General features: G+C 55.5%; 3 protein-coding genes and 1 long non-coding RNA gene across 4 annotated transcripts; 2 read left to right on the top strand and 2 right to left on the bottom strand.

Annotated features, from left to right (window-relative positions):
• The first annotated feature begins 20,394 nt into the window (after window positions 1-20,394).
• SP2 (Sp2 transcription factor) lies at window positions 20,395-41,747 on the top strand. The gene is made up of 7 exons (XM_036443185.2): window positions 20,395-20,502; window positions 34,427-34,503; window positions 35,552-36,526; window positions 36,731-37,040; window positions 38,313-38,487; window positions 38,694-38,887; window positions 40,684-41,747. The coding sequence occupies exons 1-7, from the start codon at window positions 20,496-20,498 to the stop codon at window positions 40,782-40,784; spliced, it is 1,839 nt and encodes a 612-aa protein (XP_036299078.1). The 5' UTR covers window positions 20,395-20,495; the 3' UTR covers window positions 40,785-41,747.
• Window positions 33,473-48,543, bottom strand: LOC118721894. Its single transcript, XR_006742000.1, has 2 exons — window positions 47,625-48,543; window positions 33,473-34,277 (listed from the first exon to the last, which is right to left on the bottom strand). It is a non-coding gene; the product is annotated as an uncharacterized LOC118721894 (long non-coding RNA).
• Window positions 48,544-48,771: 228 nt separating this feature from the next.
• Window positions 48,772-54,117, top strand: LOC118721893 (pyridoxine-5'-phosphate oxidase). The gene is made up of 7 exons (XM_036443186.2): window positions 48,772-49,001; window positions 49,937-50,061; window positions 51,516-51,615; window positions 52,419-52,472; window positions 52,721-52,849; window positions 53,131-53,201; window positions 53,365-54,117. Exons 1-7 carry the CDS (start codon window positions 48,957-48,959, stop codon window positions 53,531-53,533), a joined length of 693 nt encoding a protein of 230 aa, XP_036299079.1. The 5' UTR covers window positions 48,772-48,956; the 3' UTR covers window positions 53,534-54,117.
• A 3,897-nt stretch (window positions 54,118-58,014) lies between these two features.
• On the bottom strand, window positions 58,015-59,053 carry LOC118721895 (proline-rich protein 15-like protein). Its single transcript, XM_036443189.2, has one exon. The coding sequence runs from the start codon at window positions 58,996-58,998 to the stop codon at window positions 58,696-58,698; it is 303 nt and encodes a 100-aa protein (XP_036299082.1). The 5' UTR covers window positions 58,999-59,053; the 3' UTR covers window positions 58,015-58,695.
• Between the last annotated feature and the right edge of the window lie 3,805 nt (window positions 59,054-62,858).

Genomic DNA, 62,858 nt, shown 5'->3' with positions numbered 1-62,858 from the left:
GAAGGGGGGGGGGGGGGCCGGCAGAGGGGCTGTTTGCCAGGAAGGCTGGCTGGGCCGGGGAAGGGGTCCCTGCGCCCGGGCGGGGGAGCGGCCGGCGGGGGAGTAAGGCCGGCGGACAGAGGCTCGGCGGCGGCGGGATGGGGTGGATGGGGAGGATGGGGAGGGTAATTACGCGGGAGGCTCTCGCCACAGCACGTCCCCACAAATGAGAGGCCCCGGGCCCCAGACACCACACAACAAAGCAGGAGGCAATTATTTGGCTCCAGTGGGAGGGGACAGCCCTCCGCCGGCCCACTGCCGCCCGGCCCGGCCCCTGCAGAGGGCCAGGCGGGCAGGGGTGCGGGGACCGCGCTCACCGCCCCCCTCCCCCCGGGCAGGGGAGGGCCAGGGGGACTCCTGCTGGGCTCCCCGCTGGGGGCGGCTGAGCAGCGGGGGGCCTCCGCCAGCCTGGAGCCTGGAGCCCAGAGCCTCCCACAGGCCCCGGGAGCCCCCCCACCCCTGCCCCGGGCACCCCGAGCACCCCGAGCGGCGGGGAGGCGATCAGGGCGGGGGGGGGGGGCAGGAAGGCCCTTGGTTGGCCCTGGGGGAGCCAGTCGCCCACATCTGAACCCCCACCCGCCCCCGCCCCCCTTCCCCAGCGTGGCCACACAACTGGCACCGGGCGGCACTCAGACAGGTGGGGAAACCACAGAGGAGGGAGCGGGAGCCAGGGAGATTCCAGAGCGCGCGGCCAGGCCCGGCGTTCACACCAGGGGTATGCAAATTACATGCAAAGTAGCCCCCCCCCCCGCCCCAATCCTCAGACTGGCCCTTTGGGAAGTTTTGCGCGCACGATCCGCTGGGGGTACCCCAGCCCCTAACCTCCTTCCTCTGCGCCTCAGCCGCCCCTGCTCGCGTTCCTGCGGGACCTTCCTGCAAAGGACTTTCCCTCCTGAGATGAAAGAGCCCAAAGTACAGATGGGGAAAGAGAGGCCGAGAGTCAGGTACTTTCCCCTGTTCCAACAGCCTCCTGGGAGCGCCCCCCCCCCCCCAGCCCTCTGATAACAGCGCCGGATTGTCAGCTCGCCAGGGGGGAGGGCGAGAGGAGCCTGCCCATCTGGTCTCTGGTCCCAGCTCTGCCTGGAAGGCGCGGATCATCCTGGTCCAGTCATTGCTCCTCTCAGCCGCTCCCCTGCCTGTCAGAGGACACCCCTGAACCAGGAGTCTCCCCTCTACCTGGGCGGGCCCTGCTGCTGTCCAGAGGCCGCTGTGCCAACTGTCCCCTCCTCATCGTCACTAGCTCACCCCCTCACTGCCCCAGGCCAGCGGAGGGGGAACCCCTAACCCCTATCTCTCTCCATCTTCAAAACCTCTCTCCAAATCCACTGCAGGAAGCCCCCTGCGGAGCCTGCGGAGCCCCAAAGGCTCAGTGTGTACAGTGACCCGTTGGGCCCCCACTGGAGGCTAGAGGCGGGGAGACTGTCCCGGTCATCAGACTGCAGGCTTCCCAGGCCTGGCCGTGTCCTGGGACAGAGCGCTCCCCCAGGGGCGGCCCTGTGCTCCCCGTCAGGTTAGGACTTCTCTCTGAGGTGGAGGGCGCTGCCTCTGACCGCCCAGGCCTGGGTTCGGCAGGAAACGCTCCCCCTGCCCCAGGGGAGCAGCCCAGCAGCCTGCCCCTCCTGTCTCCGCTGCCCCTTCCACCCCCGGGATGGCCAGGGTGGCAGCTTCTGCCGTCTCCCGCTCCTGCCCCGGGGTGATTGGACCTCTCCCTTCCTGGGAAAACGGAAAACGCTGGCCTGGGATCTGTCTCCTCCCCCTCTTCCTCCTCCTCCTCTCCCAGACCTCCGGCCTCCATCACCTCGGATCGCCATCCCCAGGTCAGTGCACGCATGGATCCGGCTCCCAGGCTCCTGCTGCCCCCGGGGATCCTGGGACCCGGTTTGGCTGCCCTCCATCGGAGCTGTCCCGGCCAGCCCAGCACACCGCGGCCTGCAGTGCTGGGCTTCTACAGTCCCAGGCGGCCTTCTCTACTCGGAGCTGGGAATGCCATCAGACTGTGCCTGTGGGGAGGGGGGGTGATCTCCCTGTGGCTGCAGACGCCTTCCTGAGCTTCTCTCCTCCACATCCTCTCTAGCCTTCACCTCAGGCAGGCTCCTCACCGCGGAGCCCCGCCGCTTTCCGCTCATTTGCACACCGCACTGCGGTCCTGCCCAGGCCATGCCGTGCAAACCAGCGCACAGAGGCAGCCACAGGGATGACCCGGCCCCAGGAGGGGACGCCACGCCTGCAGGAGCTTTCCAGAGGTGCTCGTTCGAATTCAGGAAAACGGAGGCTTAGAGAGGAGAAGGGGCCGCACACGCATTCCTGCCCGGACGGCCTGGTCCTTGGGAAGCCCGGAGCCATGCAGGCGGGCTGGTCTCTGCCTTAGGCCTCACTCAGCGGCGGCTCTTGGGTCACACGATTTTGATCATGTTCCTTCCCTCTGATTTCCTCCTTCCCCGACTCCTGCCACTCCTTGCCCCGGGCCCAGGAGCCCTGCACCCCACCACTGCTCCCTGTGGGCGGGTGACGGAGAGGGTTCCTCCCTCCTGTGGCATCGGGGGAGAGCTGAGAGAGACGCCTACCAACCTGCCCTGGCACCCACAGCCCGCACCTTTAGCGTGTTTCGGTGAGTGTCAGTGCCGTGGGACACGGGGATCACCTGTGAATGTGACACCGGGGGCTCTGGCTGAAGCATTTTGGCATCACCGCTTAGCAGAAAGCGAGAACTTGAGGTTGGGCTGTTGGCGAGGCCAGGGAAGAAGGCCTGGTGCAAAAGAAATGCATTCGGTCGTCCTATGTCTGGAGCCATGTGCCAGGCCTGTGCTGGGCTCCAAGCATGTAAAGGAGAACAAGAGAGCCTGCCCTCCAATAGCACAGCGGGTCAGTGCACCCACTGACTGCACCAGCAGCACCTGATGCTCATTACAATGAAAGAGCCAGCCCGGGGGGGGGAATGGTAAGATATGTACACAGATAATAATTTAATAAAATAAAATAATTTTTTAAAATTAAGAAAGAAAGGGCCAGCGAAACTGGTTTAGTGGATAGAGCATCGGCCTATGGACTCAAGGGTCCCGGGTTCAATTCCGGTCAAGGGCCTGGACCTTGGTGGCGGGCACATCCCCAGTGGGGGATGTGCAGGAGGCAGCTGATCAATGTTTCTTTCTCATCGATGTTCCTAGCTCTCTATCCCTCTCCCTTCCTCTCTGTGAAAAATCAATAAAAAATATTTTTTTAAAAACGAAAGGGCCTGAGCCCCTCTTGACTCCGTAAGCCTGTGGGGCCCAGGATGTGCATTCAGACAAGCACCCCCCCTTCTCCTTCTCAGGGATGTCGGTGCCAGCAGCCTGGGGACCACCCTTTCAAAAGCCCGGGTGGCTTGTCCTGGCTTCTGAGAACAGCCCAGCGTTCCCTGGGGCCAGGAAAGCAGGGACAGGGGAGGAGGGTGCGGAGAGGAAGAGCCAGCAGAGGTAGGCTGGGAGGGCAGGGTCTTCTCCCCGGGGCTGCCACGTCCTGGAGGAATCGGGGTCCAGCACGCTCTGCCTGAGGGCTCCTCTCCTGGTCCCTCAGCATCACGAGGAGCAGCTGCCTCCCTCTCCTGGAGCTGCTCCTCGAAGACCCGCAGGCCTCCCGGCTCTTGTGAGTCCTCCCTTCCCCTCCCTCCGGGCCCCGGGCCCCTTCTCCGGAGTCCACAGAGGATGGGCACCGAGAGGAGCTGGCGGAGCTGTTCGATAGAGACCCCAGACCATGCTCTCCACCCCACCTCCCCGTCCGCCCGTCCCGGCTGGAGAGGGAGGGGTGAGAGGAAGGGATCTGAGGAAGCAGAAACAGGTTGAGAGCGGAGGCCCGGGAGGGGGTGGGGGGGACACGGGGGGGGGCCCCCCCCGCACCTCCTCCCTCCCAGCGCCAGGCGTTTGATGCTGAGGGTGCAGAGACATCTCCTGTCCCGGAAACGGGAGGCCAGACAGATAAACACAGATGGAGGGAGAGACGCAGATGCTTTATTTATGGGCCTGGTGACAGGCCCTCTCCTGTCTCCGAGTCACTAATCTACCAGGCGGAAGACACATTCCCACCCCTCGCCACCGTCTTCCCTCCCTCCCGGGCTGGGGCTCAGCCAGGCTCCGAGCTCCCCCCCCCCCCCCCCACCAGCCAGGCGCAGGCTGTGGTGCCAGCTCCGCTGGGAGCTGGGGAGAGTGTCCAGGAGCTCAAGAGACACCCTCTTCCTTCCTCTCCTCCAGCAAAACAACAGTACGCATCTCATTCTTTGTCTCCCCCCCCCCCCGCCCCCGCATGCCCCATCCTGGCTTGATGGGCTGTCAGGAGCCTTTGGCGCTGCCAAGGAGACCCACCGCCATGGATGTGCCCGGCGACAGGAGGATGGCCTAGGCCAGTGGTCGGCAGACTCACTAGTCCACAGAGCCGAATAGCAACAGGACAAGGATTGAAATTTCTTTTTGAGAGCCGAAAGCCGACTTCTGCGCATGGGCCACGAAGTTTCAATCGCACTGTGCGTGCACGCCCGGGGTATTTTGTGGAAGAGCCACACTCAAGGGGCCAAAGAGCCGCGTGTGGCTCTTGAGCCGCGGTTTGCCAACCACTGGCCGAGGCCATCTAGGTCCTTCCTACTGAGAGGTTTGGACGGGCCAAGGGTCTTGACTTGGAAAATGCCCGAGGAGCCCTAGCTGGTGTGGCTCAGTGGATAGAGCGTCAGCCTGCGGACTGAAGGGTCCTGGGTTCGATTCCGGTCAAAGGCATATCCCAGTAGGGGGCGTTCAGGAGGCAGCCAATCAATGATTCTCATCATTGATGTTTCTTGTTTCTTTTCTTTTTTTCTTACTTTTATCCTCATCATTGATGTTTCTATCTCTCTTTCCATTTCCTTTCCTCTCTGGGGTCAATAATATATAATTTTTTTTTAAAGAAAGAAAATGCCCAAGGAGACCCCCTGAGCTGGCCCAACGTGGACCTATCCAGAGCAGGGGCTGATGGTAATTCCCTGATGTCCGCACAGGGTCCTGTCCCCCTGCAGTATCTCCTCCTAATTAACTTCCTCTGATGGCAATTAGCACCCACATAAAGGGGCTCTGGGGACCCATGCGAATTCCTCCTTCTCTCCTCCTTCACCTTCTCCCCACACTCTCTACCCAGGCCTGCTCCTCACAAAGGGTTAAATTCCACGACGGTGACTGAGGGGGACCAGCAGCCAGGCCTCCCGGAGCTGGACGGCTGACTTCTCTGGCCCCCGTGCCTGGGCCAGCTGCGTCGCCCCTTCCTCCTGCCCATTTCCTTACCCGTGTCTCCCCCACATTTGGGGGAGGGGAGAGGTGACTCAGCCCCCCAGGGAGAAGGGGTCCTTCGGGCTCTGGGGTCAGAGATCAGAGAGCAGCCAATGGGGCGGGAGGAGAGGGAGGGGGCAGATCTGTACCCCGCCGTGGCTTTGAGGCCAGACACCAGGAGCCTCTAAAGCCCCAGAGATTGGAGATGTGGCTCCGAGGCTCAGACGGCCAGCACCCTGACTCACTGCGGCCACCGGGCCCTGCTCCCCCGGCCTCCTCTCTCCGCGGTCCCTTTAAGTGGCTCTGGGTCATCCACGGGCCAGGGAGAGATTCCACCGAAATGACCAGCTTCCCCTCCCTCTCCCACTCACCCCTTCGCCACCCGCCTGTCAGCCCTCCTCCGCCTTGTGCTTTCTATCCTGGCGCCCTCCCCCAAACCTGGGGGGAGGGGGGGACTTAGAATCCTGGCTCAGAGCTGCTGTAGAGTCTCGGGCAGTTTCTTCTCCGGACAAATGGGCATCGCTTAAGGAGACGCGGCCTCCCCGGGCCTCCCCGCCTTCATCGGCTCCACGTCCTCCGCCAGACAGCGTCTCCCGGCAGCCGCCAGCCCCTCCCTGGACGCCCTTCCCGTCCCAGCGCCACCTCAGCACGTCCATTCATCCCCATCTGTCCGGCTCCTGGACTCTGGCCAAGGGTCTGGAATGCGCCCTATCGTCCCCATCAGGCCGGCACATCTCCGTGGCCAGAACCACGTCTCCCCTCTGACCAGCCGCTCCCTGACCGTGTCTCCTTCTCAGGGGCCCCCCAGCACTGGCCGGGGAGCCAGCCGCCGGGGGCGGACCCAGAGGCTTGCCTGTGGAGGCACTTTCACGTGGAAACCGAGAGAGAGCATTTCCCTCCCCGTTTCCCCGGGAGCTCCAGAGCCCCTTCTCCCCCCGCACTTCCCCATTCCGGTGGCCTCTGCCCGCAGGCCCAGTCCCCGGGGCTGTGGGGTCCGGGCTATCTCTTCCGTAAGGTCACGGCTCCTTCCTCCTCCCACTCGCAGCCCCACCTGCCCGAGGGCTCTGGCTCGGGGCCGAGGGTCACTGTGCTCAGCCCCACCTGGGCCCGCACTCAGCGGGGAACTGGCTGGTGAGGCTGCACCTCCTCCCCCTGGGAGCAGCTGCCGTGCCCCCCAGACCCCCCCCCCCCTGAGGACAGGGGCGTGTCCCTCACCTGGCCGAGACAGATGTGCGTTCAGCTGGGGGGTGCTTTCACCTTCTGTCCTCTCTCCTCCTCCAGGAGATCCTGGAACCCACGCTCTGGGAGAGGGAGGTCCCTGTGCCCGTCCCCCAGCCCATGCCCAGCCCTCCCAGCATCCCCGTGGGGCTTGAAACCCCTGCCCTCTTGGCACAGAAGCCACTGAACTCCTGCCTGGTCTTCTGAGGTGCAGTGCCCACTCCTCTCCGCCCCACCTGACGTCCATGTTTATGGCTATGCTCTCTGCTACCAGTCTTGGACGCGGCCATGCTGACCGCAGCCCTCCCTGCTCCTTCTTAGAGACAATGGGCCTCACCGGTCCACCTGGGTCTCAGCCAGAGACGCCCACAGAGCCCCCAGGCCAGCTGGCGTCTGCCCCTGGCATTCTGAGGGCTACCCCTCCATGCCTCCGTCTGGTTTTCTGCTGCCCAGGAAGGAGCCTCAGGTCCCCCAGAGGCTGACAGCGCCCTGCCCGACAGCGTCCTGGCTGCAGCCCGGCCTTCACCGCCACCAGGCCGGAGGCGGCTCTCTTTCCCCCATTTTACAGGTGAGGGCATGGAGGTCTGAAAGGCGATGGTGGCACTTCCTAACCAGGAAGCAGCCCCCTTGGGGTCAAGGCCAGAATCAAGTGCTATGGACAGCAGGACTGGCCCACTGTGGACAAAGCCCTGCCCTGGGCAAGTGAGGCCTCTCTTGGAAGTCACTGTCTCCAGGATGTTCAGTCTGAAGGAGACAAAACGACTGTCCTCTGAGAGCGACTGGCCTGAGAGAGAAGTCAGGTCGTACCAGAGACACTTGTAACCCTCTGGCCCCGGAGCCAACATGCAGAGAGGCACCAAGCCACAGAGGCCTCCAGACCGTGTAGGTGCCCGCTCCCTGCTGACCCTGTTCTGGAGACAGACAGAGACAGGGTTCCTCTTCTTCCCTGAGCTGCTGGAGCAAAGGACTGGAGAAACCCCTTTCCTCCTCTTCTTCTTCTTCTCCTTCTTCTTCTTCTTCTTCTTCTTCTTCTTCTTCTTCTTCTTCTCCTCCTCCTCCTCCTCCTCCTCCTCCTTCTCTTCCTCCTCCTCCTCCTCCTCCTCCTCCTCCTCCTCCTCCTCTTATTCTTCTTCTCTTCTTCTCTCCTCCTCCTCCTCCTCCTCCTTCTCTTCCTCCTCCTCCTCCTCCTCCTCCTCCTTCTTCTTCTTCTTCTTCTTCTTCTTCTTCTTCTTCTTCTTCTTCTTTTTAAGGTTTTTGTCATTTCTTTTATATATATATATATATATATATATATATATATATATATATATATATATATATAATTGATTTTTTACAGAGAGGAAGGGAGAGGGAGAGTGAGATAGAAACATCAATGATGAGAGAGAATCATCAGTTGGCTGCCTCCTGCATGCCCCCTGTTGGGGATCAAGCCCGAAACCTGGGCATGTGCCCTGAACTGTGACCTCCTGGTTCATGAGTCAACCACTGGGCCACACCAGCCGGTGAAAACGCCTGTCTGATGTTGAAGGACTCTCAGGGGACACAAAGCCCAGGGCTGCAGCCTCGCTTGGGGGAGTTCTCCTGGATGGCATCGGGGCTCTCCCACCTGGAAACGGGGGGTGGGTGGGGGGGGGCTCTGAAGGCGTCCTGGGATTCCATCCTCTCCCACTTCCTCTTCTCCATCCCGGCCAAGTTCTGAGGATTACGACGGCGTGAGCAATAAAAAGTGCCTAATTGGTTGTTGTCCAGCCTGGGCTGCTCCCCATTCCCTCGGTGGGGGGTGGGAAACCAGCTGAGTCAGTTTCACTTTTGCCCAGCTTCCTGGAGGCTGCTGGGTGCTAGCGGGAGCCGGGCACCCCGAGGAGGGCGGCGGCAGCTCGTCCCCGATGCTGCCTCAGAGGTGGGCAATCCCCGGAAGCAAAGAGGATTGAGGGGATCAGCACACCCTGAGCCACCCGGCTCCTTCCCGGAGGGAGGAGGCCAGCACCCCGGCTGGTGTCTGTGGGCGTCTGGAGGAGGGGCAGAGGCTGTCCTTGGCAGCAGAGGGCAGGGCTGGGGAACCCAGGCTCTGGAGTTGGAATTCTGACGGTGTCATCATCCTGTTGGGTGATCCTGGGTGGCCACCTCTCATTTCAGCCAATGAGCTCGCCGTGCCTCAGTTTCCCCATCTGTAAAGTGGGATGGGTGCAGGGAACGTGCTTAGAGCAGAGCCTAACACACAGTAAGTGCTCAGTAAGAGCCGGCCACTAGCATGGTCTTGGCCTGGCGGTGACAATAGGGAGATGGGATGGAAGTCAGGCTGGCCTGGGCCTGGTGGGGTGGGGAGGTGTAGGGAGGGGTGGGTGTGATGACTTCCATAGCAGAGGACAGCAAAGAATGCGGCTTCCCAATGTCCTCTCTCCCAGAAGCCAGATCCTCGGCCTGCCCTCTCCCCCGGTGCCAGTGTCACCTCTGACTCCAGGACGGGCAGAGCCAGGCACACGGGCACAGGCTCCTCGCCTTCCTGGCAAACTGCTCTCGGCGCCTGCCCAGGCCGCGTCCCGTCCCCCTGGGAACCTGTGAGCGAACAGACTGTTCCCTCCGCCGGAGACGCCCTGTCCCTCTGCAGCTCCTTCCTTCTCCTCCTCTTCCAGCCAGTCCCACGCTCCCCTTCTCCAGCCCCCGAGGCCCCAGGCCCAACAAGCCCATCCCTCCCCTCCTGGCCCAGCCCTGAGCCTCCCCCCCCTCCCACTCCCCACCCCCCCTCCGGGCCTGCAGCCCGAACCCCTTCTCCCCAGTCCAGGCCTGGGTGCGTGTCCAGCCTCCCCTTCAGCCTGGGAAGCGAAGAATTGTGTGTGACTCTGGGATTCACTGACCCCTCCATGTCCCAGCCACTAGCAGCCCCTTTCCCCTTCCTCAGGCTCCCCGTTCCAGTCCAGGAAAGAGGCACCATCGCCGGGCCGCCTGCCATTGCTTGGCAGGCAGACAGCCACCTGTCTCGGGAGGGAGGCTCAGGCGGAAGCTAGCAGGCCGTGGAGGCCCAGGGCCCCCCAACCAGGGACCCCCCCAGCAGCTCCTCCGGCACTTTCAGTGCAAGGTCCTCCCTGCCAGGCCAGGCGGCAGCTGCTGCTGAGAAGCAGGGGCCAGGAGGCCCAGCAAGCCCTCCTGGGAAGCCCTTTGCCTCCGTTCCCTGCGCTGCTCTGCTATCTCTCGTGGGGGAGAGATGCTTAGGGGTTGGGGGTGGAGTGGGAGGAACACTGCTTGGCCCTTAGGGGGGCAGCTAAGATTTATGGGACCGGGTTTTACGGGCTGGGGAGAGGCCCGGGGCAGGGGCTGTGGAGCCTGACAGGGGAGCGAACATAAAACCTCCCGACATGAAAGCCCCAGCAGCGCGGCCCCCAGGCCTGTGGGCGGTGAGAGATTTACAGGCTCTTGCACAAGGGCTGCAGGGGCCTAGGGAGCTGCGAGGACACTTCAGAGCCAGGCTCGCTCCCCGCCAGAGCATTCACCTTTCTCCTCTAGGAAAAAAAAAAAAATTACCGATAGAACAGGTTGGAGCTGCCAGGAAGATGGTTATCGCGCAGGGACCCCGCCCCACCGGCAGACTGGGCGACTCCCAACTTCCTCCCCCACCCCGGACTCTCCCCTCTGCCCCCGGGTCAGGGAGAGGAGCCTGGGGCCAGGGAGGGCAGCCGAGGGGGCAGCCGAGGCCTGGAAGTGGAAGCGGGAGTGTGGGTGGCTTCTGGCTGCTTCTGGAAGAGTCCCCTCCCGGAGGGAGTGCTTTCGGGGTGCAGGTGTGGCCCCCTGTGACTCTCACCAGCTCAAGGTGCCTGGCACCAACTCCACAGCCTCAGTACTTTAAAAAAAAAAAAAATATATAAATATATATATATATATATATTTTTTTTTTTTTTTTTTTTTTTACAGAGAGGAAGAGAGAGGGACAGAGAGCTAGAAACATCGATGAGAGAGAATCATCGGATCAGCTGCCTCCTGCACGCCTCCTACTGGGGATGTGCCCACAACCAACGTACATGCTTTTGACTGGAATCAAACCTGGGTCCTTTCAGTCCACAGGCCGACGCTCTATCCACTGAGCCAAACCGGTTTCAGCATAACCTCAGTTCTTGCCCCGGGAGCCAGCTGCTGGACCCCCGGCTGCTCCCCCCAAAGGAAGGGGTCCCAGTGAGTCCAGGGCCCTGGGTCCAGGGCTCCACATCCCTGGAGCAGCTCAGCTGGGTGAAGGGTGTGTTTCCGCTTCCTCTCGGACTCAGGACTCTGCACCCCCTCACCCTGGTCCCCCGGGTTCCCAGCACCTGCACGGAGAGGCCTGATCCCCCGCTGGGCGGGGTGGGGGAGGGGCGCGCTGCTCGCCACTTAAAAGGGCCGGGAAGCAGCTGGGACAGGTGAGGAGCCAGAGCCTTTGAACTGGGAGGGGGCGGGCCTTCTGCCCCGGAAGATGGAGATGGAACCAGGCCTGGCCCGGCAGGGCTGCAGGGAGAGGAATGGGGAGGAAGCGCCATAAAAGCCAGGCTGACCTCTCTCCAGCCTGACCTTCCCCTCCCCGCCCCTGAGTCCCACCTTCCACGACCAGGGCTGCCTCTGAGACAGCCCACTGCGTCCCGGCGCAGGCGCCCAGGCAGGTGGGCAGAGTTGCCACGGGCCAGCCCCACCCTGAGGCCGGTCAGCGCTGCTTCCCAGGAACGGGCCAGGGGCGCAGGGGGAGCGGGCAGACGCTGCCCTCCCCGGGGCCCTGCTCTGGCCCAGCCCAGGGGGGGGGGCAGGAGGTTGGCCTGGGGGGCGCTGTTCCGCCTTCCTCCTGGCGGGCGGGCGGGCGGGCGGGCGGGAGGGAGGCCTGGCCTGAGCTCGGGGCTCTCGCAGGCAAAGGAGGGAGCCAGGGAGAGAGGACGGCTTTGCTGGACCCGCCTGCCGCCCGCTGCAGACTCCAGGCTCCAGGAGAAGTGGGCCGGGCTGGTCAGGACCTGCCTCCCGCCCGCCTCCCTCCCCGGCAGGCCGGGGAAAATTGCTCTCCTGGTTCTGCGCCTTATTTTTTGAAGCCAGATCAAAGGTGGGACCCAGCTGGGAGCCCTAGTAAAATCTCAGCAATGTGGAGCCTGGGAGTTTCTGCTGGGGAGACCTGGAGCTGGGGGCGGGGCCACCCGAGGGGCCGGGCTGCAGGGGTCAGGGGGTCAGAGGCGGGAGGAGAGGCGGGAGTGGAGCTGGAGGGTGGGGGGCCGGCCAGAAGCCTCAGCGACAGGAAGAACCAGCCTCGGCCGCCTCTCCTTGGTCCCCACTGCTCTTCTCTCTGAACAGGGACGCCCCCACGGATAACTCCAGTCCTGGCGTCCCAGCCAACTGCCACCGGAGACATATCAGCCCAATGGAACCCCACTTGTGCCTCACTGCCCTGGCTGCCCCCTGCCCCTGCCCCAGGGCACTGCTTTGTGCCAGCAGGAAGCTCTGGGTGAGATAACCTTGCTCCCTTCTGCTGTAAACAAAAGCGCATTCCCAACTCCCAGCCCCGGCTCAGAACCACAAACAGGCTCCTCCCTTCCCTGTGTCTGATTCACTGGTCTGGTGAAGACTGGAAGCGGAGGTTTTTAGAAACATATATTTTTATGGATTTCAGAGGGGAAGGAAGAGAGAAAACAACTACGATGAGAGAATCATTGATCAGCTGCTCCTGCACGCCCCCTACTGGGGATGGAGCCTGAACCCCAGATGTGCCCTGACCGGAATCGAACCTGGGACCCTCCAGTTGGCAGGCTGATGCTCTATCCCCTGGGCCGAACGGGCTGGGGCTGGATTGAATAACAAGCCCCAACACTTCTCTCTCCTCCTCCCCGGCTCCAGGCCCCAGTGTCTTCCTCTCTAGGCCAAGTTCATTGCCATGCATCCCTGGGGAAGGCCTTCTTCCTCTCCTGCCTGGAATCACGTTGCCATCCCCAGTCCTGGGGCTGGAAGGGGTTCCTGGGGTTTTGCATTCACACTGTTTTCCAGGGTGAACATCTGCTGGGCCCCGTCCATGGGGGACACGCTGCAGAGGGGGCCCCAGACACCCCACATCTCTTTCCTCTTGAGTTCTTACGCTGGGAGAGGCGTAGTCCTGCCTGGCCCGCTGCCAGACGTGAGGCGCGCCCCTCGAAACAGAGAGAGATTTCCCCAGAGCCTGGGCTGGCCCCGAGAGGGCCTCCTCGGTGACACCGGGAGGTCCCTCCTTGTTACCCCAGACAACCACCCTTTACCCCACTGCAGCCGCTCCCGGACGCCGAGGCCCCTGGCGAGGCGGGTCTGGGCTGGACGGTGGGCGTGCACATGTGTGTACACGGCGCACACGTCCCCCTGCTTGGGGCCGGGGAGAGGAGACAGGAAGGAGAGAGTGCAGCTCCCCAGGGCTCCGCTGTCAGGAATGCACTGTGTGACCTCGGCCGCCTCCAGCACCTTCTCCAGCTTGGTTTCCCCTGGCCGTAAACCCGGGGCTAATTGTCCCTCCTGGGGCAGCTGGGAGGGGTAATTGGGCAAGGGCTCTGAAGTGCCTCGGAAGAGAAGGGGATCCATAAATATAAGGGATCATTAGAGGGCATTTCACAGCCGCTGTGTGGGCCCAGCGTTGTTATTAATATTATTACTGTTATTGTTATCGCCACCTTCGCCCACTTCCCGAGTCTCTGATTGGCACTTCCAGGTGAAGTGGGGCTCCCCCTCCCAGCCTCCCAGCCTCCCCGCCTCCCCGCCAGCGGCCTCACTGAACCCACTCAGCGCCTCTGGGGAAACCAGGAAGCTGGTGATGGCTTAGACAGAAGAGGCGTGGCTTAGACACAGAAGAGAGAGGGACCCACGCCCACCCCAAGGAAACTGACCACCCACCTGGGTCTCCAGGGAAGGTGCCAGTCTGTGTGGCTGGGAGGTTCCACGGAGCTGTGCCAGGGGCAGGAGGGGGGGAGAGGGGCTGAGTGCAGGGAAGGGGCCGAAGTGGAGAGTGGGCGCTGTTACAGAGGCGGTGACATAAGCCGGCAGGTGGGCCAGGGTTTCTCCAAGAGGCAAGTGGCTCTTTTCAAGGAGCCTTCGCAGAGGCTGGACCCCATACTGTGTCCAGGCGAAGCGGAGGACGGGGCTGGGGCTGCCTCATAGCAGGCGCTCACTGCGTGCTCGGTTAGTGGGATTTCCGTGCCCGCCCTCCCGCCCTGTAAGGTTAAGAACCCTGTGACCTGGGTATCTGAGCGTCGCTGGGAGAATGCACTTTGAAGGTTCTCAGTGCCAGAAAAAAAAACAAAACACACACAAAAAAAACAGGTAACGTTGTGTGGTGACAGGTGGTAATTAGACCTGTGGTGGGGATAATTTCACAATAGGTATAAATATCAAATCACTGTGCAGCGCACTTGAACCGGAATACGAGGCTATAGTTCAATTACGCTTATTGGCGGTGGAATCCAGCCTCTGCTTTAGGAGATGCCTTGGGCTTGGGCGCCCCCTGATGGCGACATGCAAAGACACCAGCGCCTTCCATCCTAAAGGGTTCCTTCTCTCTTGGGGGTGGGAAGCTGTCTTTTCTTCCTCTGCTTCACAGCCCTCCTCCCGAAGGGGCTGGCGCGAGAAGGAGGAAGAACCCTGTGGGGAGGTTTGGGTGGAATGCCTTTGCTGGAAGGTTCAGTTGGTGGACAGCCATCGGCCTGGGCAGGAGAACCAGAAGGCAAGGGGAGGTGATGAGTGAGGGCATGGGTCAGGAGGGGCCTCCCTGGGCGGAGGAAAAAGAGGGGGGGCTCTGTGTGTGTGTGTGTGTGTGTGTTTGTGTGAGGGGGGTGCTGAGTGGGGTAACCGCCAAAGTGTAAGAGGGAGGTGTACTTTACAACCTCTGTCCATTTTTTTATGCTCCCAGAAGACTGAGCCTGATTCAAAAAGTAGATGAACCTGCAAGTCTGAGTTCTCTGTAGGCGGAAAGGGAAGAGAATGTAGAAAACCTGAGGAGGGAAGAGAGAGAAGCAGAGGCCACTGGGGAAATCCTCAAGGCAGAATGAGCAGCCTGGAGAAGGCTGAGTTGGCTGTAACTCTTCGCAAACCAACAGCAGAGCTGGGGTCGTGGCTGTGAGCGGGGACCGACAGCCGGTCGAGAGCTGGGACCCTGCTGTCCTCCGAGCTTCTGGGCACCGGCAGCAGCTGGGCGTGCGGCTCCGGTCCTGGGAGATCCCGGAGGGTCTGGAGCTTGTCCGGGGCAGAGACGTGGGTTCTGGATCCATCCATCTCTCCCGCGAGTGCCCAGAAGCTCGGGATAAACACTCATTCTCTGCTACCAATGAGATGGAGGCAGCCCCATACAGAGAAGGACCAAGGGAATGTTAGGGGAAGCACTGGGAAGATGAAGAGGGAAGGGGCGGGAGGAGAGGCAGTCAGGGAAGGAGAAGTGAAATGGACGTGGAAGAAGCTGGGGCTGGCAGAAACCGGTGAGCAATCTGCCTGCGGACGGAAAGGTCCCAGGTTCGATTCCGGTCAAGGGCATGTACCTTGGTTGCAGGCACATCCCCAGTAGGAGGTGTGCAGGAGGCAGCTGATCGATGTTTCTGACTCTCTATCCCTCTCTCTTTCTCTCTGTAAAAAAAAAAAAAACAAGAAGAAGAAGAAGAAGAAGAAGAAGAAGAAGAAGAAGGAGAAGAAGAAGAAGAAGAAGAAGAAGAGCCACCGTCTGGGGCTGGAAGAGGGGGACAAGCCCTTGAAAAGTGACAGAAGGATGTTGTCAGTCAGTCAGTCAGTCCACAAACATTTTCTGAGTTCCTACTACACGCTGAGCCATGTGCGGGGAGGTGCGGCGGTGGGTAAGGTAAACGTTGGGGCTGGGAATGGTCAGCTTTGTAAATTAGAAATGGGGAGAACGTGAGCCGGAAGACGCCGGAAACAAGAAGCAAGTATCGCCGAGAGAGAACCTGCCCCAGACACACACACACGGGAAGAGCTGTCTCCCCGCCCGAGAGACAGCGGGAGCCACCGCCAGCACCGGCTCCGGGGACGGAGGCAGGTGGGGGAGGGGGCAGTCTGCCAGGGGAGGGGCAGGAGTGGGTGGGGGCGGAAAGTACAGGCTGTTCTGGTGAACTGTGTACTGAGCGCCCCGGTGGGAAGATGCTTTGGGGCGAAGGAGTGGTTCTCCACCTCTGGCTGCCCCGAGGAGCCTCTTCCTGCTGTCACCGGTCCCAGCCTCAGAGACGCCATGTCCTGGGCCTGGGATGGGACTCAGGCTTGAGAGTGTGTTAAGAAGAATTTGGCAGAATCTTGAGTTACTTGAATGGTCCTTCCCTTTTGAAAGGTGCCATTTTCTTTTTTTCTTTTTTTTCCCCTTCATTTCTAGCCGATCTGGCCCCTCTCACATTAGAGGCACCGCCCAGGAGAGGGCCCCCTCCTAATGGTACTTCAGTCAGGACCATTGAAGTCTCTCTCTCTTTCTTCTTTTTCTTTTGAAAATATATTTTTATTGCCCTAACTGGTTTGGCTCAGTGGATAGAGCGTCGGCCTGCGGACTGACAGGTCCCAGGTTCGATTCCAGTCAAGGGCATGTGCCTTGGTTGTGGGCACATCTCCAGTAGGGGGTGTGCAGGAGGCAGCTGATCGGTGTTTCTAACTCTCTATCCCTCTCCCTTCCTCTCTGTAAAAAAATCAATAAAAACATATTTAAAAAATACATTTTTATTGACTTCAGAGAGGAAGGGAGAGGGAGAGATAGAAACATCAATGATGAGAGAAAATCACTGATTGGCTGCCTCCTGCAGGCCCTCCACTGGGTACCAAGCCAGCAACCCTGGCAGGTGCCCCAACCAGAATCAAACATGGGATCCTTCAGTCCGCAGACCTACGCTCTATCCACTGAACCAAACCGGCTAGGGCCATGGTCGGCAAACTGCGGCTCGTGAGCCACATGCGGCTCTTTGGCCCCTTCGAGTGTGGCTCTTCCACAAAATACCACGGCCTGGGTGAGTTTATTTTGAAGAAGTGGCGTTAGAAGAAATTTAAGTTTAAAAAACTTGGCTCTCAGAAGAAATGTCAGCTGAAACCGGTTTGGCTCAGCGGACAGAGCAGTCTGAAAGGTCCCAGGCTTGATTCTGCTCAAGGGCATGCACACTGGTTGTGGGCACATCCCCGGTGGTAGGGTTTGCAGGAGGCAGCTGGTCGATGTATCTCTCTCATAGATGTTTCTAGCTCTCTCCCTCTCCCTTCCTCTCTGTGAAAAATCAATAAAATATATTAAAAAAAGAAAAAAAAGAAAAGAAAGAAATGTCAGTCGTCGTACTGTTGGTGTTTGGCTCTGCTGACCGATGCGTTTGCCGACCACGGGGCTAGGGAGACCACTGAAGTCTCAGAGCATCACTTGCAATTCTCACGACTTCTGTCCCCAGAGATGGCCTCTTTCAAGGTGACCCGTCCTCCGCAGACGGAGGGGGCCAGGCAGCCGGCTTCTCAGCGCCCTGACTGCACCTCAGACCCAGCAGAGAGCTTTTAAGTGTTTGCACCCGGTCTTCCCACGCACGTGCACACACACACACACACACACACACACGTGCACACTTTCCCCCCACTCCTGCTGTTTTCATGAAGGGCTGGGCAGGGGGGGGGGGGGAGGAGGGAAAGAAGCACAGCCGCCCCAGGTTTCATTCCACCATAGGCCTGGCAGCAGTCCAGCAAGATAGCCAGCCCCACCTTTCCCCCAAAAATATCCCTGAGTCACTGAACCCGGGCGGAGCCCTCAGCGTGACAGTGAAGCAATCTGAACTTGAAAAATGGCCTGGGAACAGAATGTGTGGTCTACATAAACAAGTCCTGGGCAGAGGTGATTGTATGCAAATGCTCATGCTTTCACTCAGTGAACGCTTCCTGCTAGTCCTCCCAGTGCTGCCTCAGTCCTGCGGCAGTTCAGGGTCTAGCAGGGGGTCAGAAGTGAAAACAAGTGTGCAATCTACTCACACGTGTGCCCAGAACTGTTCAGAGGAGGAAAATTAAGGCTGGGTGGGAGATTTGTGTTCAGATTCTTTCTTTTTTTTTCTATACATTGAGTGGCCAGATTGTTATGACCTCTGAATGCATAATAATCTGGCCACTCAGTGTGTATGTGCATATATATATATATATATATATACACACACACAATATATATATATTAGAGGCTCAGTGCATGAATTTGTGCATGGGAGGGTTCCAGCCAGCCTGGCCAAGGGAGGGGATATGGGTGGTCGGCTGGCCTGCCTGCTGGTCGAACTCCTGGTCGAGGGGAAATTTGCATATTAGCCTTTTATTATATAGGATATACACAGAGTGGCCAGATTATTATGCGCTCAGAGGTCATAATAATCTGGCCAGTCAGTGTATATACTAGAGGCTTAGTGCATGAATTCTTGTACTGGCAATGGGGGCCGATTGGGGTTGGCTGGACAGCATGTGGGGGAGGGACCATGGGAGGTTGGCTGGTTGTGGGAACACACTGACCACCAAGGAGTAGCTCCTGCATTGATATTCTGCCCCTTGGTGGTCAGGGTCATCATAGCTACTGTCCTGACATAACAGTAGCTTAGGCTTTTATATATATAGATATTTTAAAATTGATTTCAGAGAGGAAGGGAGAGGGAAAGATAGAAACATCAATGATGAGAATCATTGACCAGCTGCCTCCAGCATGCTCCCTACTGGGGATTAAGTCCACAATCCAGTCACGTGCCCTTGACTGGAATCCAACCTGGGACCCTTCATCTGCAGGTTAACACTCTATCCACTGAGCCAAATCCGCTAGGCCAGACTTTGAACACAGTCGTTTTTTATTTTTATTGTTTGAAGCATTACAAGTCGTAGTACATATGTCTCCCTTTTCCCCCCTTTGCCCTCCCCCCAGCCTCCCCTCCCCCTTAGCATATGCCTTCACCTGCCCTCCCTTCTCCCCAGTGAACACAGTCTCAAAGGATGCGTAGGAGTTTCCAAAAATAAAGACAGGTTAGAAAGGAAGGGACACAGTAGAGAAGCATTAAGTGTTTAGGAACGGGGAAATACAATATTTCCTTCGGGAAAAGGAGAGGATTCGTAGGAAGGGGCTGGAGGAGGGAGAGAAAGCATGACCAACCCAAGGAAAGAGTGTGAAGGACCTCGTTTGCCTAAAAAGTGAAGTCTGGGCTTTTTACCCAGAAAGGCGTACCGAGCCAAAAGAGGGTCTTGGAGGAGTGATCTCTTTCTCAAGTCTCGTTTTTCAAAGGCGGGCTGAGCGGAGGACACTGGAAGGCAATTAACGTTTACTCAGCAATTCCTGTGCATTCTCAGCATTTTATATCATTCTTATTGTATCAACCCTTTATGAGTGGTTCCCCCCTCCACCACCCAAAAAAAAAATCCAAGAAAGAAAAGGGCAGAGAGAAAAGGAAATAAATAGGGCAGGATTAAAAACATCAGGGGAGCTGAAGCCAGTTTGGCTCAGTGGATAGAGCGTCGGCCTGCGGACTGAAGGGTCCCAGGTTTGATTCCGGTCGAGGGCATGTACCTGGGTTGCGGGCGCATCCCCAGTAGGGGGTGTGCAAGAGACAGCTGATCGATGATTCTCTCTCATGGATGTTTCTAACTCTCTATCCCTCTCTCTTCCTCTCTGTAAAAAAAAATCAATAATAAAATAATTTTTAAAAAATAAAAATATCGGGGAAAAGTATTGATTTTGGAAACTTTATTACAGTTTTGGAAACTTTATTCTCCCCCTCTCCTAGGAGTATAAGTGTATTGGCCCAGGATGCAAACGTACTTCTCCCTGTGGGGTGTGGTTGGTTTGTTGTTTATTAAAGGAAAGTCGCCCTCTAAATGTGGGTGTGCTTAGCCTCACTCTACAGGAGAGGGCAGGGCTCCGAGTCTTGGCACCCTGCCCCTCTGCAAGGGGGTGTGCCCGTTCCCACCCAAAGCTGGTAGGAAGGCGGAGTGGATTCCTTCTCACTAATTCGAGGCAGCCTCCCCGACTTACCGGTCCACAGGAAAGACCTGGGGGAGACAAACCTCCCCGGATGGCACCTGCCAGGGGCTTGACTCACAGCACCTCTAAGGGGGGCGGGGCAGATACCACCTCTGTCCACCGGAGGCGCTGCTGCGAGGGCATATTTCAGGGGAGACCAGGGCTACAGAGGATTGGAGAGGAGACCCCGGAATCCAGCCCCGGAGCTGCAGGTGCTGCTGATGCCCACACCTGGGGGCCGTCAGGGAGGGGGTCGCTGCAATAACCCGGGAGGGGCGGGTTACAGGGACTGGAACTGAGACGATGAAAACAATCCCATCCCCCGCAGAAGTCACGCAGCCCCAACTCCCGCTCGGTATCCGGTGCCTCGTTTTACAAAGTTGCCCGGGAGCGCGTTTCCTTCTCCGGAGGCGATGGTGGGCGAGGGACTAAATCAAAGGCTGGTGGCTTCCCACTTCCCACTCACCAGGAACGGGATGGAGTGGCCGGAGAGTAGCAGCTCCATGCTACACACCACGGCGACACCGGAGTGAGGTGTAATTTGCACGCTCTTTACAGGGCTTTTCGGTGGGTGGGGGGGGCCTCACCCTGCGGACTTGTGATTGGCTTTAGGGCAGATCTATCACTCATCCTTTGGGTTAGAGGTGGGTGGAAGGTCAACCACGACCAATAGGAAATCAGTCCCCAAGACAAGCCCCGCCCATCCTAGCTTCCTGTTGCTGTCCATCAACCACCCCGTGGGAGGAACTTTGCTTCCCTCCGGTTGGCTGGCGAACACGTCGCTCACTTTTCAGTAGGCTTCCGGTTGGTGCCTTCTACCGTCCATCAGTTACATCTCGCATGTCTATTGGCCAAACCAACGTCGCTCTAGATGCCCGTCTTTGATTGGTTAGGAGTGCTGTCGGTCCCCAATACCCAGCACTCTATTGGTGAACGCTGCCGTCGCTCGGGCGGTGGCGGGCTCCGGGATTGGCGGGTGCTGGGCGGGCGGTGTCAGGCTGTCGGTGGCGGCGGAGGCGGCGGAGGCCAGGGAGGAAGATGTCGTAATGAGCGGTGGGTCTCGGCCGCTGCCGGCGGGGTCTTCCTAGCCCCCATGGGTCGGGAAGACGGGCAGAGGCCGCAGGGAGGGGGAGCCGGGGCCGGGGGGTGCCCCCTGGGGCCGGGCCTGGCGCCGGGGCCCGGCTCCGGGAGGGGCGGGGGAGGAAGGATTCCCGCCCGGAGGAGGAGCGGGGCTGGCCAGCCGGGCGGAGGCACCCGGAAGGGGGCGTTCGACTCCCCGCCTCCTCGGAGCCCGCAGGGCGGGAGGGCAGCGCTTCCGGGGGCTGGCAGGACGAGCGGGCACCTGGGGCCGACCGGTCCCCCCTCCGCCGGGTCTCCCCCAAAGCCCGCCGCGCTGCCCGGCCCGGCCCGGGGGGGATTGCTGGGCCTGCTCCGCGGAGGCGGCCCACCCCTCTCCGCGGGCGCCCTGTGCCGGGAAGGCCCTCCGCCCTCGGAGCCCAGGTGCCCACCGGCGGTGCCGGGCCCGCCGAGTGCAGAGGGGGGCAGGGGGATGCCTGGCACTCGGATGGCGCCGAGCACATGGGCGCCGCCGGGCACAGAAGCCGGCGTGGCGGCCGGTGCAGCCCCACGGAGAGAGGGTGTCAGGGCGGAGGGCGCTCCCGAGGCACGTGACCTCTGACCTTAGGCTGCGAGCAGGCAAACCCTTTACCGCGTTCCTTCATTGGGACCCTTGAGCCTCCAGCTAAATATCTCCAAACACTGGGAGACGTTTAAGAACCTGGTGACGGAGCTAGCCTGACCCTGCTGAATCCCAAGGGCCAGGCACAAACCTAAGGAATGAACCAAAGAAATAAAACACAATGGGTATTTTTTTTTTCCTTCCACCGCACCTCCCCACCCCTGTGAATTGCAGCCTCTCACCCGTGCTTCTTGGCATATATATATATATATTTACATATTTATTTATATATTTATATTTATTTATTCCTGGGGGCATTATAACTTTAGTTGAAAAGGAACTGTGTTTTCTCTGGGCAATTGAGAAACCCGTTTTCACTGCACTCCTTGGTTTTGATTCCAACATACTGTCCTGTGTTGAATAGTTTCTTAATTAACTTGATCCAGAGGGACTCGGTCTGGCTTTTCTCAGTGCACATTTTCTGGAACTTTGTTTATTCTTCTGATGTTTCTTCTCCCTGGCTCAATTATTAGTTGTTTTCCTAGAAAAGGGGAAGGAAGAGCCAGTAGATCTACTTCAAGCAGTAAATTGGTTCCTCATACCGATTTCATTGCAGATAGAGGGGTGATGGCTTTTTAAAAATCTTTCTTTAAAAAAAAAAAAATTTATTGATGAAGGTATTACATATGTGTCCTTATTCCCCATGACCCCCCACCTCCCATTCATGACCCCACCCCGGGGTGATGACTTTTAAGGGACACGGGCATGCACTGTCTAAAACCTGCAATGCTGTACCCCACACGGCGTTCAATATCACACGGAGGGCTAACTGTGGAGTTGGCACTGGGGGTAAGATTTTTAGGGCTAGGAAGTTTAGGGTTGTTAGCCAACTCACAGGGAGACGGGAAGGAATGATGGTGGAGTCCACACCAGAGGAGTGATTCTGAGTAACAACCCAAAGAAACCTGTTGTCTGCAGTAATTAATGTAACTGCTTTGACATTTTAAATTCCTGTCTCTGGCGAAGGGGTTCATCTGTCATACAGCCTATCAGTAGGGCTGATGATGTCAGTGTTCCAGTGGCTTCTATAATAGGCATTAATTCCTGTTGGAAATGGATTCTCACTGGGACAATTGGTAAGATTAACAAAAAAAACAAAAACAAAAAACAAAACAAATAAAAAATAAATTAAAATATATATATATATATATATATATATATATATATATATATATATATATATAAATAAATTAGAGAGGAAGGGAGAGAGAGAGAGAGAATCATTGATTGGCTGCCTCCTGCACATCCCCTTCAGGGGATAAAGCCCGCAACCCAGGCATGTGCCCTTGGCCGGAATCGAAACTGGGGCCTTTCAGTCCGCAGGCCAAGGCTCTGTCCCCTGAGCCAATCAGCTAGGGTGGTAAGATTTCTAATTCTGGTTTTTCCACTTGGTTGTACAGAGACTTAACCTCTTCATTGAAAAGCAGCAGGGGGCGGGGGGAGCTCTCTGACATACATGAACCCCCTGAGCTAGGCTGTTAAAGACACATTCCCTTTGCTGAGGAGGCCCAGGTTGAGGTCGTTCATAGTCATAGCCTGACTGCCCAGCATGGAGAACTGACTTTAGGAGGCAGAGTTTGATGTCACTGTTGATAGCACATAGATTAGGTTCTGTTAAAGTCTGGGCCTCAGGAGGTCTGTCAGTGGAAAGGAGAAGCTGTCAGAAGATTTCAGCAAATGCCTGGGTTAGTTCCTTTTGGTATCTTGGCCTTGCACTTCCTAGTTCTTTGATAGCAGTCTTTTGGAGAAGTTGCAGGGTCCCTAAGCAGTCCCTTGCCATAGGCATGCAGTAATTCTTAAGCTTGCTTTAAGCAAGTATTGCCCAAGTGGGGCCCCCTGAAGACATTCTAAGCTGTTGCAGCCAGCTAATACACCCTGAAAACGAATGTTAGAATACTAGAAAGCTTAGAGGGTTAGTTGTGTGAACGCTTCCGAGTTCACTAGTAAACAGTTACATGGTCCAGTCTGAAGCCCTGTGGACTGCAGACTTGGAGTCACCTGTAAAGCCCGATGCTTGCGCGTTTCTGGGATGACAGTGTCCCTTTGGGGTTTGTGAACGTCTCCTCAGCAAGTTTGACACCAGGAACACTTGCTCTGCAAGCTGGACCCAGCCAGCACAAGCTGGGCTGGAAACGACCTCATTATGGAATGTATCTGTTCACGGTTTTGCTTGTTTGTTTGTTTGTTGTTATTGTTTTGCTTTAGTTTTGGATCCACATGCAGTTCCTTGAGTGACTTCTGGACCAGGTGAAGGAAGGGGAAGTGCGTTCTCTTCATTTCTCCCTTCAGAGAACCAGTGCTTAGATTTTATATTTCCGAAATGCGTTGGAAAGTCTCTCTTCAGAAGTTCTTCCCGAATTAGCGTAGATTTCTTTTTGGCAGGAAGCATTTTCGTTGGAGACCTCAGGGCGGGGAGGTCTCCCTTTTCTGTTAGCTATTGGAGCTGCTGTCTGCTGGAAAGAAGGTAAAACATGGGCGTTACGATTCCCGGGCATCGCCCGCCTGAGGAGGAAGGGATTAGCGATCGCCCTCGCGGAGATGCTCCGGGTCGTTCTGTTGGATTTGTTCTCGTTGACGGGATTCCAAAGTGGAAACCGATTTTCCTGCTGCTGAACAGAGGGTCCTGGAGCGGCTCGGAGCCAGCCTGGGGGGAGCTGATGCTCTGAGGCCCCAGGGCACAGGGAGGCCCGAGACTCCTCATCCCTCGGGCTTCTGGCTGGCGTGCTCCGCTCACCAGCAAGGGCGTGTGACAGGGCTGAGTGCCAGGGAGACGGTCTGACTCCCTCCTGTGCGCAGCCCTGAGGATGTGAGGTGACAGGCTGTGTGTGTCCCAGGGAGAGCAGGCGGACGGGCCCAGCTGCTGGGACTCTTCCCTCGGACATCTCATTCCTTAGCCACGATTAGTTTCAGCATCGGAGTTGCACGCTGTACCCAGCCAGAGCCCCAGAACATCCCACGCAGAGGGTTAGCTGGGTGACTGTAGTTTTGGGTGCTTTGGGCTCCGAGATGCCAGCTTGTCCCTGGGCTGTGAGGTGGTCGTTTTCATCCCAGCCACAGGGTGAAATGGCTCCGGGATCCGCAGGCAACGGCCTGTGCGTCCCCAGACGCCCTCTTTCCGGAGCTTCCTCGTCTGCCTCTCCTCTGGGACTTGGTGGGATGACAGAACAGCCTCTTCAGGGAGTGTGAACGGGGGACCAGAGATAGCAGGCAGGACTGTGTGATTGGAAGGGGAATATTTCTGCTCTGATCACTGTCTAATTGGAAGTCTCAGATTAGTCTAGTAACAGACCAAATCACTTCCCAGACTTCCAAAAAGTAATGGGTAAGCTAACCCTCCCTTCCCAGGAGAAATGAAGTCACCACTCACTTCAGAAGCTGGTCCTAGCCCAGGATTGACTCGAATCAATGTGCCAAAGTAGAGAGAGCGTGTTTTTACATAATGGTGTTCTTTCATTTCTCCCCCCAACCTGCTCTCCAGGACAGAATTCTGAGGCCCAGTAGTCTTTGTGCCATTTCCTGAGATTGCTTCTATCAGAGTAGAGAGTTCTCATCGTTCCCTGTTGCTCTTGTGTCCCACTCGCTTCTTCAGAGTCCCCGCAGTATGCAGACTGTGACCACCAGTATGCAAACTAGCTAATGACAGGCACATTTTGGGGAGAGGAAGTCAGGGGGAGACAGAAAAGAGGTGTTTCTATAGCAGGTACCCTCATTATTTTAACTTTCTTGGAAAAGAACCCCCCCCCCCCCCCACCTCCCCCCCCACCCCCCCACTGCATGTTTACTGAAAGGAGCATTGGAGTGGAGTGTGGTGGTGGTGGTCTGTGTGCTTCACAGTATTTGTCCAGGAGCAGGAACGGACGTGCACTTGCCTGTGTGAGGTGACTGGTGAGGCTGAGAGTTCCATCTGGCACTGGATCAGCTAAGCTAACCTAGTGAGCAGATCCCAGCTGAGTCAAAGGATATGCAAATCTGCAGGGTTTCTCTTTTGGTTCTTAAGCTCCATGTAGGCTCTCCCACTCTGCAGCCTCCAGGGTGCATGCAGTCATCCACCCAGCAAATAGAGATTAAGCACCTACTGTGTGCCCGGTACGGAGGTACATCCATGGGTGAGGCAGAGAGAAGACCATGCCTTAGGAAGCTTACACCTTACTGGGAGACAAGAATAGCTAACAGACGTTAGACAAGGAGAAATGCTGAGGAGAAAAACAGGACAGGAAGAATGTGTGTGGGGTATAATTTCACAGGGCAGTTTGGGAAGGTCTCCATGGGAAATGACATTTGCATAAAACTGTGAAAGAGTGGAGAGATTGAGCCAGTACTCAGTCTGGGGTGAGACAGAGGGTGAGAACGCAATCAGAGAGAACAGCAAGTGCAAAGGCCGCTCCTGAGAAGGGGCCAGACCTGGCATGTTCGGGAACAGGAGGGAGGCCCGGTGGCTGACCTGACGCAGTGAGATGAACGATGGGGCTAAATCAGGTCACAGGAGACGAGTCACCTTGGGCCCTGGGTGTCACCGCGGGGACTTTGGCTCTGAGTTGGAATGGGAGACGGAATGCTATTGGAGGGCTCTGAGCAGAGGAATCAGTCACGATGTAAGTTTGATGGTCTCACCGGATGCCGTTGAGAGAAGACTAACAGGGACAAGGTCAGAAGCCCAGCCAGCAAGAAGGCTGTTACAATTACACAGGCGAGAGGTGCTGGTACCTGGCCTGGGTGATAGCGAGAGGTGGTGGGAAAGCATTCAGACTCTGAATGTATCTTGAAGGGAGAGCCAGAAGTGTTTGCTGACTCAATGCAGAGTGTGTAACCGAAGTAGGATCCAGGATGACTCCCAGGGCTTTAGGGCTGAGCAGCTGGAGGGATGGAGTGTGTCACTCACTGCGGTGGGGAACATGGCTGGAACAGGTTTAAGAAAGACTGGCAGGAAAGAAATTAGAGACAGTAAATACAAGTGACTCTTGCAAGGAATTTTTCTGGAAAAAATAATGGTTTTAGCTTATAATGGGAATTTTAACTTCTTTTTTAAAAATATAATTTTATTGATTTTAGAGAAGGGAGAGGGATAGAGGAATAGAGACATCAATGATGAGAGAGAACCATTGATTGGCAGCCTTCTGTGCAACCCAACCGAGTATGGAGCCCGCAACCCGGGCATGTGCCCTAACTGGAATCCTAACCGTGACCTCCTGGTGCATCGGTTGATATTCATTCATTGGGCCAAGCCGGCCAGGCCAGACATTTAACTTCCTGATGAAATGGTGGACACACATCAGGGTCATGGGCTGAGGATGATCAAAGTTAGGAGCAGGGAAGACTGGATGGCTTGGTAAAGTGTCCGAGTGGAGACAAGACCTCCATTCTGATCCAGCGGCCACCAAAGTATGTGCCCTTGACCTGGAATCGAACCTGTGAGCCTTTGGTCTGAGGGCCCACACTCTGTCCACTGACCCCAAGCGGCCAGGGCTCCATTCTTTATGACCTTCCTCCTTTGGCCTGTGGCATTAGCAAGGCGTCCCCCAGAGTTGTTCATATTTAATGAAAGTCAAAGGAATTCCGTTTACTGTTTCAGAGCTCTTTTATATGGTTATTGTGATGGCTGGAGATTAGCTTCTGGGAAACATTCTGTGCAATGTGGAGTCATTCACAAGCTGATTCTTAGCCCCGTTGTCAGCTCCTTTCGCGGTCCGAGGTTGTTCTCTAAAACCAGCCTGGATTGCTTTTCCCTTACCAGCTCGGAATTCCTCCAGGCAAGGCAACTGGGAAAGACTGGGCTTAGAAACTGCGTGTTGGCTGTAGGCCAGCGAGCTGACCAAAATAGACAGCAGAAGGACTGTTTGTGCGGAGTGAGGAGTGAAATTCCTCCAGGGGAAATACCGGAGCAGGAGGCCAAGAAAGCGATCGGATCGGATCGCGGGGATGGTAGGAGCCTGCGGCAAAAACAGCTGCGTCCCCACGAGGCCTGGCTGTGGAATTTGAAGTGCTCTCAGGGGAAAGAGCTCCGGGAAGCAGCTGTTGTATTTCTTTGGTCCCTTTCCTTCCTTCCCTGAGTCCCAAGTGACAGGGCAGTGGGACAGCCCCAGTCCCGTGGCCAGAACTTCGGGATCCCTCCGGCTCTTCCTGTTATGGATGCTCCTGTGTCAGCCCTGGAAAGACCCCAGGACAGGAACACACCCCTCCTGGGGGTCGGGAAGTGCTGTGAAGGTGCCCTGGTGCCTGTCCCGGGCCCGTAGCCGGGGCACTTACCCACTCGGGGACTTGGGGGGTGGAGGGAGAGGAAGTCTCCCCTGAGTTATTAAAGGCCCTCTGCAGGAGGCCTGGAGACCAGCAGATGGAAGAGAGCGTGCTAGGAGCTTGGGCTCCTAGAGAGAGCACGTTGTATAGGTCCCAGAATGGAGAAAACCGGTGCGCCTCAGGAGAGGAGGGCAGGAGACAAGTGGGAGGTGGCGGGCGGGGGAAGAAGGGGCAGATAGTTTTGACTTCTATAAGCTTATCAAGAGGTGAACTGGAAGTTCTTTCAGGATTTAGTGAGGGGAGAGGCTGGATGGAATTTAAATGATTCTGACTGAGAGCTAAAGAGGAGCAAGGCCAGAGCCGGAAGCTTTTGGAAGGAAGGCTTTGGGCAGTATTTCCGGCCGAGCCAGGTGGTTAATGCTAGGATAACGGCGATGGAGGTGAGGAGCAATGAGTAGGAAGTAAAATCAGGAGGACTTGATTGGCTGACATTGTGATTGGAAATACCAGAAGAGGCTGGTTAAACCAGACATGCACTCAGCCTGCAGCACTGAAGGGTCGCCAGGCTGTGGACTGGACCTCGTGTATCTGTTCAGCAAACAGAGCTGGCCACCCAGGGGTCTGTGAGGAAATGACATGCCTGTTCCATCGTGGGCTCTCAGTAGATTTTGCTGAGAAAAAAACAAAAAACAACAGGCCAAGACCTGAAGGACGAGTAGGTCTTAGCCAGTAAGAGAAGGAGGAGCTCTCAGGGGAAGGGCAGTGGCAGAGATGAAGGCTCTGACAGAATCCCCCCGGTGCCAGGGGTGAGAAAGCTGGAGAGAGAGTGGGCAAAGGACAGCTGAGGTGGGGAGCTCTGTAGGCAGTGGAAGCGGAAGGCCCACAGAGGGCTGGGTGTGCTGGTCTGCCCTGGGCAGAGACCTGGGAGTTGTCAGCCTATGGAGGTGCTTGAAGCCAAGGCAGAGGGGACAGAGGTGGAAATGAGTCCTCTATCAAGAGCTGGGGTACTCAGATGCTTTCCTGCCGCCCTTAGAATTAAACTGGCTTCCAGGAAGGACTGGTCCCATCAGACACTGGACGGCTTGGACGTTTCCCTTGAAACCGGAGAGAGCTACTGTTGCCTGTAAAGTTTCACCAGCCAAGGTGAAATCTGTTGGGATTAGCCAACCTGAGTGCTAGAACTCTGAAAGAAATGACACCTTTTTCTGGAGTGTGCCATAGTCCCACTTGCAGTGTGGCTAAGGTAGGTTTCAGTGGCTGGCTGTAACTGTGAGAAGCCACTGGCGCTCCCCGGCCAGGTGGCTCGGTCAGAGCATTGTCCTGTACGTGAAGCGTTGTGGGTCCAGTGGCTGTTTAGGGTGTGCACAGGAAAGCAGTCGCTGTTTCTCTCTCACATCGATGTTCCTCCCTCCCTCCCCCTCCCCTCTCTCTAAGAAAATCAGTAAGCATGTTCTCGAGTGAAGATAAAAAAAGAAAACACTACAATTAAAATGGTGGGTGTGGTTTAGACCAATAAGAGTCCTTTTGCAGTCTCGCTTTTTATAATATGAAGGAAAGCACAATTTATGTCCCAATTACACATTTTAAATATAAGGTTCCAAATTAATGTGGTTCTAAAGTACATTGATCAGAGTCTTATAGTTACTGTCTTAGCCAATTCTCGTTTCAAAACCCAACAGGAAGTGCTTCTCTTCCCTTTTGTGGCTAATCTCCGGGTGTAATAGGGGAGGAGAGCTTCTGTTTTGGTTGCCGGGGGCCATAAGCTGCGTGATCCTAGGAGAGATACAAACACGCTGGCAGTCCAGAGGAGGATGTCTAGGGCCAGCTGGGGAGGAAAATGAAACCAAACTGAAATGGTGCCACGTCAAGCGCCAGCAGCCTGCAGCTCGCTTCAGTGGATCTGCTGTGGCTTCCTCACTGCAGGCTCGCTCAGGGCCCGGCCAGGCCCCAAACCCTGGGCGTCCGGGGTAGTGATGGCTGCAGAGGGAGGCAGGGAGCAGGGAAAGGGGGTGAGGAAGAAGCTCTGGGCCAGTTTTCATTTTGTTTGCCCGCGGTCCTATCCCTCCGTTTCATAACAGACGGTGTCGCAGGGAGAGTCATTCACCAGCTAAGGGAGCCTGGGCTGAGGAGCCGGGGGGGGGGGGGGGGGGGGGGGGGGGCCCTCTGCCGCTGCTCTCCACCCCGCCCGCAGCTAGCTCATCTTGTGTGTTTATCAGCAGCGCGGTCTGAGAATTATAAAGACCAAAAAGGCAGTTCAGTCCAACTCCCGCCCCATCTAGACATCCTGACTCCAGCAGACACACATTCTGCCTCAGGCTAACTGGTTCCAGAGGAGGGAGAACATTACTTCAAAAGGCAGCTTATTCCAACGTTTGAAAGTTTCTCTCGGAATCTGAATTCTGTCTTCTTGAAATCTTCACCCTGAAATCTTGGTTCCACCCTCTGAGCCCTCGAAGGGAATAAATACGCTGGTGGGTACAGCTGCTCGGGCACCCAGGCCACAACCACTGCCGCTCTCCTCTGAACCACTGCCACTGCTGAGCCCCCCTCTTCACACTGTCCCTCAGAATGAAGCCTGGCACTCCCATTAGCCCAAGGGTGCAGAGCACACTGGGACTCTTCCTTCTCTTCTCCTGTGATTGAACTTCGGGAAATGCAATGCAAGATTGCAGTAGCTTTTTTGGCAACCGCATTAAGATTCTGTTGGCACCCGCTTAGCTTTGAGTTAAAACCACTGCAGCTTTTTCGAATGAGACTTTCTATTAAGCTCTGTCTTCCTGTCCTGTATACATGTTACTTTTTAAAAAATCTTAAGTGCAGAATTTACTCAACTTTAAAGTTTAAACCACCATTTACTGATTACCCACTATATGATGAATGCTTTTCATATCAATTGTTGATGCCTCCTGGAATCCCGTTTTAGAGATGGTGCAGGGGGACTGACAGGAATGCCCCAGCCTCCTCACTGATGACTAGCACAGGACAAATTCTCATTTCGGCCTGCAGCTTTCTGCACATGCCATTTTTTTAAGAGCTCTTTGAACCCTAACACCGTGTTTGCAATCCTTCTCAGTCTTGTGACATCTGCAAATTGAACGTGCCTACTAAGTCGTTGCACAGTTTCCCAAAGTTGGAAGGTGGTTAGATTACTCTAAAGCAGCAATTTCCAGTCTCTAGGGCACAAAAGCAATTAATGGGTCACAATCATCATCTTTATATAAAAGCCTGATATGCAAATTGTCCCTGCGGGAGTTGGACTGGGAGACCAATTGGTCACCATGATATATGCTGACCACTAAGGGGTGGCACAGAATGAAGGGAGTCCCCAGCCGTCAGCCAGAAGGCTCTGATCGGCCCAGATAGCCAGCCAGGCCTAGGGACGCTACCTGTGCACAGATTTCATGTACCGGCCTCTAGTTTCAAAATAAAAGCCCAAGCATGGCTCAGTGGTTGAGCATGGACTTATGAACCAGAGGCCATGGGTTCGATTCCTGGTCAGGGAACATGCCTGGGTTGTAGACTTGATCCACAGTAGGGGATGTGCAGGAGACAGACGATCAATGAATCTCCTTCTCTCTCTCTAAAATCAATAAAAACATTGATGTTTCTCTTTTTTCCTTCCTCTCTCTAAAAATCAATTTTTATTTTAAAATTTTTATTGATTTTAGAGAAGGGAGAGATAGATAGAAACATCAATGATAGGAATCATTAATTGGCTGCCTCCTGCACATCCCCCCACTAGGGATCAAGCCCACAACCCGGGCATGTGCCCTTGACTGGAATCAAACCCTAAGACCCCTCAGTCTGCAGGCCAATGCTCTATCCACTGAGCACACCAGCCAAGGCTCTGAAAATCAATTTTTAAAAATATATATATTTTATTGATTTTTTTACAGAGAGGAAGGGAGAGGCATAGAGAGATAGAAACATCAATGAGAGAGAGAGAAACATCGACCAGCTGCCTCCTGCACACTCCCCACTGGGTATGTGCCTGCAACCAAGATACATGCCCTTGACCAGAATTGAACCTGGGACCTTTGAGTCTGCAGGCCGACGCTCTACCCACTGAGCCAAACCGGTCAGGGCTAAAAATCAATTTTTTAAAAATAGTTTTAAAATAAAGAAAAATATGAAATAGAGGAGAAAAATAGCAAAAGTCCATCACATGTAGTCAGGGCATCTTTTGTTTCTGCAAACTTTATAATGTATATTTTTTATTTATTTCAGAGAGGATGGGAGAGGGAAGGAGAGATAGAAACATCAATGATGAGAGAGAATGAGCCAAACCTGCTCGGGCATCGGAAACTCTTACTGCATGAGCACAGAACAAGGAAGTGTGTGGGTGTATGAGCGCCCTGGATCTTGATGTAAATTGTTTTTATAGCTGTGGTTCATGGGCTGAATAGTTGGAACGCTGCTGTAGAGAAAAGATGTTTTTGAGTCAACTTAGATTGCTTTCATTATAATGCTACAACTTAATTATGTACTCACACAAATCTGTGTATCAACTCACTGATCTGGCTCCTATAAAATTAATTAAATAACTACCCAAAAGCCAGTAAAATTCAAACTGACGGCATCATTCTGGGAGGACATCAGTGTGACCTGAGTCGCTGTTGTCAGCAGAAGCACAACACAGACTTGACACCGGCGCCTCCGTGACTTCTCACGCCCACCCTGCGGGGTCTGTGAGGAGACAACCCTCCCAGCTTCTGAAGCGCTGTCTTCCCTCACACTGCACAAATGTAGCAAATGAGTTAAATGCAGAATTAAGTTGTCTTAATTAGCCCACACAGTTAGAGAAGCACCACTTGGCACTAATATGGCTGTAATGGGCCCTGAAATGTACAAATCTGGGGTAAGCAACCACCACCCAGTGATCTATAGTGTTTGTTCCTTTTAAAAAGATGCTTTCCACAGTGAAAACAAGAAGAAAACCTTCTGGTAGAGAAAGCTCGAGCCACCGAGGAGAAGCCCACGGACCCTGGTCCTGGGCCCCATCCCTAGTTTGAGGCACCCTGGTTGACCTTGCAGCAGCCAACCAGACAGCATGGATCTACTTAGCCCCCAAGTACCGTTACTCTGCCTGCAGTGCCTTCCCTTCTTACAAGAATCTTATAAAAATCTCATCCAGGGGCCTCGTTGGAAGACAATGTGCAGTGCATACCATTCTGATGTATCCAGCCCAAACCCCACAACACAGATTTGTTCAGGATGACATGTTTTTTGCAGCCGTGTGCTTGCATAGATGATTGCTATCCGGCTCCCTTACCTCAGTAATTGCTGTGCTGGACAATCATTTATTCTGGGTTTTGCCCGGAGCTGCCCCCTGGCTCCTCACTCGTTTTACTCCAGTGCTGCAAAGCCTCTCCTGCTCTGGTGCTGAGCCCACAACCATTTAACTATTCCATCCCGTCCTGGATTCTGGGAACCATTTAACTATTCCATCCCCTGTCCTGGATTCTGTCTCCCATTCACCGTTTCTTTACCTTTTCCCATTTAAGAACCTTCCTCCCAGCACTAGCTTGTTTGACTCAGTGGATAGAGCTTCGGCCTGCAGACTGAAGAGTCCCGGGTTTGATTCTGGTCAAGGGCACATACCAGGTTGTGGGCTCAATCCCCAGTAGGGGGCGTGCAAGCAGCCGCTGATCAATGATTCCCTCTCATCATTGATGTTTCTATCTTTCTCTCCTTTTCCCTTCCTCTCTGAAATCAATAAAAATATATTAAAAACAAAAAAGCAAAAAACTCCTTCTCCCATAGAGAGAAGCCAGAGGCCAGCTAACATTGAATTGTTCCACTTTCTCCCCAACTTCTCCTGTCCTCAGTGCCCAGCAGGGGCTCAGTGCCTCAGCCATTTTGCCTTTTTGAGCCTCTGACGTAGTGAATACCCTTCTTGTTTCTGTACTTCCCGAAATCTGCTTTCTAAGTTAGGCTCTGCCCAGTGTCCCTTTTCTTCAGTGATGTATGAACTGTAAGATAGCTTAATTCTTTCCCCCAAGTTCTCATGGTTTTCATGTTACCTATCTTATATTTATCTTAGATTAGACTTAATTCAGGGTAGAGAGTCTTTTAATTACTTCCTCAACATTCTTTATCTTCCTTTATTTTAAAAAGAGCACATAGAATACATTTATTGTGAGAAAAACGACAAAATACAGAGAAAAATGAGAAAAATTCTCTTCAGCAAAATCCAACCTCCAAGAGATAATTTTTTTAACATTTTAGCAATTTAAGACTTTTTCCTGCTATAATATATTCATATATTGAAATACATATACATTTAAACAAAAATAGAATTTACTCTATCTTTATTCTCATTATATTCAGTGATTAGCTTCCTCGTCTTGGTGATATCTATTGGGCCAACCAGGTGATACCTAGTATGGGGCCGTACCTATTGCCTTACATTGAAGTGTAAATTCCCATAAAGCAATTCTCCATGTGCCGTGGACCAATACCTGGGCCGCTGGGCCTTGGTGGTGAAGGCTGAGCACAGAGCACCCAGGACTTGGGCGTGGAGTAGATGTGTCCTCCTTGCCAGGAATCCTGACTGAGCCGAGCTGCTCTTCCAGGCTGGCGTGACATCTGGCACAGCAGCAGTGAGCAGGAAACGTGGGTCAGGGCTGGGGGATCCGCTGCCCCCCCCCATGCAGGGGTTCTGACCTAGGGAGACTCAGCAGTGCCCCACAGAGAGGGCTCCATAGGTTCACGCTTCAGTTACAGGAGCTGTGCTTGGTATAATCTCGCATCTTCGCGTTATCTCGGGCTTCATGTTGGCTGGAGGGGATAGTCCGGGGAAGGCAGGACCGGCTGTCCTCGCAGCCTCGGATGGCTGAGTCTGAGCAGAGAAGGGCATCTGCTGGAAAGATGCAGGGCTGCTCAGCTTGAGCGGGTCAGTGTGGGCAAAGCTCTTAGAGAAGCGGCAGCAAAGAGACAAAACGGAAATACAAGACGGTGGGTTTGGGTTCTTGGGGCATTTTGTGCATGACTCTCTTCTCCCGGCAGATCCACAGACCAGCATGGCTGCCACTGCTGCTGTCAGTCCCAGCGATTACCTGCAGCCCGCTGCCTCCAGCACCCAGGTGAGCGGGCTGGGGTGTGTGTGTGTGTGTGTGTGTGTGTGTGTGTGTGTGCACAGCCTGGAAGGACTCCTAAAGCTGCCACTCACCCAGACTGAACACTCACTGTGAACACCCGGGAAGTGAGACCAGGGAACGTTGTTACCTCCTGTTTCCCAACTAAGAAACCTGGCCGCTCACCTAGGTTAGGCCGCTAACCTAAGGTGCCACAGTGGGGTCAGGGGTAAAGCAGGAGTAAACTCAACATTTCCTCCACTGACTCCACTGACCATATAAGGAAAACACCCCACAGGCTGCCTTGTAGCCTCAGAGGAGCAGCCGCCCTGGTCAGTGAAGTCTCGTCCCTAGAAATCACTTCACCTGAGGGTGAGTTCCTCTTGTTGCTCCTCCCTTTTCCTTTCCCTTCTCCCTTCCTCAGCTGAGGAATCAGGGGTCCCTTAACCCCTGTGCTGGGCCAGTGGACTCCATGTGAGAGCTCAGGGTGGTCCTGTGCCCTGTTACTGAGGCCAGTGGGGAGTGAGTGGCCAGCTCATGCTGTTAGCTCACCCTGTCCTGGGTGCTTCCGGGCACTCCTTCCTGAGAAAGACTTTCCCCCCTTCCTCCTTTTCACTCAGCACAGGCTGGTGCACGACATTCGTGCACTGGGAGAGGGACGGGTCCCACAGCCCAGCCTGCACCCTCTGGACCCCTCAGGGGATATCTCATAAGCCGGCAGTCAGATAGCCACCATCACCACCACTGCACTCGCCAGCCGTGAGCCAGCTTCTAGCTGAGCAGTGCTCCCCCTGTGGGAGCGCACTGACCACCAGGGGGCAGCTCCTGCACTGAGCATCTGGTGGTCAGTGCGTCATAGCGACATAACGACTGGCCATTCTGCTGTTCGGCCGGTTTGCATGTTAGGGTTTTATTATATAGGCTGGAGAAACCAGCAGGAACAACAGGACCACTGCAGCGGGAGGAAGCTGCCAAGAGGAGAGGATCAAACAGGCAGAGGGTGGCTGGGCTGCCGGCCCTCACGGCTCACTCCTTTTCTCTTCTGGGTTTTTTGCAGGATTCCCAGCCGTCCCCCTTGGCTCTGCTTGCTGCAACATGTAGCAAAATTGGGCCTCCCGCTGTTGAGGCCGCTGTGACGCCTCCTGCTCCCCCACAGCCCACACCCCGGAAACTGGTCCCTATCAAACCTGCCCCTCTCCCCCTCAGCCCCGGCAAGAATAGCTTTGGAATCTTGTCCTCCAAAGGAAACATACTTCAGATTCAAGGGTCACAACTGAGCACATCCTATCCTGGGGGTCAGCTGGTGTTCGCCATCCAGAATCCCGCTGTGATTAACAAAGGGACCCGATCCAATGCCAACATCCAGTACCAGACAGTCTCTCAGATTCAGGCGAGCAGTGGCCAGACCATCCAAGTACAGCCCAATCTCACCAACCAAATCCAGATCATCCCTGGCACCAACCAAGCCATCATCACCCCCTCACCATCCGGGCACAAGCCCGTCCCCATCAAGCCAGCCCCTGTCCAGAAGTCAAGTACAGCCTCCACCCCCGTGCAGAGCGGGGCCAGTGTGGTGAAGCTGACCGGCGGGGGTGGCAACGTGACACTTACCCTGCCTGTCAACAACCTCGTGAACACCAGCGACACCGCGGCCTCCACGCAGCTCCTGGCCGAGAGTCCTCCCATCCCGCTGTCCAAGGCCAACAAGAAAGCCAGGAAGAAGAGTCTGCCCGCCTCCCAGCCCTCGGTGGCTGTGGCTGAGCAGGTGGAGACGGTGCTGATCGAGACCACAGCGGACAACATCATCCAGGCAGGGAACAACCTGCTCATTGTGCAGAGCCCTGGCGGGGGCCAGCCCGCTGTGGTCCAGCAGGTGCAGGTGGTGCCCCCCAAGGCCGAGCAGCAGCAGGTGGTGCAGATCCCCCAGCAGGCCCTGAGAGTGGTGCAGGCAGCTTCTGCCACCCTCCCCACTGTCCCCCAGAAGCCCTCCCAGAACTTTCAGATCCAGGCGGCCGAGCCCACGCCTACTCAGGTACCGCGCACACCCTCTGCACCTGCCTTCCTCTCCTCTTAGCACTAACTGGCTAGCGCTCCACTCAGCTTGCCTTTGAAGACGATGCTGACGCATTTCCCGATTTGATCTGAATGTTCAGAGTCAGTATCGTTTGGGGTGGGCAGGACGTGTGGGAACCAGACCCTCCTGGAACACTGACTCTTTCTCTCCGGTCCCTCCCAGGTCTACTTCCGTACGCCTTCCGGTGAGGTGCAGACGGTCCTCCTCCAGGACAGCTCCCCGGCAACGGCTGCACCCACCTCCACCACCTGCAGCAGTCCCGCCCCCCGGGCTCCCCACCCGAGTGGGACCAGCAAAAAGCACTCAGCCGCCATTCTCCGGAAAGAGCGGCCCCTGCCGAAGATCGCCCCCGCCGGGAGCATCATCAGCCTGAACGCAGCCCAGCTGGCAGCGGCGGCCCAGGCCATGCAGACCATCAACATCAATGGTGTCCAAGTCCAGGGTGTGCCTGTCACCATCACCAACACCGGCGGTGAGGGGAGACCCCTGGGCTGGGGCGTGGGTAGTGGGCCTGCGCATCCCTCCCATCGGAACCGTGGGCCACCCCGCGCCTCCCAGGAGCAGCAGTGAGGACGATGCCTGACACCTGTGTCATCCTTTCCAGCTGAAAGGCTTGTCCACTCAGTCCTTACAGTGGCCTGTGAGATAGTGTAAGATGCTTGTTGGCCTCAGCTTACAGCTGGAGACCTTGACTGTGGTGGAGAGAATAAGATAGACTAGGAGAAACTCCAGCTGACACCAATGCAAACTGGTTTGGTACAGAACAAAGACAGATACCTCTTCAAGGGAGGCCCTGGGTAAAGAGACTCGAAGGAAGACTTCCAGAATGAGAAAGCCTTGAGTTAACGTGGAAGGAAAGGAGGGAGCGTTTGGCGGTGGGAATGGCTTGTGCTTCTCTCCAGCTGAGAGGGAAATCTGGTGGTATTTACCGGAGGAAAGCAGCCTTGCAAACCAGCAAAAGACTATTGCAGCTACCTAGCAAAAACGGTTCCTGCCTTGCCTTTAGCCAGGTGAAGGCCTTTACCGGGTAGTGGCACTTTAACACCAGCAATAGGTCAGCAACACTCCCCTGCTTTGAAAGGCTTTATGCAAGTCCACCTAGAGGGCTTGTTTTTTCCAAAGCCTTCAGAACTGTCTGTATGTTTTTTTAATATGTTTTTATTGATTTTAGGGAGAGGGAGAGAGGGGTAGAAACATCATTGATGAGAGACAATAAATGATTGGCTGCCTCCTACATGCCCCCTACTGGGGATCAAGCCTGCAACCCAGGCATGTGTCCTGACCAGGAATCACACACAACCTCCTGGGTCATGGGTCAGTGCTCAACCACTGAGCCACACCAGCCTGGCTCTTACTCTTATTAACAGAAATCCCTGGAGAATTTCTTGAAAGCAGCTATCTCACAAGGGCCTAAGGCTGGAGGGAATTCTGGAAGAAAGTGTGGTGTGGTGTAGTGGTTCGGCGCATTGATGCTGAAGTCGACTGCCTGGGTTCAGTCCGAGTCCTACCTCTTATTAGCTGTGTGATCTTGATGTTGTTGAGCCTCAGTTTCTTCAGCTGTGAAAGGAGGATAATAGTATCTGTTTCACCGGATTGTGAAGGTTGAAGGCGTATCAGGCATACAGGCTCTCAGAAGCATTAGCTGTTTGGTTATCCTTATCATGTGCAGAAGGGAAGGGGGGTGTCAGGCTCCCTGCTCTGTCCCTCAGGCTTCCTCACCCCAACCATGCCCTGCCACCCACAGGCCAGCAGCAGCTGACGGTGCAGAATGTGTCTGGGAACAACCTGACCATCAGTGGGCTGAGCCCCACCCAGATCCAGCTGCAGATGGAGCAGGCCCTGTCCGGGGAGGCCCAGCCCGGGGAGAAGCGGCGCCGCATGGCCTGCACGTGTCCCAACTGCAAGGATGGGGACAAGAGGTAATGGGGCCAGCCTGGCAGGCGCCTGTCCCCACGCGCGCGCGCGCTTTCCCGGGACACAGATGGAGGGGGCGAGGCAGCGACCCCACACCACCTCCGCTGTGTTCTCTGGCTGGCCCCCTCATCCCCTCTCCATCCCATCCTGCCCCCATCTTCTGTCCCCCCTCACTGCTTTCCCTCTCCCTCCCTCCCGTCCCCACGCCCAGGTCTGGAGAGCAGGGCAAGAAGAAGCACGTGTGCCACATCCCCGACTGCGGCAAGACCTTCCGGAAGACGTCCTTGCTGCGGGCCCACGTGCGCCTCCACACCGGCGAGCGGCCCTTCGTCTGCAACTGGTTCTTCTGTGGAAAGAGGTTCACGCGGAGTGACGAGCTCCAGCGGCACGCTCGCACCCACACAGGTTTGTTCCCGTTCCCCGTGCACACCGACGGCCTCTCCCCCCTTCTCTGGCAGGCTAGCAACCCCCCGGGTCCCTCCACCTCCCCACGCCCCCACTCCACGGCCCTCAGTGGCGTCGGGATTCCTGGCCCTGCCCAGGAACTCCACCCTGAGCAGGAGCTGGACTGTCTGCGCGGGGCTCCACGCCTGCCAGCTTTCAGCCACCCCTTTACCGCGGTGCTTCCCAAAGCCCCGTGCAGCTCGGTGCCTCCTTCCACAGCGGCGGTTATTCATGGAACCAGCACTGACGTCGCGTGCCAGGCCCTGTACTGCGCCTTCACAGCCGCCTAATTAACCCTCAGAACAGCTCTGGGAGGGGCTTCGGTCAGGCCCGTTTTACTGAGGCTGGAGAGGTGGCTGGGTCTCAGTGACTAGCAGAGCTGGGTTCAGACGCAGGCCCCCCGACTCCCAGATCCACACTCTTCCCCTCCCCCATTTGAAATATAATCATATCGATGAAACTATACATTTCTACATTAAAGACAAGTTATAGAATAATTCCGAGTACTATTGATAGGAGCTACAACTTTATTTATTTATTTAATATATTTTATTGATTTTTTACAGAGAGGAAGGGAGAGGGAGAGAGTTAGAAACATCGATGAGAGAGAATCATCAATCAGCTTCCTCTTGCACACCCCCTACTGGGGATGTGCCCGCAACCAATGTACATGCCCTTGACTGGAAATCGAACCCGGGACCTTTCAGTCCGCAGACCGACGCTCTATCCACTGAGCTAAACCGGTTTCGGCAGGAGCTGCAACTTTAGCCCATCTATTATTTTTTTAAAATATATTTTTATTGATTTCAGACAGAAAGGAAGGATAGAAACATCAATGATGAGAATCATTGATTGGCTGCCTCTTGCATGCCCCCCACTGGGGATCGAGCCCACAGCTGAATCGAATCAGGGACCCTTGAGTCCACAGGCCGACGCTCTATCCACTGAGCCATGCAGCTAGAGCTAGTCCCTCTATTATTGTATTTCTCTCTCTCTCTTAAATGTTTTTTTTTTTTTTATTGATTTGAGAAAGAGCAGAAGGGAGAGAGATAGAAACATCAGAGAGAGAGAAACGTCATCAATTGGCTGTTTCCTGCATGTCCCCTACTGGGGATCAAGCCCACAACCTGGGCATGTGCCCCAACCAGGAACTGAGCCAGTGACCTCTTGGTTCCTGGGTTGACACTCAACCACTGAGCCACACCAGCTGGGCTAGCCCATCTATTTCAATTACAGCTGTCATGGTTTCAAATTTTTAAGGATGCAGCAGCACTACATTGACCTGTTACTACCAAGTCCACACACTTAATTGCTACCCCATATTGCCTTTCCTATTATTTCCTTAATGATTGTCCTGAAATAGTTTCACTATTTTCATTCATTTATGGGTCCAATCACTATTATTATTATTTTGTTGTTGCTATTGTTAATCCTCACCTGAGGAAATTTTTATCCAGTAATTTTTAGAAAGTGGAAGGGAGAGAGAGAGAGACAGAAAAACTGATGTGAGAGACACATCGATAGGTTGCCTCGTGCATGCACCCCAACCAGGGCCAGGGAACCTGCAACAAATATACATGCCTTGACCAGAATTGAACCCGGGACCCTTCAGTCTGTGAGCCGACACTCTATCCACTGAGCCAAACCCGCTAGGGCACAATCGCTATTTTTTTTGACATCACACGCTTGAGGTCACGTGTGCCTCTCTTGGGGGGCCGGGACAGTGTCTGTGAGTGACGGCCATCTCCTCCTCCCAGGGGACAAACGCTTCGAGTGTGCCCAGTGCCAGAAACGCTTCATGAGGAGTGATCACCTCACCAAACATTACAAGACCCACCTGGTCACGAAGAACTTGTAAGGCCGCGGAGGCGGGAAGCCCGAGACGCGGTCCCCCGGTGGGAAGGAGGCCCGGCCGCCTGGGCCTGCCCTCGGCCCCTCCCTCCTCACGGAAGGGGCTCTGCTGCCCCACACTCGCCTCTCCTGAAGCCCAAGCTCTGCCCAACGAGACGTTCTAAGCCAGGACGAGTGGGAACCTTTATTTCCAAAGGAAAAACATGAATTTCACTCCATCGAGGAGCAAAGTGAGTCCCCTCCCCCCCACACTGCGAGAGTCGCATCATCGTGCCATCACCTCCCTGCCCGGCCACCTCAGCGCCCCGGCCCTGCACCCAGGCCCCCGGGCACCCACCTCCACGCCACACGCCCTGCCCACCACTCTTCTCCAGCACATTCCAACTTTCTATTTAAACAAAACCACCACGGACTCCCCGACCCCCCTTTTCTATGGAGAACGTTGCCTTATACTCTCTTTCAGATAATGAACACTGTGTATTGTGTGTGCTTTACAGTTTTATTTAATTGCTCCCTTCCTCCCGTTCTTGTTACTCACCTCCCCCAGGCCTACTTTCAGTTTAGGGTTTTGGGAGGCAGTGACGAGCATATGGGTTTTTTTCTCACTAGCAGTTCTTTTTCCTAAATGACACAGCATTTTAATTTGAATCTGGATTCAGATAAAAACTTCACACCCCGAACCTTTCCACTCTCCCTCATCTCACCTCCCCTCCCAGCCCAAGCTCTAGTTCTGTACAGTGTATATTGTATAATAGACAATTGTGTCTACTACATGTTTAAAAACATATTGCTTGTTATTTTTGAGGCTTTTAAATTAATAAACAAAATACAACTTTATTTTTAGTTGTAACTGCTTGAGGTATGTTTTATGATTGACAGATTTGTTATCCTTTATTAACGATGTACTTTGTTCAGCATTGGGCTGACAAAAATTTTCCTTGCTAATAAATTTAGTTGCCTGAGGCAAAATATGCAACTTGGCAGTGCAGCTTCCTTTGTCTTTGACCTCATAGAGCTTAGAGAGAGGCCTGAGGGGAGGGAACCCTGGTCTCAGAATGTCCGGTCCTCCTGGGACCGAGGCAGGACCGTCCTCTCCTGGCCTCAAAAGGGTGGCGGCCACAGACACCTCATGGCCTTGGCACCAGCCCCCGGAGGGGACAGGACCTCGCACAGGGGCTCCTGCTTTGTTCTTCCACAGCCAGTTTTGCCCAGATCAAAGCAGGCACACTGTTCAGACTCAAGTCACAGCAATGTCTCCCTTACCAGCAAGCTGCTTCTTCCACTCCACTCCACTCTCCCCGCCCAGGCCCGGCCTGCTCTCACTGGGAAGAGCCAAAGGGGCCCGGCTCTGTCATTTCCACAAGCTACCGGGCCTGGAGAAAACGAGATTCCCGAAGGATCAGGATCCCTTCCCAGGGGGGCAGCCAGGCCTGGAGCCCGTCTCTAGCCAAGCGAGGACCCTGGCCACAGACCCTGCTTTTCTCCGACGCCTCACCCAGCACCAGCGGGGGCTGTGAGCTGATTCTGTTCTGACCGAGGGCTGCAGATTCACATCTTGGCGGGCACTTGAGGGGGAAGCGCAGAGAGGCTAAGGAGGCCGGGGCTGTGATGTTACGGAGACTGAGACTGGAGCACACTGCAGGATCCTGAGAGCCGCTGGCTGAAGGGAGAGCTGTTCTCGAGCAGATAAAGAACAGCGAGTGCTCTCCTTATGCCGTCGGTGCCTTTTTACTCACCTTGAATGGCACACCCAGGGCCGCTGTCCCCTGCAGGAGCGCCCAGGCTCCTCTGGAGCAATCCACTCCCTCACTCAGTCCTGTGTCACCGGCGGCCTGCGTTTATTTGCAAGCCAACAGCTCTTCCTTAACGCCAGCCACCCTCACTCACATCAGCTGGAGAATCACAGGGAGCTGATCTCAGATGGATCTCAGGTTCTCTGTCTCCAACACTTCTTCCTGATCAGGCAGGAAGGCCCGGCCTACCCACACTTAGGCCCTTTGAGTGACACCAGACCAGCTCTGACAGAGAAGCCCTGGCAGGTGGGAGACGGGGCTGTATTTCTCTCTCCCTCTCACGTGGATTGTGGGACTGGAAAAATAAAAATAAAAAATGCCCTGCTGAGTTCTGAGTTAGGATTGGTGGAGAGAAGGGGAATATTAACAAATGCCGCCTTCTCCCACGTTCCCCATCGCCCTTGGGATCAGGCACAAAGAGTGATCCTTTCCTGAGAGCTGACTGCAAGTCACCTGCTTCAAGAGCAGAAACTGACCCGACGCCTGGGCATCCTTTGGAAATGAGGGTGCCAGGCCCAGAGGGCAGAACCGAGTGCCGACACTCGGGATTTCCCTTCTCCTGGAGGCAGGTTCACAAGTTATTCCCAGCCATCTGCCTCCCATGGGATGCCCGAGGTAGGAAGGAGACAAGAGAACGTATGCTGCCTCGCCCAGGAAATGGCAAGAGGGCAGAAAGGAGAAACCTGTGGCCGGTCCGCCCTCATCTGCTGCAGCCCATCCTTAATTTACTTGTGAGGTGCAGGGGGTGGAGGACTGCTGTCCATGCTGGAGCCCCCCACCCCCAGGACACCTGATCGGCAGGCTGAAAATGGAGACTTGGGGGCTGGCAGCTTGGTAGTGTGGAGGCCATACCGCCCACAATCCATCCTCAGGGTTATCTGTACCAAAGGCTCCCCCCCATCTTGTCTGCTCAGTGATGCTCAACACAGCAGCTCTTTGATTCCAGATCCTAGAATTATAAACCGGAAATAAAAGAGGGCTGGGAAGTTCCCCCCATACTGAAGGCAAATCCAGGCAGATTACCCTTAAAAAAAAAAAAAAAAATCAAAGCAGCAAATGGAACTCAGGCTTCCTTCCAGCTACCCAGTCCACTTCTTCAATCACCTTTTGGGGGCCCACGGAGGCCCTACAGGAGTATGCTGATGGGAGCCACCTGCAGCATCTCAGGTCCCCGGACCCACCAGGGGCTCCTGGCTCATGAATGTGGCTGAGGCTCTTGGAACCTGACCAAGGCCTTTGGGACAAAGCTGCTAAGGGAGCCACAGTGACCTCAGGACAGGCGGCAGCCGGGTTCCCCAGGGAAAGGTCCTCAGGGAGAAGAGCAGGAAGTGAACTAGGGAAGATGGAACCAAGAGCAGGATGCGGGTGAAAAGAAAGCAAAGCAGAGTGGGGAACAGCAGGGCATCGGGGCTGGAGAAGAGGGTCACATACCAACAACCAGGATCTCTCCAGGAAACTAAGAATCGCCAGGTCACGCCTGGGAACCTGCTCTCAGGCCTCCTGCCTGTGGATCACACGCTAATTACAACGCAGCCAGTGGCACCAACGGGACTGGTGCCCTGAGACCTCACTCAGCCTGGGAAAGCTCAACATGCCTCCAGCCAACAAGGACACTTAGCCAGGCTCCCACCAGGTGCAAAAAAACAAAAACAAAACCACACACACACACACACACACAAAACAACAACCCAAGCCCTACCCACCATGCCTAGCACTGGCTACAGAGACTTAACAAAACAGTTTATGCATACACGACAGATGAGCGTTTCCTGGCTGGCATGTTGAGAAGGAGGCAGAGAAAGTAAGTGACATAGTCCATCCCGTGAAGGAGCTTCCGATGGGGAACAGGAGTGAAAACCATGGGATGTATTGGCAAAGTGACCCATGAGCACAGGAAGAGTCATATCAGGCGTCAACCACACAGCCGCAGGCAGACACTCAGGTAAGTCCGTCCCCTCCGCGTCTCTCCTCTGCGTCCCCTGATAACCACACGTGGGACTCCGGCATCTGCTGGCAGAGCACCAAGTACCCACTCCTCTGGGTGTCCCGAGTTCACCCGAGGCTGGGCCCAAGGCTTCCCGAGCTTAGAGGCCCCAGCACACCCCCTCCAGGCTGCCACCAGCCCCCTGGAGAGCTGGGCGCTGTATCATTTCCATCCTCCCGGGCCTCTCCCCCCCTCCCCACTGTCCTTCACTCACCCAGACCCTCTGACGGTCTCCCCCTCCCCCATGGTTTCAAGTGCCACTTCGGTGGCTCCTGACACCCAGTCTGGTCTCATTAGCCCAGACCTCTCTCCTAAACGCCAGACTTGATTATATAATCCGACCAAACGTGGGTGTCCCATAAACCCTCACTCCGCAGGGACTTCATCTCTCCCCCAAGCCGCCTCCTCCAACATGCCCCGCTTCAATGAACAGCACCGCCCATGTCACCTAAAGTCATCCTGGTGAGCCGATTCCCTCCTCTTCCTCTCCGCCCACCCAAATACTCAGGCGACAGGTCCTGCTTCAACTTAGACAACACTGCCGTGTCCTGGCCTCCTTCGCCCACCATCCGCGGGGTCACCAGGCCCCAAAACACAACCACTAAGCTATAATGGAAATGTATAATCCAATCATTTAGACGAAAAGGTGATTTCAGAACACATATGCAAAAGAATGCCAGCTGCTGTGGCTCAGTGGTGGAACATCGACCTATATGAGTCAGGAGGTCATAGTTCGATTCCCGGTAAGGGCACAAGCCCAGGTTGCGGGCTTGATCCCCAATTCGGGGCATGCAGGAAGCAGTCAATCGATGATTCTCTCTCATCATTGATTTTTTAAGAATATCTTTATTTGACTTTTTACAGAGAAGGGAGAGTTAGAAACATTGATGAGAGAGAAACACCGATCAGCTGCCTTCTACAAGCTCCCTACTGGGGATGGAACCCGCAACCAAGGTACATGGCCGTGACCGAAATCAAACCCCAGACCCTTCAGTCTGAAGGCTGACGCTCTACCCTCTGAGCAAAACCGGTTAGGGCTCATCATTGATGTTTCCATCTCTCTCTTCCTCTCTGAAATCAATAAAAATCATTTTTTTAAAAAAAAGGATTGAAAGAAAACAGGCAAAGCCTAGTCCCCAACCCCACCTGCAGCCTGTTGGTTTCATATGGAGAAGCCAGGGTGCCTCTCCGTACAATGAAACACTGCAATACATTTTCTATTCGAGATGCTGGAGGAAAGATTAGTATAATACATGGACAAAGCTGGGAGGGGAGAGTGGCAACGTATTTAATAAAAAGCAGTAACAATAATAAATAAATGAAAGCAGTAACAATAAAGAATCCCGTCCTCCCACACAGGCAAACGCTTGCGGAGGGCACAGCAGTGGAGGCTCAGCCGCGGGTGCGTCCCCCTCGCCTGTCTGCACCCCGGGAGCTGCTCAGTGATCCCGACACCAAACCCCACGAAGCAGAAAAGCACAACGCAAGCCCACGTATTATTTCAAGACGACGGGGGGAATCTTAAAAGGCAGCCAGCTGCAAGCTTCCTCACCCATCGCGCCGAGAACGGGAGAGGCTGCTGGAACCCACTCTTTCTCATCTGGTCTTCAAAACACGGGGATTAGACGCCGTGGCTCGACAGCAGCCAGGGAGAAAAAAAGAACTGTTGTCTAAACGCCGAACCCGCGCCATCTGCCTGATCTTCAGCTGGCAGGCCGCGCCCTGGCCCAAGTGCCCGGCTGTGTTCTCACCACCGGTTCCAGCAGGATCCCCCAGGCACCCGGCCTTTACCCACACCCTTCCCTCTTCCTGGCACACGTGTTCCACTGTCCATCTGGCAAACACAAACTCGTTAAGACAAATGCAACGTCTGCTCCCTTTCCGGAAGATTCCTGGCGGCTGGAAACCCAGGGCCACTTCCTCCTGTGTGCTCCCCATCTCCTCACAGAAGCACCTGTAACTCCTCAGCTCACAGACCTGCTTCCCCCTACAGACTACAAGTACCTGGCCCGACAGAAGTCTTTAATAAATGTCAACTGAATGAATAAATATCTGTTCAGTTGGCCCTTGGTTTTGAACGGCATAGATCCACTCACCAGTACACATAGATTTTTCCCCCCCAATAATGTTAATGTATTTTCTCCTCCTTATTTATGATTCTCTCAATAAATTTTTCTTTCTCTAGCTTACTTTTTTCTAAGAATACAGCATATAATACATGTGGTAGTCAACTGCTTATGTTATCAGCAAGGCTTCTGGTAGCTAAATTTTGGGGGAGTCAAAAATTATACGTGAATTTTCAGTTGGGAAGGGGTCAATGACCCTAATCCTTTGCCTTGTTCGAGTCAACTGTTCTGTAATGGTTTCATTAAAACCCTTCAAATTGTCCTCGTCTTGGTGCCCTAGAATCCTGGGTCCAGGGTGGCACATTCCAGGAGTGCTAAAGTGTGGACCCATCAACAAAACCGACTGAGTTGAAGGGCACTAATTACTGCTTATACAGGTTTAAATGCAGGTGTGTGGGAGGAGGGGGAAGACAGCAGTATTCATACGTGGAAAGACAACTTCAATAAGAAAGGAAGTCCAACCCTAGCCAGTTTGGCTCAGTGGATAGAGCCGCGGCCTGCAGACTAAAGGGTCCCAAGTTCAATCCCGGCCAAGGGCACATGCCCAGGTTGTGGGCTCGATCCCCCCCAGTGGGGGGCATGCAGCCAATCAATGGTTTTCTCTCATCATTGATGTTTCTATCTCTTTATAGCTCTATCCCTTCCTCTCTGAAATAAATTTTAAAAAAAATTTTTTTTAAAGAAAGGAAGTCCGGTCAACTCTCTCTCAATCATCTTGATGGAGGAAAACAATGCAGCAAAAAAATTGTAACCAGTGGAGAATCTACAGATAAATATTATTAAGCCTTGAAACCTGTGTTATTTCTTTGCAGCAAATTTGTCTTCCAGGTTCTATTTGGCTCAAGCTGTGTGCACATGACAAAGGAGGGCAGGTTATGTAAAGCAGGGCTTTATGAAGCTTAGCTGTCATGCAGACACCTGGGCAGGGCGGGAAGATCCCTTACCTGACAGTCCCGGGGTGCCTGCCTAGATGGTTCTCGCAGCTCCCCTTCCTGATGATGGTGGACACGAGGACTAGAGAGAGGCCTGGACCCACGGCTGCCCCAGCCAGGCCACAGCTGGAATGGGTAGGCACTGGCAGGCTTCCCATCTCTCAGCCCTGCATCCACATCCTGGAAATGGCTTGGCACAGCCACCTCCTCTCCTGTGCCCTCAGCTACGGCTGGCATTGACTTAGGCACCAAACTCCAACTCTCTAGGAAGGCCATAATGTGAAAAAGGGGAAGCTCAGCAGAGATGGGGGCGGCCTGGGAGAGGTGGGACAGAGGTAACCTTTCCATCTACCTGGCATTATGGGAGGGGAAGCCATGAGTAAAGAAAACAGCATGCTCTGGCCTGGGGTGAAAGGAATGAGGCTGGAGAGAGGGGGTTCAGAGCTGGAAGAGGAAGATGGCACTGCTCTGGGACAGCTTGATCCCAAATTTCCCTCTTCCCCTTTTCCATTCAGCTGTCTTCCTTCTCCCCGCTTCTCCCCACCAAACACACACACACACACACACACACACACACACACATACACACACACACTGCATAGCATCTATTTGGAGGAATCACAAGTCACTTCAGCCTCTCCCACTCTCAAGCCTTGACTTCTTCCCCAAACCAGATGTCCTCTTTCTCTGTCTCCCCATCACCTTGCCTTAGGGTCTGGCCGCCTGATTCCATTTCCATTTGTCCCGTCCCCAGGCCACCAGCCTGCCCCGCAGGGACACTTCCTGCACTAGGCCCGCCCTCAGGCACCTACCCGGAGCCTCTCAGGCACCAACCCGGAGCCAGCCACTGAACACGGACCCTCCCCCTCACGCCCCCAGCGGCGCAGCCTTCGCCCCCGGCCCTGGCCCGGGAGGCTGCAACCCCGGGATCTCGAACAAACCTCCACGTGCGCGTTAGCAGCGGGGGACAGAATTTCCTCGTCTCCCTGCTCCCGCCCCCAGAGGCGCCGCCCATTGGCCGCTGGCTTCCTCTGTTCTCGCTGTCATTGGCTGCGCTCCGGAAGACTCCGACCAATGGAGTCCCGGCACCGGTCTCCCTCCCCCGACGCTGGGCTCCCATTGGCTCCGAGGACCGAGGGTGTCGGGGCTGGGCGACTGACACACCCTCTTCCCGCGGGGTAGACTCGGGACTGAGGAACCGGTTCCGAACGCGCCGGAACCCGGCGCCGCCGGGCGACGCTGGGTCACGTGGCCAACGGCCCCGTCGCGTGCGTCGACGTGGCGTTCAGGCGGCTGGCCGAGTGGCCCCGCCACCTGCGTCAGCTGTGCCGCCGCGCTATCGCCATGGACCTGGGCCCGATGCGCAAGAGCTACCGCGGGGACCGCGAGGTGTCGTCGCCGGGCGGGGTCTCCGCAGGGGTCTCCGCAGGGGCGGGGAGCGAGGGGTCTCCGATCATCCGGGAGGGGGCGGGGGAGACATGGGAGGAACCCCACGGGGTTTCTGGGGCCACCCCGTGGGACGCAGGGGCTTGAGGCCATCTCCCTGAGAGGAGAGGGTTCAAAGACAACCGTTGGGGGTCGGGGATAGGTTCTGGGGGAGCCGGGACGAAGGTGGGGACCGGAGGCAGCTGAGGGGGGGGGAGGGGGGAGGCACGGCTGGAGCCTGCCAGGCCCGGAATCCCGCCATTCATTCATTCATTCATTCACTCACGAGGTGCACCCCTGGGGCGGTTCCCTGCACCTCTCCGGGCCCCTGTGAGGTGACAGCACCACCTCGCAGGAATGTGGCGGACTCAGATGTTTGTAAAATGGTTAGAACAGGGACACAGCCTCCCGGTGCTGGGTAAGCAGAACTCGGGGAGGCGGACTGACTACCTCCCGGGGAGGAGGGGGAACGCTCCTTGCTGCCTTGGTTCCCTCGCTTACCCCTGGGGAAAACGTCCTTTCCTTCGTCCTCCTCCGGAGAGGAGCCCAGAGAACGGTTGTTAGACATGCGGTTTTCCACTGACCCTTAGACCTTGGGAATGAGGATTTACAAGGGCAGAGTCCAGAATCTGTGTTTTTTTTGTTTTTGTTTTTAAGGCTTTTCAAATGATAGGTTTGACACTTCATGACATGAAGCCGATTCATCAGCCATCAGTCTCCTTCCTTGTGCCTGTGTCCCCACCTGTAATAGGGGGCTAACAGAACCTACTTCCTGGGCACTATTTTTTGTCACGAGGATTAAATAAGTTAATATTTGAAAAGTGCCTAGAATAGCTCCGCGTACACATGAAGCAATAGGTGTGTTCATTCAGTGAAATAAAACTCTCCCTCCTCTCCAGGCATTTGAGGAGGCTCAGCTGATCTCTCTGGATCCCCTGAAGCAGTTTGCTGCCTGGTTCGAGGAGGCCGTTCAGTGTCCTGACATAGGGGAGGCCAATGCCATGTGTCTGGCCACCTGCACCAGGTGGGCATAGCCGTGGGCCCTTCGGTGGGCGGGCACAGAGGAAGCAGGATCCCAAGGGAGCTCTCAGTGTAATGGATGACAACTTTATGGTTCTAGCACTTTTATTGAAATGCTGTGTGGCCTCAGGCAAGTTACTTGCCCTCTCTGCGCCTCAGCATCCTTACCTGTAAACCAAAGATCACACTTCACCCAGTTACATCTCAGGGATGAAACGCAGTGCCTCATTCATCTCTGCCCTTGATGCAATGCCCCCATATACCCTTGCCTCCCTTATCTCCCCACCTACCCTATTCCCAGCTGCCCTTTAAGAGCTGTGTCTCCTGGGACCTCTTCATGGATCTCTTTGTAGACAATGCTTAGCTGTATCACTCACTTGGTAGTCAACCACTGAGCCATCTCTCATATTAGCCTCTCATCCAATCCAACTCTTCCTGTCCCCCGTCACTCAAATGTAAGGCCTTGAAGGCAGGGCTCTTGTGCTGTGTGCCCTGCGTGTCCCCCAAAACCCTGAGCAGAGGGTCTGATAATAGCCACGCCTTCTGTAATCCCTAAGCACCAGCCGGTTGCATTTTTTTCTTTTTTAATATATTTCTTTATTGATTTCAGAGAGGAAGGGAGAGGGAGAAAGAGATAGAAACATCAATGATTAGAGAGAATCATTGATTGGCTGCCTCCTGCATGCCCACTACTGGGGATCGAGCCCACAACCCGGGCATGTGCCCTTGACAGGAATCGAAACGGGGACCCTTCAGTCTGAAAGCCCACGCTCTATCCACTGAGCCAAACCAGCTAGGGCTGGTTGCATTCTCGTTGGTTGCTGCCCTTGGAGCCTTGCTGCTTTGCTAGGGCTGCCATAAGAAAATACACAGACAACAGAAATGTATTTCTCACAGTGCTGGAAACCAGAAGTCCAAGATTAAGGTTCTGTTAGCTGGTTAGGAAAGCCTCTCCTCATGGCTTGCAGGTGGCCGCCTTTTTGCGGTGTCCTCACACCGCCTTTCCTTGGTGCACGCAGGGAGAGCGAGTGAGATCATTGGTGCTTGTTCCTCTTCTAAGGACACCGTCCTTTTGGATCAGAGCCCCACCCTATGACCTTATTGACCCTTACTCCCCTCCCGGAAGTCCCTGTCTCCAAATACCCACATTGGGGGCAAGGCCATCAGCATAGGCTTTTAGGGGGACGCGGCTTAGTCCCTCACAGTCCTGGAGATGAAAGAAGCCACAGACCGCCGTCAGGACGGGGGAGGACGCCTCCAGCAGCAGGGGGAAGGCATCTGTCATACTGGGGGGAGCGGGGGGTGTTTTCAGGCTAAATCCCCAGGGCCGAGTGGGGATGGGTGGTGGCCTGCGGCCCGGACAGGGCAGAATAAGGGGACCCAGCGGTAGGGATGCTCAGACATCCTAAGGGAACATGGGAGTGGGCTCTGACCACGGCGCTCTGCTCTCTGTCCCAGAGATGGGAAGCCCTCTGCCCGCATGGTGCTGCTGAAGGGCTATGGCAAGGATGGCTTCCGCTTCTTCACTAACTTTGAGAGCCGGAAAGGAAAAGAGCTGGTGAGGGGTCACGGTAAATCCTCCTCGCGCTGCAGAGGGCACAGCCCTTTCCTCATCAGTCACCCCCCCCCAACCCGCTCGCTGTCTGTGCTCAAGGCCCACCCTGCCTGGGGCCTTCGCCCTGGTCTTTCTTGCTGCACATGCGCAAATACTCTCCCACCACCCCTGCCTCTGTCCTCTGTCCACCTAAGCCACCCCGTCCCTTCAGGCTCAGCCCCAATGGCAGCCTCTTCCAAAAAGCCTCCACTCCTACACTGAGTCAGCCGCTCATGCCGTTTGCTGTCATTATAACTAGCAACTTCCCTGCCATTTTTTTCAGTTTCTAACTGTGCATGCATATGATTATGCGATTAATGTCTGTGTCCTCTGTGAAGTGGTAAGCTTTGTGGGGGCAGCGGCTGCATCTGTTGTAACTCTGTTACACCCCGTGACCTCTTCTGGTGTCGAATCCAGAGCTGGCACTTCATATGCATACAGTTCGTAATTCCAAATGAGCCATCCGCCCCGAGTCCCTGCAGCCAAGCATACATTTCTGAGAACTTGCAAAATCTGTGGGTTTGAGAAATGGCAAGCGGCACTTCGGAGTCCAGCTGGCGTAGGTTTCCACGCAGCTCTGCCACTTGCTGTGTGAGCTCGGGCTCCTTACTTAACCTCTCTGAGCCTGTCTTTGAGGGTTTAAATGAGATATTACACCGAGTGCACCTCCCGGGGGCCTGCAGGCTGCAGACTTCTGCCTCCCCCTGCCGGCCAGAGGCGTCCTCCCCGCTGTCCTGACGGCGGTCTGGGTTCTCTTTCCTCTCCAGGACTCTAATCCCTTTGCCTCCCTCGTCTTCTACTGGGAGCCCCTGAACCGCCAGGTGAGTGAGCGTGCCCAGGACAGCCGGGGGCGGGCTGCGTTGGGAGGGGCCCGAGTTTATATATGAGCCCAGTGGAGGTGCCAGGCCGGGCAAACGTCCTTCCTCTCAGATAGCTCTCAGACAGTTAGCCGGGCTGGCGGGAGCCAGGAGTGGCGAGGCATCGGATAGAGAAGACCGAGGGGGATGGGCCTGTGGCCTGGGGAGGGCGATGGCGTTGGACCCAGGTAGCCAAGGCCGTCCCTGAGCAGGTGCGTGTGGAGGGCCCTGTGAAGAAGCTGCCGGAGGAGGAGGCCACCAGCTACTTCCACTCCCGCCCCAAGAGCAGCCAGATCGGGGCCGTGGTCAGTCAGCAGAGCTCCGTCGTCCCTGACCGGGAGGTGAGTGGGCTTCCTCTTCGTCCTCCGGGGGCGGTGCTGGGCTCATCCCGAGGCCGTCTCCCAGGGGTGCGGGGCCCTCTCCCCAGCCAGGGAAAAGGGTGTCTTCCTGGGGGAATGGGCCGATGGCCTCCTGTGTGTGGGGGACCCTCCCGCTGGGCTGTGTCCCAGGGGACAGAGGCCACCTGTGCCTTCTCGCCTGTGTCCCCAGCACATGCTCAGTGAGTGGTTATTCAATGAATCCTTGACCCGGTCTGGCCCTTCTGTCTCCTTCCCCTGAACAGTATCTGAGAAAGAAAAACGAGGAATTGGAGAAGCTGTACCAGGAGCAAGAGGTGCCGAAGCCAAAATACTGGTGAGTGATGCCTCCTGGTCGTGTGGAAAGGGACACCAGGACCCTCGTGTTTACTGTAACTCCTACCCGTGATACAGCGGCTTCCTTCAGGCGGCCCGAGGGTGTCCGGGGAGTGACGTGGTTGGGAAAATACACAGCCCGAGACCTCTGCTTCCCTTCGCAGGGGTGGCTACGTGCTGTACCCACAGGTGATGGAATTCTGGCAAGGCCAGACCAACCGCCTGCACGACCGCATCGTCTTCCGGCGGAGCCTGCAGACGGGGGACACCCCGTTGGGGCCCATGACGCACCAAGGGGCGGAAGGCTGGCTCTACGAGAGGCTCGCTCCCTGACCCCAGGCTGGGCGCCCGGGAGCGAGGGCCGGCGCTGAGGGAGGCTGTGGGGTTGGGGTCAGGCCCTTCTAAGGGCCGCGGTTTCCCGCCCCGCTCCCTGTATGTCGGGGTCTCCAGAGCCACCTGAGTGCTCCACTTGGCTGGCTCCCAGAAGCTCTCTAGCGGAGTGTCATGGCGGCACAGAGAGTCACACACGGACAATCATCTCATCGTCATTTTCTCGGTTTTGACACTGGTTTACTGGAATGGCTCCCTCTGGAGGAAGCAGCTGCTGGAATTCCCTTTCCCAGTGACACAGAGCCGGCCCCAGCAGCCCTGTGTTTGACCACTGTGACAGTCATACTGGCCAAAGCTGATCGGTCCCAGCATAAGCACCTGAGCCAGTCCCGATAGTCGGTTTTTCTTGTCAGCTACTGGAAACTGGGCACGGAGAGACCCAGAGCATGCTCCCCGAGGCCGCACTGTGAGCGGCAGCCAAGAAGCCAGGCCTCTGGCTGCTGCTCTTAAATTCCCCCAGTGGCCTGGCGCCCCCTTCCCACTCCTGAGCCCTGCAGTTCCTCCTCCGGCCTCACACCCACCGTCTCTAAAAAGGTTTTTTTTTTTAATGTAAACTTGCTGTTTGCTGTTGATTGCAAATAAAAGAACCCTAACCAACTCGTTTATTAACATATTCTTATAGCATTTACCCTGCTGCTAGCTGCCTTCCATTATCGAAGCACAGCGTTGTGGGAGAAGATTGAATTTATTCTCTGTAGCTCCAAAGGACCCACGGGGGATATTACACAGAAATAGATTTCTCTTCAATATGGGGAGCGGTTTCAAGGGGAAGGTGGTAAGGAGCACCAGGCAGTGAGCATTCTCTTATGGGAAGTATTCAGTCCCGGTCAGGAGTTTTTTTTTTTTGTTTAAATATATTTTATTGATATTTCACAGAGAGGAAGGGAGAGAGATAGAGAGCTAGGGACGTCGATGAGAGAAGCATCGACCAGCTGTCTCCTGCACACCCCCTACTGGGGATATGCCAGTAACCAAGGTACATGCCCTTGACCGGAATCGAACCCGGGACCTTTCAGTCCCCAAGCCGACACTCTATCCATTGAGCCAAACCAGTTTTTGTGTGCTGGTACCTACGGGCCAGGAAGATTTTAATCAAGCTTTATTTTCCACGTTGGCTTATAAACGGTATTTACTTATTTTACTTCCCAGGTATGAAATTATAGAGATACTCACACATCCCCTTCCCAGCTCCTCACCTCTCCACATCGCTGCTTTTCATCCACATTGGCATTCCCAAGGGGCAGAGTGGGGGGGATCCTGTTGATGCCCAGGTCCCCCCCTCAGAGATGACTTAACGGGTCTGAGGGCACTGGGAAATTTAAAGGCTCCCAGGGACTTCGTGAAGCCAAGGTCTGAGCCCCTCAGGACGGCTGGCAGCATTGGCATCACTCGGAAGCCCACCCCAGACCCCCGGAATTCCCTCCCGCGTTTAACAGGACCCACCCACCCCTGTGCCAGTGCCCTGGCCCCGGCCTCTGACCCTCTGCCTGTCTCCCGTAACCCTCGCTGAGGCCTGTGCTGACTGTAGGTGCTTTCCTGGAGCACAGTCTGGTGACAGGGTCAGCCTGGCTGAGTGGCCCTCGGGCCTGGAGAGGAGCCAGGCTGGGTAAATGTTTGCTCTGACTCAGCCAGGATGAGGGAGGGACTGTTTTGTGCACAGTGGCATTGAACCTGCCACTCTGTACACGGCTTCACTCGCTGTATGGGCATGTGCTTCAGCGTCTGGGAGTGACCGGCTCCCCCGAGGACCTCTCTCTCCTTGTTGATCCCCCTCAAGCCCGAGCGCAGGAAAGCACGATGCTGACCTTTCTGGAACCTACAGGAGAGGGTGCTGGGGACCCTTCCTTGTCCTGTTTGTGTTTCTGGATCCGTCTCCCCGGCTTTGAGCCTGGTCTCAGCAGTTCTGTTCTGTGTCTGGCAATCACTGTGCCAGATCTGTAATAAAAACCCATCAGATGCTCATCAGTGCGTGATGCTAATGTCGGTCTGGTCTGGTCTTGCCCCCCACCCTGGGAAGAAAGGGAGTTGGGGGATTAAACAACTCTCCACCCACCTCCATTTTCCTCTCCCGGGAGGTGGGGCATCCAGCAGGGGGCGCCACTGCCCACGGTTGGCCCCTTCGCGCCGCACAGGCCAATCCTAGCCTGCCCCGCCTGCCGCCCCCTCCCCCCTTGGGTTGAGTCCCAGTGAAACTGTGGTCGATGACCCGTAGCCTCTCCCGGCTCCTGCACATATCTGCACTTTCGGTTCCTCCTCCTCTGGCCTGGTAAAACCTTCAGCTGCTGGGCTCTGGCTCCCTGGGCACCAGATATCCCTTTGGCCATTGGTAACCACCCACCTCCTCACCCCCGTCCACTAATACCCAGGTTAGGGGTACGGATGGAGTTTCCGGGAAGATTCCTGCAGTCACATTTGGGCCCGTGGAGCATGGTCATATGCACGGGGCCCAGGGCCCAGCTTCATCCCCCTACCCTCGCCTCAGGATGGGCTGGAGTGGGAGGTCCCTACAGTCTGGGGTCTCGCGGTACACTCAGCCTCATCGCTGATTGGCTTTCCCCCGTTGGTCCCAGAGTCTGCAGCACCCTCAAATGCTGCTCACCTCCCAGGATCCCGAGGCCAGGCCTTGCTCTCTCACCCCACCCTCCTGCAGCAGAAGAGGACCGGTTCCTTTTTTTGTCCGGAGCTTCCCACCCCCTAAGCAGATGCAAATCAAGAAGGGAAGGGGCTGTGTGTTTCTGAGGTCACATGCGCAGCCCAGCTCTGGCTTCAGCCCAGCCTCACCTCTGAGAGGGCATGATCTCCGGTGAGTGACTAAGCCCAGCACCTCACCTGGAAAAGGGGTAGTTAGCAGCAGGCCCTGTCTCCATGGGGGACCAGAGGATTCAATGAGGAACCTCGGGGAGTACTTGCCACAGAGCCTGTCCCATTCGAATCCTCATCCAAGGATGTTTCTTTGTTTTTTTGATCCTCACCCAAGGATTTTTTCCATTGATTTCCAGACAGGGTAGAAGGAGGGCAGAGAGGAGAGAGAGAGAAACATCTATGGATGAGACATATCCACTGGTCACCTCCCATACGCGCCCTGACAACGGCTGGGGATCAGACCCACAACTGGGCTACATGCCCTGGATTAGGAATCAAACTCGAAACCTTTTTGATGTACAAGACAACAGTCCAATCAACTTAGCCACCCAGCCAGTGTGGGCCTGGCCCTTTTTAAACCTGTAAACGTCAGGCATTAACAATGGGAAGGATGGCGAAAAGTCTGCTTCCCCATGGGAGGCTTTATGGACCGAGTTATGGGGGCCTTAGAAAGTTCTGCCATGAGGAGGGATGGGGAAGAGTCCTCCAGTCCTCCCCAAACTCCTGATCTCCCTCACTCATCCTCAGCTCCCCATGCCCTGGGGGAGGCCGCACAACAAAGGCCCCCTTGTCTGGTCTGTTTGTTTTGGTGATACATTTCCTGAGCAGCGCTCCGTGGTGGGGTGGGGTGGGGTGGCCCGCAGCCTGCAAGGAGCTGGCCTGGAAGCTGCTGGACCACATTGTTGAGTCGCCACCTTGGTCTCTCTCTCTCCATGTTCCCACCGCGAGCTCTGGAGATATGGCCAATTTTTTCCAGTTCCCAGCTCCTGCGGCTTGAGAAAGATCCTGATCTAACAGCCTCAAGAGCACGCTCTCTCCTCTTCCTTAAACGGAAGCTCTGGGCCGTGGCGAGTTCCTTAATAAGGGAAAAGGCCGGGAGGGGACCAGTTAATGGGGAACCTTCTACAGGACTACTAACGGGCCACTAGTTACCGACCACTCCCTGTGAAATAGGAATCCTTACAGGCCTTGTATAGAAAAGAAACCAGGCTCAGAGGAGGTAGGTTTAAAAAAATTTTTTTTTATTGGTTGATTTTTAGAGAGAAACATTGATTTGTTGTTCCACTTACTTATGCATCCACTCTATGTGCCCTGACTGGGATGGAACGATGACTGGTATTGGGACGATGCTCTAATCAACTGAGCTACCCATCAGGCTTCAGAGGAAGTTGTTTCTGTGCGTGTGGTTTTTTTTAATGTCCCCCACACCACACAGCTGCTAAGGGGTGGGACCCGAATTTGAGTCTTGACCCCAAACCAAACCACTGCAACTTTGGGTCAGACCACAGGGGTCTGCCTCCTTCTCTTGCAGCCCCCGCTGGCCTCTGTGGACCAGAGGGACTGACCACGGGAGTGCCACAAGCTCCTTCCTGTATCCTCCCCCCCCCCCCCCCCCCCAGTGCTAAGGGTGGCTTGAGGGTGAAACTGGTGTCCCAGTCCCTACATCTGACACCTGGGACCGTGTGAAGCGTGAGAGGAACCATCTGAGCACCGGGTTCCACTCACGTGAAGGGAAACAAAGGCCTACAGCACAGCCCTCTCAGCGATGGAAGGCGAGCAGATAGATTCTCAGCTTTGGCAGCGTTGTTTATTACAAAGAGAGAAACCTACGGTTATTAAACAAAATCCAAGGCTCCAGGACTCATCTCTGGGCCGGTCCATCTTAAATACCGGTGGGAAGAGCTGGCTGCTGTTAGGTCCTACCAGAGCTTCCCCACCACTAACTTGGACCTGGGGGCCCCTAACCGGGCCTTCTGCAGCACCTCCAGGGAGTGCCAGGGTCCCCCTCCCTTTGCACATCTGGGAACAAGGCCCCCAGAAGTTTATCACTTGTGTTAGGAGGTGAGCTCCAGGTCAGCCCGCCTCTGGCTCCTGGAAACGACCCCCCATCACGTGTCGTCTGGAAAAGGCACTCTCAGGGCTGGTGCAGGGAACCGGCACGGGTAGAGACCGTTAGAGGGAGCAGCAAGTCAAACTCACCCTTGACCCCGTGCCCTGGGTGGCACTTGTCACCCCTGAACCCGAGTGCCTTTCTATGTGGTGGGGGGCGGTGGGAGGACCCCGGTATCTTCCAGACGCCCCGGAAAGCCAGGGCACATAAATACGAACCTAAAAGGAGACATCTCCTGCCAGCAGGCATGCGCCGCCCCCAGGGCTTCGGCTGTGGCCAGCTCCCTGCTCAGATCCAGCTGACGGCAGGGAGCCGGCAGGCAGGGAGATGCCGGCACCCGCCTCGGCCCCCTTCACTGTCCCTCGCCCTCCCTGTCATCGAAGAGGTTGGGGTTCTCCGCCAGGCTGGCTCGCACTTTCTTCTTCTCCTTGAAGCGGCCGGAATTGGAGACCTTGACGTGCTTCCCCTTCGTGTTCTTGTCCACGATCTTCTCCAGGCGGCTGTTAAAGTCACTGCCGGCCGCCCCGCCCGCCGGCCCCGGGGGCTCCGCGCTGCCCTCCGTCTGGGCACAGGTGTCCGGGATCTCGTACAGCACCTTGGGGGCGGACTTCTTCTTCCGGAGGAAGGTCAGCTTCCACCAGCCCACTTCCGTCATGGTGCTGCCGGGCAGAGCGGGCTCCTGCGGGGGGGGGCGGGGGGGGGGGAAGGGGGGGGAGACGTGGGTGGTGGTCAGGAGGCTAGCCCTCTCTAGACTCCTGACCACATTTTATTTATTTTATTCTTTATTTATTTTTGTTATTGTTCATCCTCATCCAAGGATCTTTTTCTGTTGATATTTAGAAAGAGTGGAACGGAGGGGAAGAGAGAGAAACATCAATTAGTCGCCTCCCTCACATGCCCCGACCAGGAATGAGTCTGCAATCAGTGTATGTGCCCCTGCCGAAAGCAGTTTGGCTCAGTGGATAGAGCATCACCCTGCGGACTCACGGGTCCCAGGTTCAATTCCAGTCAAGGGCATGTACCTTGGCTGTGAGCACATTCCGGGGCGGGTGTGTGTGTGTGTGTGTGTGTGTGTGTGTGTGTGTGCAGGAGGCATCTGATCGATATTTCTAACTATCTCTCTCCATTCCTCCCTGTAAAAAACCAATAAAAAATATATTTTTAAAAATGTATGCGCCCTTGACCAAAATAGAACCCAGGACCCTTTAGTCTGTGGGCTGATGCTCTATCCACTTCTATCCACTGAGCTAAACCCGTTAGGCCTATTATTATTTGTAATCCTCACCTGAGGACATGCTGAGAGGGAGGAGAGAGAGGAAGAGAGAGAGAGAGAGAGAGAGAGAGAGAGAGAGAGAGAGGGAGAAACTTTGATCAGTTGCCTTTCATATGTGTCTCAACCAGGGATCGAACACGAAGCCCAGATCTTCGTCCTGACCTCCTGACCTCCTGACCTCCTGATCGGGAACTGAATGGGCAATGCTCAACCCCACAGCCACTCAGCCACTCAGTGGCCCGGGCCTAAAGGCTGAGAGGTGGGGCCACGTGACCCTCAGATTCAGGTCGGGGACTCAATGCATGTGGAGAGCAGAGAGAGGGTCTGGGGAAGAGCTGAACAGAAAGCCCTCTGAGCCCAGTGGAGGTGACAGCAGGGAGACGCACGCCATCGCCAGGCAGCAGCAAGCTGCCCGGCCCCTTGGGGCTGCGGGAAGGTGAACAGCTCGCCCAAGTCACGCACCATCCAGGCCTTGGACACCCTTCGGGCAGATGGTCAACTGGTATCAGACAGACAGAAACACCCTGGGCATCTTGCTCGGAATTCATTCATTAATAAATCCATTTATTCCCATTTAAATAGGACATGTGATGTTGGGAGGAATTTGGACTTCCCGCTGGTGAGGAGCAGGGAGAGGAGCCTCAGGCTGGGAGTGGGGAGTCCCGGGACTGTTCCAGGTGTGTGACCCCTGGCAGGCTACTTCTCTGGGCCTCGGTGCCTCATCCGTCCCTCTCAGCTCTGATGTCGATGCCCGCCCACAGAGATACACGCTTTGCAAAATACTGCTTACGATAATGGTGATAATGATTGAGGGACGGACCCTTTCCCCACCCAGCTTCCACAAGGACAGGAGTTTGAAGGGAGCTGAAAATCTGGAAGGAGGTTTGGCGGGGTCCATGTGACATACGGCATCATGGGTTGGACTCTCCATAGGAAACCCAGGAGATGGGCGGTGCGGGCTCAAGTTCAGGCTTCTCCGCTGACAAGTGATGTGCCTGGGAGGAGCCCTCACCATTTACCATTCGTCACGAGGTCATCAGAGCCCGTGGAGATTTTGGGAGGTAAAGTCGCCCGGACATCCCTGACAGGTGGGCATGCCGACCAGGGGGGCTGAGAGCAGAGAAAGAGCAGGCAGAGGGGGGAGTGGTCAGGGCATCTCTGTTTCGGGAGAGGCTGGTAGTCCGGCCTTGGGACTCTCAGTGTGGCTGGGAAAGGTCCTGGGAGGAGGGGCAGCAGCCATCACACCCCAGAAAGCTGACGGTCAGCCAGCCCAGGCACAGGCCACTGTGTCACCTCTTTCTAAAAACGGTTGGTCTTGCCTGGCCGGCGTGGCTCAGTGGATAGAGCATCGGCCTGCGGACTGAAGGGTCCTGGGTTCGATTCCGGTCAAGGGCATGTACCTTGGTTGAGGGCACATCCCCAGTAGGGGGTGTGCAAGAAAGAGGCAGCTGATCGATGACTCTTGCTCATCGATGTTTCTAACTCTATTTCTCTCCCTTCCTCTCTGTAAAAAATCAATAAAATATATTTAAAGAAATAATAATATTATAATAAAAATAAAAACAGTTGGTCTTGCCTGGCTGGCGTGACTCAGTGGTTGAGCTTCAATTCGATGCCCAGTCAGGGCATATTATTATTTGTAATCCTCACCTGAGGACATGCTGATCCCTAGTATGGGGTATGCAGGAGGCAGCCAATCAATGATTCTCTCTCTCTCTCTCTCTCTCCTCCTCTCTCCCTCCCTCATTTCATCTTTGAAATCAATAGAAATATATTTAAAAAAATAAAAACTGATCCCTAGTATGGGGTGTGCAGGAGGCAGCCAATCAATGATTCTCTCTCTCTCTCCTCTCTCCTCCTCTCTCCCTCCCTCATTTCATCTTTGAAATCAATAGAAATATATTTAAAAAAATAAAAACTGATCCCTAGTATGGGGTGTGCAGGAGGCAGCCAATCAATGATTCTCTCTCTCTCTCTCTCTCTCTCTCTCTCTCTCCTCCTCTCTCCCTCCCTCATTTCATCTCTGAAATCAATAGAAATATATTTAAAAAAATAAAAACTGATCGTCTTAACTACCTTTTCTAAAAAGACCAGAAAGAAATACCACAAATGACTAGTAGTGGTTTCCTTTGTGTAGAAGGAACGTGGGATGCTCTCTCCCTCCACTTTTCTCATTCCAACCTGCCGCAGTGAGTATGGAGTCTGTTCGTTGGAGGAGGAACACATCAAATCCAGAAAAAAACGAAGGCAGGATGCTGGCCTGGGTGGGGAGTGAGTTGAGTGCCTCCATCGGCCCCCCTCGCTGCTGTCCCCTGGCCCCACCCTCATGCCCATCCCCTGCCCAGAGCATGCCCCCAATTCCTCCCACGGCTTTGTCCAGAACGCAGACCCCACGTGGCCAGCCCTGTCCCTCCTGCAGCAAGAGACCCCGAGGGGACCTTGTCCGCTCCCACTCAGGAGGTGAGGGAGGGGCGAGAGTGGCCAGATAAGCCTTTCCGGGCACCCTGGAGAGGCGAGGGCACCCAGGGGACGGCGGAGGTTTGCTTTGGCAGCGTGCCTCACCTGGGCCGAGCACAGCCTTGCACAGATCTCGGAGTTCGGGATGGTGTGTGGAAGGTGCTGTGAGGAGGGCAGGGAGGAGGGACAGGACGCTCGCTCCTTGTTCGGCCTGTGGGTGCCCGAGTCGCCGCCCTGGTCTGGGGCAAGTCGCATGGCCCCACCAGGGCTGCCAAGGAGCTCGGGCCCTGGAGGGTCCGACTCCCGAACCCACAGTCATAACCAGACCGCCGGCCCTGGAGAAAGTGGCTCTTTTACGTGCCAGTTAAATAAAATACACCTGCTGTAACGGGTGTTCAGTCCACAGGGAGGGACCATCCCAGGGACCTGCTCAGAAAACCCAGTCGGGAATGGCCCTTGGACCCTGCCTGCAGCCTCCACCACGGCACCTCGGGGCCCGGCCTCCTGGCTTGCACCCCGGGCTCTCTGGGAGACTGTGTGCCAGGCCGTGCTGCCCCCCCTGCTTAGGGCACGCGGGCACAAGTGAGCAGGTGTTTTGCCCCTTGAAGCAAGCCTGGCCTATGGAAGTCTGAATTTGCAGAACAGCTAACTTGGTCTTGCTTTTGCAGAATAACCAGCTAGCTAGAAGATTCTGGTAAACAGGGAGCTACCCAAGAGAGGGTAAATGTGACTTGCTTAGAAAAAAAAAAAAAGCAGAAGGTGTTATCCCCACGTCCCAGTACTCA

The sequence above is a fragment of the Pipistrellus kuhlii genome, unplaced genomic scaffold, assembly GCF_014108245.1.
Source record: "Pipistrellus kuhlii isolate mPipKuh1 unplaced genomic scaffold, mPipKuh1.p scaffold_m20_p_187, whole genome shotgun sequence".
NCBI classification, from domain to species: Eukaryota; Metazoa; Chordata; class Mammalia; order Chiroptera; family Vespertilionidae; genus Pipistrellus; species Pipistrellus kuhlii.
This window is presented reverse-complemented; position numbering and strand designations above follow the sequence as displayed.

Excerpts from the sequence above, each read along its gene's own strand:
- SP2 (XM_036443185.2), top strand. Across the intron at positions 34,504-35,551 it reads CCGCTGCCTCCAGCACCCAG|GATTCCCAGCCGTCCCCCTT; the intron begins GTGAGCGGGCTG and ends GGTTTTTTGCAG. Across the intron at positions 38,488-38,693 it reads TGCAAGGATGGGGACAAGAG|GTCTGGAGAGCAGGGCAAGA; the intron begins GTAATGGGGCCA and ends CCCCACGCCCAG.
- LOC118721893 (XM_036443186.2), top strand. The coding sequence starts at position 48,957 with ATGGACCTGGGCCCGATGCGCAAGAGCTACCGCGGGGACCGCGAG. Across the intron at positions 49,002-49,936 it reads GCTACCGCGGGGACCGCGAG|GCATTTGAGGAGGCTCAGCT; the intron begins GTGTCGTCGCCG and ends CCTCCTCTCCAG. Across the intron at positions 51,616-52,418 it reads GCCGGAAAGGAAAAGAGCTG|GACTCTAATCCCTTTGCCTC; the intron begins GTGAGGGGTCAC and ends TTTCCTCTCCAG.
- LOC118721895 (XM_036443189.2), bottom strand. The coding sequence starts at position 58,998 with ATGACGGAAGTGGGCTGGTGGAAGCTGACCTTCCTCCGGAAGAAGAAG.